The following is a 72,089-nucleotide window of genomic DNA, read 5'->3' as shown; positions in this document are numbered from 1 at the left end:
AGTTCTAGACATCACAAGTTAAGCATATGCATTATTTATACAAATTATCACTCACTCACAATGCATGAACTGTCAACTCAACATAGTTTCAGCCCTCAAGTGAAATGCAAGGAAACTCAAAACTTTCATCTCAAGATATATAAGATGCTGAATAAGCATAAAGTCAAAGATCATGCCTCAAGTTCACAAGAAGGACTAACTATTGCCATTTTTTATATACAAAAGAAGGAAGGATACCATTTATTTACATAATCCATTACATGTTTGAAGCTAGAACAATCAACACCGAACAAGTCAAAACATTGCATGCTACTATCGTGGTTCTACTATTACACCCTTGGAAAAGAACCCGGCGAAGAAAAACCAAGGGGAATTTATTGCTAACTATCAATATATACTACTAGAGTAAACGTTTATGTACAATGTTCCCACCAAATATAACTACCCCACCCCCAATCAAAAATCATGCATTGTCCCTAATGCATAGAGAATGTAAAAGTGAGGCTTAGGGACTTCTTGGGGAGCATTAGGCGCTCGGAGGAGCTGAAGCATCTGTACTAGCTGTGGAGTCAACTGCTGGCACTGTGATAGCAACAGGTGGAACTTGGAACTGTATGGTGGTCTCCAAGGCTAGAGCAGGAAGCTCCACCTACTGTAAGGCTGGGTCTGGGGCCTAGGATCTACTAGCCTCTCCCAGTGATGGCTGAGTGGTCAATGGATGTGCCTTGGCGACTATATCTGCAAGAGAATGTGCAATTGTTGTCTGCACTACTGCTTCCTCTTCATCCTGTGCATCTGTAGAAGTAGCCACCTGCTTACCCTTGTTGTATCGATGACCCTCAGTCTCCTCTATCAATGCATCCTCATCAGTTTCCTCATTTTTAGTATCTCACTCATCAGACTCCCCTTCCGTCTCTCTGGATCCCTCCTCTAAAGGAATGTCAATGTGTACAGTGGAAGCTGGAGCCTTTGATGTTTCAACACCCTGTGCCTCTGAAGCTATCATAACGTATGTGAAATCTAACTCCAAGCTTGGAATGGAGGTTCCAGTACCCTACTCGTCTCCTTCGGGAGAAAGGGGGGTCAAGTCAAACTCCAAGTTCTGCAACTTCTGCAACTCTGATTTCAGCTCATCAACATCTTTCCTGACCCGAGGCATATCTCCAACTTCACCTTGCTCGACCTTCTCAAGACGCACTTCAAATTGCTTTAGGCGATCTTCATAAGATTGATGTTGTTGTTGAAGAACGCTCACTTAGGCTTGGACGGGGATTAATGCTTGCCGGATGAGATTTGGGAGTTCTTTTGTCAGCCGGTCTAGTGTTGCCGGATGAGCTAGTAGACACAGCTTTGAGAGAGCTGGCAAAAAGGGACCTGTGTTTGTGCAGTGGTTGGATTAGGAGTGGCTGTGGAGGTAGCTGGGGCATGAGAGGTGTCAGGCAGTGCGGGGGCAGCAGGTGCTGCTGAGTCTGATGGATGAGGGAGTGAAATCTCTGGTTGATTATCTGTTTCCTTGTCTACTGCATCATTGATCTAAGTGATGTCAATAACTCGTAGAGCTATCTTAAGTCGATCATGTTCTAGGATAGGAGGCACAGTCACAGCTTTACATAGAGCAGTGATCAAGCATGGGAAGGGAAGTGACGCTTGTTTTTGGTTTTCTCTGATCCACAGCTCCCTGAATATAATCTGTCCCACATCAACCTTTATGCCCGTCATGATGCATGCAATGAGGTGTGCCTTGTCAATGTTTATGTCAGTTTCATTCCTACTCAGCATCAGATGGGAGCAGACGAAACTGGGCCAATATCAACCCTCCTGTGTGAGATCCTACTTGTAAATCTTTTGGCGTGGGTCAATCCAGGAGGGTTTCCCCTTTGCTATGATAGATGCAATCCAGGCACGCTTATTTTCCTTGTTGGCTACCTTTGCATCATACTCAGTCGTGCCTGACGACCAATCCTCAAAGTATAGGTCATTAATGGTGGCATCATCATAGAGTACTTGGACCCCTCGAACTTGGACAGATTGAGCAAAATATCATGTTCCTCTTTTGCTCAGCATTCCGTGAGGCACCATAAGAAGCATATAACTCTCGCACAAGTGTCTCATTATACTCATCTGGGACGTCAGTGAAGAACTCCCATTTCCTCTTCTTAATATTCTCGATCACGTGAGGGTAGTGCTCCTTCAGACCATTTAGACTCAACTACTTCTCCTCGAGAATCTTTCTCTTTGTTAACCCTTCTTTGTATAAATTCCATGCACCTGTGACCCCAAACCTTAGATTTAGATCTTCCCCAGTTTTCCGTCATGATTCAGCCTGTAGGTCAACGGATGGCATGAGGTCACTCTGTTCTTCCTCCTCTTCAGACTGGGAGGAGTGCTCAGAAGTGTTGCGGTTTGTCTAAGGGTGTGGACATTTGGACTGTTGTGCCTGTTGGCTCTGAGTAGCAGCCCATTTCCTCCCACGAGCGGGCAATGATCGCGTTGAAAGAGACTTCTTTGGTGTCGTTCCTGTTAATGAAACAGTGTATGACTGGGTGAAATAGCATAGGAATCACATTGAGGGAAAAGGAATGAAGCAAGTAGCTTTTGTAATGGGTTATGCGATCGTATAATCACTTTACGAACTGCAAACTCATCGCATATTTACCACACACAAAAGGCAAAATAATTATGCAGTCATAAAACGGGTCGCATATTATGTTATGCGACCGCAAAGTGCTCGCATTTCAACTCACCAAATGAGCCATTTATCTGACCCTATTTGCGGCAAGTATGCAGTTCGCAAAACTGGTTTGTGATCGCAAACCCCATCGCAGAACCATTTTGCATCAAGCCATTTTCTTGTGACGACTTTGCGGACTGCAAACCAATTATGTGGGATGCAAAGATCGTCTTCTGTAGTTAACACATGCTCACCTCACCCAAAAACGCTCACCTCAATCACAAATGCTCACCTCAAATTACCCACCCAGATCCCCATATCAAAGTTTTGAGAGGAAGGGGGAGGAAATGAGTTCAATCAGTTCCTAATCATGCAACACAACCTCGAGACAAACCTACTCTCAACCAAATTCCTCACCCTAATATCAACATTAATCAGAGGGAAATGGGGAATCAGGGGAAACGACTATGGGAACTCAGAAATAAGGAAGAAGCATGCAATACAGCCATGAGAAAGAGGGAAAAGAATCACATACCTGATGCCTAAGCAAGATAATGTGAACAAGGTGAGTAATCTATGCAAGTTTGATCCTCTTCGTGTGATTGTGTGTGTTTTTTGATCTTTTCTCTTTTCTTCTCTTTGTTTTTTTTTATTTTGATCGTGTTTCATTGCTTGTGTGTGAGTAAGAGTGAGAGTGAGGGTGCCACTAATATGCAAAAGGTGTTAGGGTTTTTATACCTACACATTTTGCGGCGGGCAAGTGAGTCTCATAACACATTATGCGCTCACATATGTGTTATGCGATGGATTAATGTTCACATCGCTCAACTTTACTTTGCGACGTGTTCTGCGGTCGCATAGTTATTATGCAGGCCACAGAAGTTAAACTCTTACTGCATTTTTGAGGAACTAAATTTCCATTTTTTCTACATATGTCTGCAATGACTATGCGGTTCGCAAAGTCATTATGCGACCGCATAGTTGCCGTAAACCACAGAAACTTCTTTCCTTCATTTACCTCAGCACATGCACCATGTTCATGATATTTTGGACTACCTGCATTCTCACACACACATCAACCTACTCAACACTATCAACTAAACCTACATAAATGAAAAACTAACAAAAGAGTGTTACCACACATGGGTTGCCTCCCAAGAAGCACTTGATTTAACGTCGCGACACGACGATGATGACCGCATTTGGGCTATTCAGTGGTAGGGGTTGTTGTTGGACTATCATTTAGAGCAAATTGTCTATCAAATTCCTTTCTCCTATGGTACCAAGATAATACTTGACTCATTGACCATTCACTTTGAAAGTTCTAGTTCCATCCTCCGACTCTAATTCAATAGCACCATAGGGGGACACACTCACAACTTTGAACGGGCCAGACCATTTAGATTTGAGTTTGCCCAGAAATAACTTGAGTCTTGAGTTGAAGAGTAAGAACAAGTCACCGGAATTGAATTCTTGCTTAAAGATCTTCTTGTCGTGGACAAACTTCATTTTCTCCTTATACATGGTTGCACTCACATAGGCATGGAGATAGAATTCTTCCATCTCATTGAGTTGTGTCATTCTCAGGTTAGTAGCTTCGGCCCAGTCAAGAGTCAACTTCTTTAATGCTCACGTGGCTTTGTGTTCAAGCTCTACTAGCAAGTGACACGCCTTACAAAAAACCAACCAGTACGGTAAGGTGCCAATAGTAGTCTTAAATGCCGTGTGATATGCCCACAACACATCATCTAGATTCCTTGACCAGTCAGTCCTATTTGCATTGATAGTTTTACTAGGATGTTATTGATTTCCATGTTAGAGACTTCAACCTGACCACTCGACTGAGGATGATGAGGTATGAACACCTTGTGCTTTACGCCATACTTTTCAAGCAACCCGGTGAAAGCCTCGTTGCAAAAGTGAGAACCACCATCACTAAGGATGGCCCTGGAGGTACCAAACCGCGTGAATATGTTCTTTTGGAAGAATTTAGTCACACTTTTTGCTTCCTTGTTGGGCAAGGCGATTGCCTCAACCCATTTGGAGACGTAGTCCACAGCCACCAAGATGTAGGTCATGTCGTAAGATCTCATAAAAGGTCCTATGAAGTCTATCCCCCACACATCAAAGATCTCGACCTCCATCATATAATTCATAGGCATCTCATGTCTTTTAGATATTGACCCTTGTCTTTGACATTGATCGCAAGCCTTGACCATTTGATTTGCGTCTTGGTAGATCGATGGCCAATAGTAGCCACATTCAAGCACTTTTGTTGCCGTCCGGTTTCTTCCATGATGTCCCCAATGGGGGAGTCATCGCATGCCTTGAGAATTGGCATGACCTCATCTTCCAGAACACACCGCTGAATGATGTTGTTAGCACAAATACGGAACAAAAAGGGTTTCTCCCAATAGTATTGCCTACACTCCCGCAAGAAACTTTTCTTTTGATAAGATTCCAATCCATCAAGAATAAGGTCACTAACCAAAAAGTTAGCGATGTCGGCATACCAAGGGGAAAATGTGCTAGACAATGCCAATATGTGCTCATTTAGAAAGGCATCATTGATTTCAAAGTCTTCTTTTGGTCTCCCTACCTCTTCAAGCCTAGATAGGTGATCCGCAACTTGATTTTTTGTCCCTTTCCGGTACTTGACTTCAAAGTCAAACTCTTGCAACAAAAGAGCCCACCGAATCAATTTTGGTTTGGCATCCTTCTTCGCTATAAGATAATGAAGAGCGGCATGATTGGTGTAAACTATCACTTTGGACCCCAACAAATAAGCCCGAAATTTTCAAAAGCATAGACAATGGCAAGAAGATCTTGCTTAGTCACAGTGTAATTCATTTGAGCACCAATAAGTGCCTTGATTGCATAGTAGATAGGGTGAAGGATTTTGTTATGTCGTTGACCAAGTACCGCCCCAATAGCTACACCACTAGCGTCACACATGAATTCAAATAGAAGGGACCAATTGGGTGTGACAATAATAGGTGTCGTAATGAGCTTTTCTTTCAATTCCTCAAAAGTTTTGAGACACTTCTCATCAAATATAAAATTTGCATCTTTTTCAAGGAGCTTGCACATGGGGTTTACAATTTTTGAGAAGTCCTTGATAAAATGTCTATAGAAGCCGGCGTGCCCCAAAAAGCTTCGAACACCTTTTACTGAAGTGGGTAGAGGAAGTTTGGAAATGATTTTGATCTTTGGCCGGTCAAAGTCTATGCCTTGTTAGGAAATTTTGAGGCCCAACAATGCCCTCGTCTACCATGAAGTGGCATTTCTCCTAGTTTAGCAGAAGGTTTGTTTCTTCACATCTTTTTAGCACTTGTCTAAGGTTGTCAAGACAATGGTCAAAGGAATTACCCACTACAGAGAAGTCATCCATAAACACCTCTAAGAAATCTTCCACCATGTTCGAGAAGATTGACATCATGCAGCATTGGAAAGTAGTCGGGGTGTTGCATAGCCCAAATGGCATACCGCTTAAGGCAAAAGTCCCATATGGGCATGTGAATGTTTTCTTCTATGGATCTTCCAAGGCGATGTTGATTTGGTTATAGCCAGAATATCCGTACAAGAAGCAATAGAATGACCTTTCCGCTAGCCGATCAAGCATTTGATCAATAAAAAGCATAGGGAAAGGGTCCTTGCAATTAGCACTTTTTAGCTTTCGGTAATCCATGCAAACTCTCCATCTGGTCATTGTTCTCGTTGGGATGAGCTCATTTTTTCATTTTGAATCACACTCATGTCTCCTTTCTTTGGCACACATTGCACCGGACTCACCCAAGAACTATCGACAATGTGGTAGACCACCCCATCATCTAACCATTTGATAATTTTTTTATTTACCACCTCTTGTTTGGAAGGGTTTAACCTTCTTTGATGCTCCACACTTGGTTTTCTCTCTTGCTCCAATTGTATCTTGTGCTCAGAAATTCCGGCGGGGATCCCTCAGATGTCCTCTATTGTCTACCCAATTGCTTGCATGTGCTCCCTCAAGACATTCAACAGTTGTTCTACCTGCACATCATTCAACAAAGAAGAAATTATTTGTGACGATCCCACCAGTCATCTCATGAGTTACCACTCCATTTTTCTCATTTCTATTTCTTATTACTTTGTCTATCGGTTCTATGTGTGATCGGGTTGGTTGGCTCGGGTTCAGAAAGGATTTGGTAAGGTTTGAGACACTTAGTCTCTTTTGAGGAAGCTTAAGTTGGAAAAAGTCAACTGGATGTCAACTTATGTGTTAGAGGACTCGGATGTGAGTTTTAATGATTCGGATAGCTTCGGGAGATGATTTATGACTTAGGAGCATGATTGAAATGTGTTTTGGAGGTCCAGAGTAAATTTAGGCTTGAATTGGCTAAATTGGATTTTTTGTGTTTTCCGGTTGATAGGTGATATTTTGATACAAGGGTCAGAATGGAATTTTGAGAGCGGAAGTAGTTCCGTTGTGTCATTTTGCATGTGTGTGCAAAATTCCAGGTCATTCGGACGTGGTTTGGTTGGGTTTTTTTATCAAAAGCGTAATTCGGAAGAGAATGGAAACATAGGCTTGAATCCGATGTATTTTGGTTGATTCGATGTTGTTTGAGGTGTTTTAAAGATTGGTATAAGTTTGAATAAGGTTATCGGATATGTACGTACTTTTGGTTCAGGTCCCGGGGGCTTCGGCGTAATTTCGGATGGTTGACAGAGAAGTTTGGAATTTTGGTGAGCTGCAGATTTTCTGCTTCTGGTATTTCTGCACCTGCGGATTGGGGACCGCAGGTGCGATACCGCATATATGAGGTAGAAGGCGGCAGAAGCGGAAGAAGCTGAGGTAGGTTATGACCGCAGAAGCGGTTGGGTAACCGCACATGCGATGTCGCAGGAGCGGAGATAGCATCGTAGATGCGGAAAGTTGAGAATAAGTGAAAAACCGTAGAAGCGGCTCTTGGACAGAAAAAGCGGTACCGCAGATGCGGTGAATTGACCGCAGGTGCGAAAATTCCTAGGTCAGAATGTATATATATTTCTTCCTTCACGATTTTCAGAGGGTTTCACCATTTTTAAACGCGATATCGGGAGCTTTGGGCAATTTTGAAGAGAGAATTCAAGGTGACTTCATTGAGGTAAGGATTTCGGACCAAAAACTCGTCCATATGGTATTATTTCATGGATTAGAGCTATAATTAATGGAATTTAAGAGTTAAAATTGGGGAAAACTAGGGTTTGGTATTGGAGACCTAGATTTGAAGATTTGAGGGACCATTTGTGGTCGAATTTTGGTACTTTTGATATGTATGAACTCATGGGGAGATGAGGAATCTATTGATGTGAGTTTTATCGAATTCCGAGATGTGGGCCTGGGGATCGAGTTTTGGTAATTTCGGGATTTAAGTTATAAATTGATTATTTTCGCTTGGGCTTCGTTCCTTTAGCATATTTTGACGCCGTGATTCTAATTTTGGATAGATTCGACACGAATGGAGGCTGATTCGAAGGGCAAAGACGTCGTGGGTTAGAGATTTGACTGGATTGAGGTGAGTAAAGATTGTAAGTGATGTCCTAAGGATATGAAACTCTGGATTGCACATCGTTGTACTATATTGAGGTGATGCACACACTTGATGACGAGCGTGGGGTCGTGCACTGTTGGAGATTGTGACTTAGTCCGTCCCAAATGACTATTTTACTGTGTATTTAACTTAAATCTATTTGTGAACACCATGTTTTGGGTTGAATGCTATATTTGGGCCTCGTGCCAACTATTTAAACTCTTAGGGGATTTTTATTGATATTTCCTCACTATTTTGACTTTTCCTTGAACTCAGTCATGCTATATTCCACTGTTTTCATAACGCGGCCACGATTACTCTGTTTTAGCACTTAAATGATCTTTTAAATGATATTTTGGGCTGAGAACCATGTTTTACTATTGCCCGAGTGGCTTGTACGGATTTTGGCTGAGTAAGGCCGAGGGCCTATGTTGTGAGGAAACACTAATTATCATTTGAGGCCAAACTTAATTGTTGAGCCCGAGGGGCGAAACTTTATGTGTTTATCTTTATTATTTCCCTGTCATTTACTTGCTTAATTGTTAAAAAGGCATTTCATGAAGTTTGAACTGAATTAAAAATGATTTTAAACATTATTACTGCTTTACTGTGTCTACTAGTTTTACTACTTCATTATAGCATGTAATGTGCCTTACGTGTTTTCATATCTCTCAGTTGTTTATTTATGATTATTACTCACTGAGTTGGAGTACTCACTTTACTCCCTGCACCCCGTGTGCAGATTCAGGCGTTGATAATCCTGCTAGCACGAGTTGAGAGCTCCCGGCAGACTTTGGAGTTCACGAGGTAGCTGATTGGCATCTGCAGTCCCGTGCTTCTCCCCATTTATCTCATTTCTTTTCCCTTATTAATGGCTTTGTAATAACTTTGTAGACTTTTCAGACTTGTGTTAGAATTGATAGATGCTTGTGACTAGTGACACCCTGGTATCGGGCTGTGTTGGGCTGTATTCTACAAACTGTTCTGTATTGTCACTGCTTACTTTTGGATTTATATCATGTTTAAGACTAAATGCTTATTGTGTAATTGCTTAAAACTGAATTGGAAATGTGTCGGTTTTGCCTTGTCTTCACGAGAGGCACCGTCACGACCGGGTCCGGGTTTGGGGTCGTGACCAGTTGGTATTTGAGCCTAGGTTACATAGGTCTCACGAGTCATAAGCAGTTTTAGTAGAGTCTCGCGGATCGGTACGGAGACGTCCATATTTATCCTTAAGAGGCTGCAGAACCTTTAGGAAAAACTTCATATTCTTGAGATTCTTGTCGTGCGAATTTGCTGATCCGAGTACTAAACTTCTATCATTCTATTCTCTCACAGATGGTGAGGACACGCGCTACCGGTCAGGATGGAAGACCACCAATACCACTAGTTGTGGCCGCTAGAGGCCAAGGACGCGGTCGTGGTCACGGTAGGGGCAGAGGTGTGGCCCGCACAGCAGCTAGGGCAGCACTTGCAGATCCACCAGCCGCCCCAGTTCAAGATCAAGTCCCAGTTATTGATGCTCCAGCAGTACCAGATCAGGCACCAGCTGTACCCAATGTGATTCCGGGTCTTCAGGAGGCCTTGGCTCAGATCCTATCAGTTTGCACTGGCCTAGCTCAGGCGGTCTTAGCTACTACAGCCGCAGCTACTTCTCAGGCCGGGGGAGGCAATCAGACTCCAGCCGCTCGCACACCTGAGCAGGTCGTGTAAGGACTTTAGACGTCGGGGGTACATCCAGCCCAGTCGGTTGTAGCTGCTCAGGACTATGTAGTTCCTGCCATGCCATAGGATGAGCAGCGTAGGTTGGAGAGGTTTGGTAGACTTCAGCCTCTGTTCTTCAGTGGTGCAGAGTGCGAGGATGCCCAAGGTTTCTTGGATAAGTGTTAGAGGATGCTTCGTACAACGGGTATTCTAGAGACCAGTGGGGTCACTTTCACTACTTATCAGTTTTCTAGAGCTGCCTTCACTTGGTGGGAGGCTTTTTATAGGCGTAGGCCTGTTGGTGCAGCACCCCTTACTTGGCAGCTATTCTCCATTCTCTTTCTGGAGAAGTATGTGTTGCAGTCTTGTAGAGAGGAGCTACGTAGAGAGTTTGAGTGGTTGTGTTAGGGAGAGATGATTGTGATGCAGTATGAGATGAGGTTCTCCAAGTTAGCTCGTCATGCTAATTGGTTGATTCTGACAGATAGAGAGAGGATTAGGAGGTTTGTTGATGGCCTCACTTATCAGCTTCGTATTCTCATGACCAGAGAGAGGGTGACTGGTGCTACTTTCGGGGAGGTTGTGGATATTGCCCGTGAGATCGAGTCTGTTTATCGCCAAGAGCGAGAGGATAGGGAGGCCAAGAGGCCTCGAGGATCTGGTAGCTATAGTGGTGCTTTTTCAAGAGGCCAGTTTCAGCACGGCAGAGGTCATCAATTCAGGCATGCTCAGCCAGCTCACCCAGATTATCGTGGGGCATCATCGGGTCATTATTCTCACAGTTCTCATCAGGGCCAGTCATCACTTAGTGCTCTTCCAGCTCAGAGTTCATCCTGTGCTCCATCAGTTTAGGGCTCTTCTATGCCAGATGCATCTGCTAGTCACTCTAGTACGAGGGGTTCCCTTCAGTCCCATTCTCCAGCACCTGGGAGTTGCTATGAGTGTGGAAAGATGGGTCATATGTGGAGCCAGTGTCCTCACCGTCTTGTGGGTTCATCTCAGCAGAGAGGTCAGTCATCAGCTTTAGCGCCAGTTACTTCACCACCACCCACCCACCCAGCTATAGGTGGAGGTCAGTCAGCTAGGGGTCACCCTAGAGGGGGAGGTTGCTCAAGTGGCGGTCAGGCCCGTTTCTATGCACTTCCGGCTAGACCCCGATGTTATTGCTTTTGATGTTGTTATTGCAGGTATTGTTTCAGTTTGCCACAAAGATGCCTCTGTATTATTTGATCCCGGTTCCACCTTTTCTTATGTGTCATCATACTTTGCTCGTTATTTGGGTATGCCCCGTGAGTTTCTTGCTTCACCTGTTCATGTATCTACCCCAGTGGGCGATACTGTTGTTGTAGACCGTGTGTACCGGTCGTATGTGGTGATTATTGGGGGTCTGGAGACTCGAGTGGATCTTTTATTATTATGTATGGTGGATTTCGATGTCATTTTGGGCATGGATTGGTTATCTCTATGTCGTGCTATTCTGGACTGGCATGCTAAGACAATCGCATTGGCTATACTGGGTGTTCCACGGATTGAGTGGCGAGGTTTGACTGATTATGTTTCCAGTAGAGTAATCTCATTCTTGAAAGCCTGGTGTATGTTGGGAAGGGTTGTCTTTCGTATCTAGCCTTTGTGAGGGATGTCGGTGCAGAGACTCCCAGTATTGATTCTGTTCCAGTTGTGAGGGATTTTCTCGATGTGTTTCCTGCAAACCTGTCGGGCATGCCACCGGATAGGGATATTAATTTTGGTATTGACCTGGTGCCAGGCACTCAGCCCATTTCTATTCCATTGTATCATATGGAAATAGCGGAGTTGAAGGAGTTAAAGGAGCAGCTTCGGGAACTCCTTGATAAGGGGTTCATTCGGCCTAGTGTATCATTTTGGAGTGCGCCAATTCAATTTGTGAAGAAGAAGAATGGAACTATGAGGATGTGCATTGATTATAGGTAATTGAATAAAGTAACAGTTAAGAACAAGTATCCTTTGCCTCATATTGATGATTAATTCGACCAGCTTCAGGGAGCGAGAGTGTTCTCCAAGATAGATCTCCGTTCAGGTTATCATCAGTTGAAGATCAGCGACTCGGATATTCTTAAGACAGCTTTCAGGACTCGATATGGTCATTATTAGTTCTTGGTGATGTCTTTTGGGCTGACCAATGTCCCAGCATCGTTCATGCATTTGATGAACATCGTGTTTTGGCCTCATCTCGACTTGTTTGTCATAGTCTTCATTGATGATATTCTGGTATATTCGCATAGTCAGGAAGAGCACGCGGAGCATTTGAGAGTTGTGCTGCAGATATTGAGGAAGGAGAAACTTTATGCAAAAGTCTCCAAGTGTGAGTTTTGGCTCAATTCGGTGGCTTACTTGGGGCACGTGGTGTCCAGTGAGGGTATCTAGGTTGATCCGAAGAAGATAGAGGCGATTCAGAGCTGGCCCAGACGGTCTTCAGCCACAGAGAGTCGCAGCTTTATTGGTTTGGTAGGCTATTATTGCCGATTTGTTCATGGATTCTCATCTATTGCATTGCCCTTGAACAAGTTGACTCAGAAGGGTGCTTAATTTATATGGTCAGATGAGTGTGAGGAGAGCTTTCAGAAGCTCAAGACAGCCTTAACCACGGCTCCAGTGTTAGTTTTCCCATCAGCTTTAGGTTCATATACCATGTATTGTGATACTTTGAGAGTTGGTATTGGTTGTGTATTGATGTAGGAGGGTAGAGTTATTATGTATGCTTCTCGTCAGTTGAAGCCCTATGAGAAGAACTACCCTGTTCATGATTTGGAGTTGGTTGCCATAGTTCACGCGTTGAGGATTTGAAGGCATTACTTGTATGGTGTGTCTTATGAGGTGTTTACTGATCATCATAGCCTCCAACACTTGTTCAAGCAGAAGAATCTTAATTTGAGGCAGCGGAGATGGTTGGAATTGCTAAAGGATTATGATATCACTATATTGTACCATTTGGGAAAGGCCAATGTGGTGGCCGATGCTTTGAGCCGAAAGGCGGTAAGTATGGGGAGTTTGGCATATATTCCAGTTGGGGAGAGACCTCTTGCAGTTGATGTTCAGTCCTTGGCCAATAGGTTCATGAGGTTAGATATTTCAGAGCCTAGTCGGGTATTGGCTTGTGTGGTTTCTCAATCGTCCTTATATTATCACATCAGAGGGCGCCAGTATGATGATCCGCATTTGCTTGTCCTTAAGGACAGAGTTCAGCATGATGATTCCAGAGATGTGACCATTGGTGATGATGGGGTGTTGAGGATGTAGGGCCGGATATATGTGCCCAATGTAGATGGGCTTCGGGAGTTGATTCTGGAAGAGGGCCATAGCTTGTGGTATTCCATTCATCCGGGTGCTGCGAAGATGTATCAAGATTTGAGGCAACATTATTGGTGGAGAAGAATGAAGAAAGACATTGTGGGATTTGTGGCTCGGTGCCTCAATTGTCAGCAGGTGAAATATGAGCATCAGAGACCGGGTGCCTTGCTTCAGCGGATGGATATTCCAGAGTGGAAGTGGGAGTGGGTCACTATGGACTTTATAGTTGGACTCCCATGGACTTTGAAGAAGTTCGATGCTATTTAGGTGATTGCAGATCGGTTGACCAAGTCTGCGCACTTCATTCCTATGTGTACTACATATTCTTTAGAGCGGTTGACAGAGATCTATATCCGGGAGATTGTTCATTTGTATAGTGTCCCAGTTTCTATCATTTTAGATAGGGGCACTCAGTTTACTTCGCAGTTTTGGAGGTCTGTGCAGCGAGAGTTGGGTACTCAGGTTGAGTTGAGCACAGCTTTTCACCCTCAGATGGATGGGCAGTCTGAGCGCACTATTCAGATATTGGAGGACATGTTGTGCGCTTGTGTCATTGATTTCAGAGGGTCATGGGATCGTTTTTTACCGCTTGTAGAGTTTTCTTATAACAACAGCTACCAGTCGAGTATTCAGATGGCCCCATATTAGGCTTTGTATGGGAGGCGGTATAGATCTCCAGTTGGTTGGTTTGAGCTGGGTGAGGCTAGGCTATTGGGGATAGACTTAGTGCAAGATGCCTTAGAAAAGGTGAAGGTAATTCAAGAGAGACTTCGTACAGCACAATCAAGACAAAAGAGTTATGCTGACAGGAAGGTTCGAGATGTTTCCTACATGGTTAACGAGAAGGTTCTGTTGAAGGTTTCACCCATGAAGGTTGTCATGAGATTTGGGAAGAAAGGTAAATTGAGTCCTCGGTTCATTGGGCCTCTTGAGGTGCTTCGGAGGATTGGGGAGGTGGCTTATGAGCTTTCTTTGCCACCCAGCTTGTTGAGTGTGCATCCGGTATTTCATGTTTCTATGCTCCGGAAGTATATTGGGGATCCGTCTCATGTTCTGGATTTCAGCACGGTTCAGTTGGATGATGATTTGACCTATGATGTAGAGCCAGTAGCTATTTTGGGTCATCAGGTTCAAAAGTTGAGGTCAAAGGATATAGCTTCAGTGAAAGTGCAGTGGAGAGGTCGGCCCGTGGAGGAGGCTACCTGGGAGATCGAGCAAGAGATGCAGAGTAGATATCCTCACATGTTCGAGGCTTTAGGTATATTTCTTGACTCGTTCGAGGACGAACATTTGTTTAAGTTAGGGAGGATGTGATGACCCGGCCAGTCGTCTCATGACTTACCTCTCTATTTTCCCCATTTCTATTTCTTATTGCTTTATCTATCGGTTCTATATGTGATCGGGTTGCGGGTTCGGAAAGGATTTGGTAAGGTTTGAGATACTTAGTATATTTTGAGGAAGCTTAAGTTGGAAAAGGTCAATCGGATGTTTCCTTATGTATTAGAGGGCTCGAAAGTAAGTTTCGATGATTCGGATAGCTTCGGGAGGTGATTTGGGACTTAGGAGCATGATCAGAATGTATTTTGGAGGTCCGGAGTAGATTTAGGCTTGAATTGGCAAAATTGGATTTTTGGCATTTTCTAGTTGATAGGTGAGATTTTGATATAAGGGTCGGACTAGAATTCCGAGAGTTGAAGTAGTTCCGTTCAGTCATTTGGGATGTGTGTGCAAAATTTCTGGTCAGTCGAACATGGTTTGGTTGGGTTTTTGATCAAAAGCATAATGCTGAAGAATTTGGAAACTTAGGCTTGAATCCGATGTGTTTTGGTTGATTCGATGTGTTTTGGTTGATTCGATGTTGTTTGAGGTGTTTTAAATATTGGTATAAGTTTGAATAAGGTTATGGGATATAATTGTACTTTTGGTTTAGGTCCCGAGGGCCTCGGGATGATTTCGGATGGTTGACGGAGAAGTTTGGAATTTTGGTGAGCTGCAGATTTTCTGCTTCTGGTATTTCCGCACCTGCGGATTGGGGACTGCAGGTGTGATGCCGCAGATGCGAGGTAGAAGGCTGCAGAAGCGGAAGAAGGTGAGGCAGACTGTGACCACAGAAGCGGTTGGGTAACCGCACCTACGATGGCGCAGGTACGGAGATAGCATCGCAGATGCAGAAAGTTGAGAATAAGTGAAAAACCGCAGAAGCGGCTCTTAGACCGCACAATCGGTACCGTAGATGCAGTGGATTGACCGCAGGTGAAGAAATGCCTGGGTCAGAATGTATATATTTCTTCCTTCGCAATTTTTAGAGGGTTTCACCATTTTTAAACGCGATTTCTGGAGCTTTGGGCAGTTTTGAAGAGAGAATTCAAGGAGACTTCATTGAGGTAAGGATTTTGGACCAAAAACTCGTCCCTATGGTATTATTTCACGGATTAGAGCTATAATTAATGGAATTTAAGGGTTAAAATTGGGGAAAACTAGGGCTTGGTATTGGAGACCTAGACTTGAGGATTTGAGGGACCATAACAAGATCGACGAATAAACAATTATGAACTTAAGCTTGAACTTAACAATATTAACAATTTCTAACAATACATAAACACATGAAACAAATTGAAGAAATAGTTAATTAAATTTCAATTTGAATCTAACAAACATCAAACTAACAAATATTCACTTAAACAATAATACAAACATGAAATGAATATGAAAACAACTAATTAAACTTCTATTTTGAAATCTAAAAATTAATTTTAACAAAGCACATGAACATGAACAAACTAGAAAAAATGATTTCAACGATAAACAACGAACAAAACAAGAATCAAATATTTAACGATTTTAACTTTTAGAAATATAAAAACGAAATATGGACAAAATAAAACTCAAAAACAACTAACCGGAGATGAATCAACGAAGAACTTTGATTGTAAACAAATCTGTCCGAGCCTCGACCAAAGCTCGAACAAATGACGACGAAGACGAAGAGAAGATGAAGCAGCCCGTAGCTACTGCCGCGACGAGCAGCAGCAGCAGTCCGTCCAACACCTGCTGTGACGAGCAGCAGCAGCACGATGTCGAGACAGCAGCAGCGGCGGCGACAGGCAGCAGCAGCGGCGGCGACAGGCAGCAGCACAGCGCGGACAGCCATGGACGACGACATGGTCGACGTCGAAGCTCGTCCATGGTTGTGTTCGTTTGGTTGTTTGGTTGAGACAGAAGCAGCAGCGACGGGGCTTCGAACAACAGAAGGAACAAACAACGGGCTGGTCGACGCACAAGCAGAAGCAACTGGTGGCGACGACGGACTGTTTTGCCGGAGAAGATGAAGCTCGACCAAACGACGACGAACTAGAGCAACAATGGTGGACGAAGAAGATGAAGTGCTTGGGCAGCAGCTGTTTGGACGATGAGGGTGTGTCGAAGAAGAAGGTAAAGGGCAGCCATGGATGCTTGGTTGGAGCTTTGGAGGAAGAAGAAGAAGATAGGAGGGGTGGGGGCGGATTGGTTTAGTGTTAGGGTTTCTTGTCTTTTAATTTTTGTTTTGTTTTGTAAAATGTAAGACAAAGGGGTTTGGGTCTTTTGGGTTATGGACTGGGTCGACCCAGTTCGAAATGGACTGGGTCGTAGGGAAGATTGGGCCATTTTTTGGGCCTATGGCTTGAAATCGAAGAAGAGGCCCAATTCCGACTTTCTTTATATTTTCGCTCTTTTTTCTTCTTTTATTTCTCTAAAACTAAATTATAAAAATACTTAAACTATTATTAAGAATTAAATTAAGTTATAAAAGCGCAAATTAACTCCCAATAACAATTAACGCATAATTAAGTAATAATTAAGCATAAAATTGTATATTTGGACATTAAATGCTAAAAATGCAAACGATGCCTATTTTTGTAATTTTTAATTTTTTGTAAACAAATTTAATTAGTAACAATTATAGAATTAAATCCTACATGCAAATGCGACATATTTTTGTATTTTTTATTAATTTAACAAATAAACAAACACAGACAAATACAAATAATTATCCAAAATATCACAAAATCTCACAAAATTTCACACCAAGGAAAATCATTTTATTTTGAATTTTTTGGGAGTAATTCTCATATAGGGCAAAAATCACGTGCTTACAATATCTTTTGAGTCAAACAATTTGGCGCCGTCTATGGGGATTTCTATAGCTGAAATCGTAGTTTTCATCTAGATTCTTGAAAGTAATAATCACTTTTCTTCAGCTTCATAAAAGCCAACGATGGCGGGAAAGGGAGAAGAGAGACTAAAGGCAATTGTGGGTGTCACAAAGAACCTCCTAAATTCCCTCAACGAAGCCAGTGGAGAAGACAATGGGAATGCAACGCCAAGTGTTACACCCGAGGGGGAGATCTCACCTCCTCCGCATAGGGATCTAACGATCTTGCGCGAGAGGGAACCCTCAACATCCGCAACAGGAGAAGCGTCATCGGCTGTCAAGAAGCTACTAGAAGAATGGTTAACGAGTACCTTGAACAACATGCTCGAGAAACCCATTCAGGGAGGTATCAAAGACGTGCTACCCAGAGAAACCGCAGTTGCTGCCAATGATCCAAACGCTACACGAACAGGTAACACCCGTACTGTTGCTGATACAGGAAACGATGCACTCACGACCATCTTGAAGAAAATGGAAGAGATGGAAAATGAGAACAAAACACTCTGCGACCAGATGAAGGAACATCAGGAGAGGATTGTAAAATACCAGACGCTCCGAAGTTGTTACCAAAACGCGATGTGGGCAGATTCGTCGAACAACCATACAACGAAGGGGCAGCTCCTCATTCTATTCCAAAGAATGCCGCCATATTTGAAAATATACGATGGGACCACGAACCCGGAGGATCACTTAATCCATTACGTTACCGCAGTAAAAGGTAATGACCTATCAAAAGAATAGGTACCGTCTGTGCTGCTAAAAAAGTTCGGCAAAAATCTGACGGGCGGAGCGTTGACATGGTATTCCCAACTACCAGCACGATCGATATCGACGTTCGAAGAGATGGTAGATAAGTTCGCCACCGCTCACGCGGGAGCAAAAAAGGCCGAGGATAGGGTCAATGATATCTTCGTCGTCAGGAAAATGACGGGCGAGGGACTTTGGGATTTCCTATCCCGATTCAACAGAGTAAGGATGAGCCTACCGAACGTGTTAGAAGGGATGGCGGTAGCAGCCTTTCAAAATGGGTTAAACAGAAACGGGTCAAAAGCGACCAAAAAACTACTCAGTAGACTCATGAAGTACCCCCTACCACGTGGGAAGAAATCCACAACGCCTATTGCGCCGAAGTGAGGGGAGACGAGGATGACCTAAATGGACCGCTTCAGCGATTAACATCAATCCAGACCGAGACGAGGAGAGATCTACGCAACGACGGGTGAAGGGATTAACTGCCACATTTCAATCGAGAAAGGCATCATCCTTATATCTGAAAACCCAATCCGCCTCCTCCACGACATGCGGATGTCGCGCCCCGACACACCGCACCCCTCCACAGCGAAAGATGTATGCATCCATTGCTATCTGCTCATAATTTTTGTGTTTTCCCTTCAGAGATAGTGTACGCACTGGAAAAGCTTGGCACGAAGGTGCAGTGGCCGCAAAAGATGAAATCGGATTCGAGCACTATGAGGTCGAACGTCTTATGTGAATTCCACCAAGAGAGAGGACACAAGACCGAAGACTGCATAGGTCTGTGACAAGAAGTAGTAAGGATGTTAAACCAGGGATACCTAAAAGAACTACAGAGCGATAAAGGATAAGTCAACTTCGCTCGTGGGCGCGACCAACCTCAAGGACCTCCAAAGCCACCATCACCAGCTCGTACCATACAAATGATCATTGGTGGCGGCGATAATACGGTAATCAACCATGTGAAATTCACCACCACATATAAACTCAAATGGACAGTTGCCCACGAACGGTATGACGACCTCAAAGACAGTATCATCTTCGATAAGTCGGATACTGATGGTTTGTCTTTCCCTCACTATGATGCTTTAGTTATAACTTTACGCATTGCGGATACCGATGTGAAAAGAATAATGGTGGATGACGGAAGCGGCGCGTGTATTGTTCACCCACGAATTCTCGTGCAAATGAGACTCGAGGATAAAATAATACCGCATTGCATAACACTAACGGATTTTAATAATTCAGTGGAGCGAACATCTGGAGAAATAGTGCTACCCGTCCTAGCAAGAGGGGTCATCCTGGAAACGACATTCCACGTCATGAATCAGGAAACAACCTGCAACGCCATCATAGGACGTCCATGGATACACGCCATGCGAGCCGTCCCGTCAAGTTTCTATCAAGTAATCAGATTTCCCACCCCATGGGGGATATTCAGCATCCGAGGTGAGCCACGCACCGCCCAAGAATGCTACCGGATCGCCCAAGATTGCACACACACCAAACAACTAAAGGGGCAAGTGCGCAGGCATAGCAATCAGCCATGTCGGGAACCAAACCCGACGTACAAGTAGAAGCCATCAAAAACCTGAACATCATAGAAGCTTGCAAGGCAACCGTAGAAGATCTCGATCCCATCCAATTGGATGATATCGACAGCACAAAAAAGGCTAATGTTGGACACAACCTCTCAGAACTAGGTAAATATCGTGAGTTTTTAACTAACAATGCCGATTTGTTTGCCTTTTCCACTCAGATATGCCAGGAATCCCAAGGGAGATCGCCACACACAGGCTGAATATCGATCCACTTCATTCGCCGATACGGCAAATGAGGAGAAAGTTCAATACCACCATCAATGAGGCGGTCAATGAGGAGGTTGATAAATTACTCGCTAACGGTTCCATCAGAGAGTCAAAATACCCCCAATTGGTCGCCAATGTGGTACCATGGTGGTGGATAGAAACGTTACACTCCGCCAACTCTGCATATTTGGTCAACAGCAATAGTATCTTGAGCGTATACGGCGAAAGTTGTGCCGGACAAACTTGGTAGAACCTGCAGAACTCTTCCGCTAAGGGGAAGAGAGGAAGAGTATAGCCAATCATGAAAGGGTACTCCTAGAAAGCGCAGTACCCAAGTATGTGGACATCTACGAAATATCTCCCTGCCGGAACCATATCTACATGAGCGGGAATGCCATACTTTACACAAAGAGCATCAATATGAACTTGCTCTGTCTCAAAGAATACGTGGTCCGTAGTAGGAGGGGGATCTTTAAGGAAGTCACTACGAGATAAGGGATGTGCCGGCAGTATCTCCTCCACCGTAGGAAGGCTGTCACCCTCTTCTACCGCTGTGTATTCACCGCTAGAAGAGGGCTCCGTGGACAATGGGGTGGCCTCAGGAACCTCTTCACGAGAACGACGGGACCTTGGCATAATATCGTTCAAAGAGGTATCAATACAAACGGAAGAAGGAGGAAGAAGTTTCGAATGAAGAACGTAAGAAGAAGCTGAGAGGTATAAGGGCAAGCTCGGAAGAATGAAGGAGGTTATCAAGAGTGGAATGGCCAAAAACTTTCGAAAAAACAAACCCTTCACCTATTTATAGGGTTAGGTGGTGCCAGAATCGACGCGGAGAGTCACAAAGTAGTGCTAAAATCGAAGCATCAAGCTACCAACTCCTGCCTCGAAAACATGCGTGATGATGACGCTCGTCAGTAAAGCATATTACCTGGTGCCTTGCTAAGCACGCTGACCTTCTCCCATTGGCCACTCCGTAACGTCTCAACGGCTCAAATTTCTCCATAGGAACGCATGATGTCCGCTCATCGAGGACGCACCCAGTTGTGACCCCGACAAGCGGAGGGACTAACTGTATGAGTCCAAATTTGACCGACCACGACCGACGGCGAGTACGACGATTGACAGAGCCTCCTTGAATTTGACGTCCTGAGGGAGACGACCCTGAGAGAAACCAGAGACTGGACGACCTTTGTAATAATGTATGACCATTAGGGAACATTAGGAATATTCCTTGTATTTTATCTTTTACAGTTTAGAAGAGTTTCTCTCTTAGTAAAAAAAGAGGACAATAATCTTGTAACGTGTATTCCGAACTCTGGAGACATTACTATTTACGAATAAAAAGAAATCACGTGACCTATCCTCTCTTTATCTATCACCCTTTCTAGAGATTATTATTCTCAGCTAAGATTTATCATTTCTTCTTTGATTGATTTGTTCAAAAAGGTTTTAATATCTTTTGAATCAAAGAGCGTTCTCTAAGTTTTAGCTCTTTATCACAATGGAACAGTGTGAAGTGCCATGAGTATCATCAGGAGAATTTACTTCCACAATACCATACAAACATAGTATATATATACCAAAAAGAAACGACAAGCTTGATTAATTGCGAGGAACAAGTTTACAGAAAAGTGTACCCATTAATAGTTTACTAATGGTAGTTAGGACTTTGATTATCATTATAAAAAAAAAAAAAAAAAAAAAAAAAAGACTGGGCGAGAGTCGTAGATCAAGCCCTACCGCGATCACTAACTCTATCTCTACATATAAACTTATTCCCCTTGTATTGCACCAAAGTTGCTCCCCACAAGGCAAACATATTTTTAGCAAATATCCATCTCTTTTAAAAAGAAAAAGAATGAGAGGTCCGTCTTTCCACTTATGTATCGCTAGTACATAAACTATATAGTAGTATTTTTTAAAATTATACTAATTTGGTAATACACATCTAAGGGTTCCCACTATCTTTAGCAGATGTGACAAATTGCTCATCGTGCACAACCTCGGTTAAGCAAATAGAGGAACACTTAAGAGGCTAAAAGTCCATAATATAATGTCTCAGTGAGTTGTGCGATTTATGCACTTGCAGAGTTGCAGTTCTCAAGACAAATTTTTGGTGGTCAAATGATCAAGTCCAGAGAGGCGATAAGAAGACAAATCTAAATAGTCTTAGCAATTTAGCAGAGTCCGAAACCTTTTTAATCATTTTTTGGACAAAAAACACTTTTGTACTATTTTAAAAAAAGTTACATAAATAAGTAAAACGCAGTATTATACTGCGAATTACTTTAATGGAAATTTTGCCGTTAAATTAATTCGCAGTATAGTACTGCATTTTACTTAAAAAATTATTTTTGTTTTGTAATTCGCAGTACTATACTGTGTTTTACTAAGATGCTGGGCCCAACTATATTTTATTAAAGTTGTTCGCAGTATTATACTGACTCTGCTTCCTTGGACCACTGAACCGAAGAAAACCAACACCTTCGATTCTGCTGGTCACCCCCGCGTCAAACTTCAAAAAAAAAATTTGGGCATCACCCGTCACCTAAAGAGCAAGGAGTGTAGGTCCCACATACAAGACAAGCTTTGGATTCCTTCTTTCGGGTGCAAAAATTCGATTTCCATCAAATTTAAAAAACTTAAATCGAGGTATTTCAATTTTGTTTATGTCGAAACTCGTATAGTACATGCATATTTGTATTGTTTAATGTGTTTCCATGTTAATTTGTGTTATGTTTATGTTTAAATTTGTATCTTATTTATATCCGGATTGATTTATTAGCTTTGGTACAAAAAATTGTTAAAATCTGATAAATTATTTGTATTGTTAAAAAATTAATATTATTTATTTTGTTTGTTGTTCATATTTGTATTTTATGTTAGTTGTTTTTATATATAATAGTGACCTTTTAGCGTAGTAAAATATAGAGTCTTTTAGTGTAGTAAAATATAGAGCCTGTTAGTGTTGTAAAATATAGAGCCTTTTAGCGTAGAGTCTATGTAGTTTAAGTATGTAGTAACTGCAAACTCTATCCAATTACACTTTACAAAATTAATTATTTAATTATAACAATAAACTTACAAAAGTAACAAATTCCTATATGTTGTAAAATTAACTCAAATATCGAGCCTGGAACCTATACATAATTATTCAGTCCAATTTTAAACATAATTAGTTATTTAATTTATTAAGCTAGCACACACAATTCTAAAAATATTAAAATTGACACGCATAATAATTAAGGATAACTCGGTGCTAACCGGCCTCAAAAATCGAGCCTGGAACCCATACATAATTATTCAGTCTAATTGTAAACATAATTAATTATTTAATTTATTAAGCTAGCACACACAATTGTAAAAATGTTAAAATTGACACGAATAATAATTAAGGATAACTCGGTGCTACCGGGCCTCAAAAAATGAGCCTGGAACCCATACATAATTATTCAGTCCAATTGTAAACATAATTAATTATTTAATTTATTAAGCTAGCACACACAATTGTAAAAATGTTAAAATTGACACGAATAATATTAAGGATAACTCGGTGCTACCGGGCCTCAAAAAATGAGCCTGGAACCCATACATAATTATTCAGTCCAATTGTAAACATAATTAATTATTTAATTTATTAAGCTAGCACACACAATTCTAAAAATATTAAAATTGACACGAATAATAATTAAGGATAACTCGGTGCTATCGGGCCTCAAAAAATGAGCCTGGAACTCATACATAATTATTCAGTCCAATTGTAAATATAATTAATTATTTAATTTATTAAGCTAGCACACACAATTCTAAAAATATTAAAATTGACACGAATAATAATTAAGGATAACTCGGTGCTACCGGGCCTCAAAAAATGGAGTCTGAAACCCATACATAATTAATCAGTCCAATTTTAAACATAATTAATTATTTAATTTATTAAGCTAACAGGCACAATTCTAAAAATGTTGAAATTAACACGCATAATAATTAAGGATAACTCGGTGCTACCGGGCCTCAAATATCGAGCCTGGAACCCGTACATAATTATTCAGTCCAATTTTAAACATAATTAATTATTTAATTTATTAAGCTAACACACACAATTAATTTTGTTTAAATTATAGTAGACGACATGGACTTTCCTCCGCCTGCGCATCTCGGACCTGCCGAGGATCAGCTACTAGTGTTGCAGGGCAACCATAGGTCCTCATTTGTATGGGAGGGATAGCTATCGATGCAGCCTCTCAGCCCCAGGAGACCTGACGATTTATGGGAGTTCATCGGAGAGCATCCTTTCCATGCCCGCGTAGTCGCGCGCTTACAGGCTACGAGCTTCTATACGATTTTTGAGCTTGGACGGATGCAGCTTGATTGGTCTCTCATCACGGCCTTGGTAGAGCGGTGGCGACCAGAGCACGTTCGGTGAACAACTGGTCTAGACTCATCCCACATCGCTGACCGAAATTCATCATCATACCTTGTGAGGGCATCCACGTTCGGCATGCTTGGCAAATTATCAAGGTAGGGAATATTCCGCTCATGAAATGGCACGTGGGACTCGTACACTCTTGGTCTAGCTGGAGGTGGAGGAACACGCTCCCTCGTCAACTCAGGTTCAACATTCACTCCCTCCTCCTCATCACCCTCATCATGGAAGGGTGTGTCATCCCCAGACTTATCCGCATTGTTGTCATAATCACTATCATCTTCCTAACTCTGCGCATCTGCCAAATCACGAGTAAATACGTCGTCTATGGGCAACTGTGTGAGGTCAGGAGCTTCAAGAAGCTCGTTTTCACTGCACATAAAGAACAAAATGATAAGTTACCCAACTAGATAAATACTTTAGATATAGCTATATCACTTTACTTACAAGTCGTACTGTCTTGACGTTTCATGATGGATATTTTCTTGTTGGTGATGACTCCCAGATGGACCACCATGGTCCAATACTCCAGAACTACGCATATTCCAACTAGGGGCAGGGTCATAACTTGTAAAATTCATATCCGGACGGTACCCCCTATGAAAAATATGAGTGTTAATACAAATCCAATTAAAACATAAATTAAACATCGCTAAAGCGTAGTAAAATTGAAGTTTACCAGTCGTCTTGTTGATTATCTAAAGTCGAAAAATTATTTTGTGGCTTGCTCATTCGCCGGTGGTGACAAGTTTAAATCAAGGCAAGCTCTTTCATCACCAATCTATCCGGCAAAAACTGCTCCAGAATAACCACCCGATGACTGGGGGTTATCCCTACTATGCAGCCCTCATTATTGGGAACGTCTTCCACCTTGACGTACATTTCCAATAATTTTATTACAATAAATTCTCTATATTCATCCGGAATCAGCAAAAAATCTCTAAGAGTTTCATCATCCTCGATGTTAAACTCAGAATAATAAGCAAACCTCTGCGGAGTTACTGAATACGAAAATCTATCGGTTATTTTAAGGTTAACCGAACGCCTCCTCTCATTCATTTTTTTACGTAACAACGATACCAATTTATCGTACTCCATAGTAAGCGGCAATTTAACATGACATTGTTGAGGTGAGCTATACCTCACAGAGTTATTCTCCAACACAACCTCACCTCCCCCCCCCCCCAATATAGTGAAACCCTTATTTTTGCCACTTCAGACATTGTAAAAAAATAATTGATAAGAAGAAGAGAGAAGTATGAACGTAAGTTTGAAATAAAGTATTGAATGAATTTTTATAAAATTGAAACGCCTTTAAATAAGGCAAGTCCGACGTTGGGGTGTAGAATTTTTCTATGTAAAACGCAGTACAATACTACGTTTTATGTATTGAATTATTGTTATGTCAGTTCATTATACTCTGGGGGCAAAAACTAGAGTACAACGTAATTATTTAATGTAAAACGCATTATTATACTGCATTTTACAAATGTATCTTAATAAAACGCAGTATAGTACTGCGAATTACAAAAAAAATAATTTTTTAAGTAAAACGCAGTACTATACTACGAATTACTTTAACGGCAAAATTTCTGTTAAAGTAATTTACAGTATAATATTGCATTTTATTTATTTATGTAACTTTTTTTTAAAATAGTACAAAAGTGTTTTTTGTCCAAAAAATAATTAAAAAAGTTTCGGACTCCAATTTAGCATATTCTGTTTTATTAGGTGAAGACTAGGGAGACAAAATCAAAGACCATGAGGGCCTTCTACCTAATCTCTTTTTCTATTTGGATTACAGGGACAATTACGTCAACGGAACAGCAGACATAATTAGCGGGCAAACTTTTGTCCCACTGAAATAATGATAGCAATGGAACAAAGCTGAATTTAACACCAAAAAGTTCCATCATAATCCAGATTTGGGTTGGCATAACATAACAGTACAGTCAACTTGGTCATTCTTTATATAGTACTCCCTCTGTTTCAGTTTATGTGAACCTATATGATCCATTTCTAAATTTGGTAATAATTTAGCTTAAACTTATAATTTTATCTTTAATAAAAAGCTTTTATATTTACATAAATACTCTAAGCCCATTTTTGACTTGTTTAGAACCACAAATTCCAAAAGTTTTATTTTTTTTTTAAACTCCGTGCACAATTAAAATGATCCATTTCTAAATTTGGTAATAATTTAGCTAAAACTTATAATTTTATCCTTAATAAAAAGCTTTTATATTTACATAAATACTCTAAGCCCATTTTTGACTTGTTTAGAACCACAAATTCCAAAAGTTTTATTTTTTTTTTAAACTCCGTGCACAATTAAACGGGTTCACATAAATTGGAACATGGAATAACTTAATTTGACATTGTCAAGCACAACGCCTCTTGATTTTTCTAACATGCGACTTTGTCCTAAGTCCAAACAAACCGTCTTGAATTGCTGCTGTTCAACAAAGTACAAAACTATATAAAAACAAACTCTAAACCAAAAATGCATTTCCAATCCTCACATCCTAGTAATTATTTACACAGTAATCACAATTATAGTCCAAATTACATTTTTAATAACTACCACCAGAACTAGAAAAAGAAGAGTTGGGACCCAATGCAGTACATCAAAAGCTAAAAAAGCAAGTCAAAAAAAGATTTTAACCATGAAACATGATAATTGAGTCCCAAATCCCAGAATATGTGATAATTACACCTTTTTGTACTCGGTCATAATTCAGAACTCGGTTGAGTTGAGATTGTGAGTGGTTCTTCCGACTCGGTACTGAATCCGACTCACTCGTCCCTCCAACACTCCCTCCCAATCAACCTCTTCTTCGTCATCCTCCTCCTTGTACCTTCCTCGCATGGAAATCAACATCCTCTTTGCTTTCTCCCTCGCCCGCTCGCTCCCTCTCTCCACCACCGTCTGCAATATTTCCGCCGCCTTCGCCTCTTTCGCCAACCCCTTGAACCTCAGGCTACCATGACTCAGTGAGTAAAGAGCCGCCACGCAATTCTCCCGAGTTGACTCATCCAACTCACTCCCCTTTCTCAGTATTCCCACTAGTACCTCTACGGCGTTGGCGTCCAGCAACGCAGTTTTCCCCTCTTGACATACCGCCAAATTGCACACAACCAACACCACCCGACCCGCCATATCGCCGGATTTCAGCATTCCCAGAAGCGTACTCGCGGCTCCGAGTTTAATGAGCTTAGCCCGGTTACTTTGCACCAAGGTTAAATGATAAAGAGCCAATGCTGAGTCATGACGAGTCCGCTCAGTACCCGACCTCAGCGCGTGTAAAAGCGGCTGCAACGCACCTAACACTCCAATCGCCGTCTTGTTGTCATCTTCAAGAGCCAAGCTAAATATAGCGCCGGCTGCATGCTCCTGAGACTCCTCGAAGCCGCCTTTCAAAACATCAATTAACAGCGGAGTAATACCCGCCCTAACGATTCTTACTTTGTTGACTTCTGCCAGCGAGAGGTTGACCATTGCGGCGACGGCGTTCGTCTGAACACTGGCGTACCTTGAGACCATCAGCGGCTTCAGAGCCGATAAAAGCCGCGGCGTGCACAGTGAAACCCTAGCTTCCTCATCAGTTCTAGTGCTTTTCCTCAGTGAAATTACAGCTTGTTCCTGGTCATAAACATCTAATTTCTTGAACTGTACAACGTAATAATCATCTTCGGATGACGTGGAAGCAGAAGACGGGACTTCATCGGAGACTATAATCTCCGACGAAGTCGATTGCGACGACGAAGAGGAATAGCAGGAGGGACGAGTGGTAAAAGGGAGCAGCGGCGAGTTGTTAGCGATGACAGATTCTTCTGAGCTCGAAGGAGAGTAAAAGTGATGATTATTCCTTGGGGTCAGTTCAGAGGCGGCGTGAGATAAAAGCATAGGTGGATTTTCCGCTACGCTTTTAAGCAATTCCCTCTCTGAAACTCGTATTCTGGGATCTTCTTTGGTGGTCGAAACAGAAGAAGAAGGCACCAAAGTGCGAACAGTGGACTCGACGGCGTAATAATCGGGTGGCCGAGGCTTCTCCGCTCCAGACTTTTCACACCAGCTGAGAATCGTCGTCCTCAAAGCTAAATTAGGAATCACGTTAGAGAAATCAGGGGTTGAGCCGTTGGGAAGTTGGGGTTTAAACCCTAAATCTTTACATACTTGAACAGAAGTGCGCTCGAAAGTTTGGCCGGAAGACACCACAACTGGATCATACATCAAAGATCCATAAATGGGACACAAGAGTTCTTTTGGAGGATCCTTTTTATCGAATTTGGAGGAAGAAGAGGCTGAAGAAGAAGACCTGTAAATGAAGATTTTCCATCTGGATTTGCTATTTCCACCACCCATTTCCCCTTTAGCTTTTCTAAAAGGGGAATACATGGTGGTGAAAGACGAATAATAGGTAAAGCTGCAAAAGGATTAGATTTAATAGGTGAGGATGATGAAACAGAAGAGAAAAAGTCGGAGATTCATGTGGGAATTTTTGAATTTTAATTTACAAGATTCAGTTTTGATAGAGTCAGATTTCAGTAGGGGAATTGAAGATTGAGATACTTTGGAGTTTGGAGAGATTGACGTTTGTGTACACGAACTGAAAGAGTGATTCGGTATCCTATGCTTTTAGGGCTTGCTTCTGCAGTTATTTACTTAAGTTACCATTTGAGTGGTTTAAGATTTAGTCTAACATAGACAGCTCACTGTGCCATTTCATGTCCTTTTACAGCCTACCTTTATTTTGGTAGCTTTCCACCACTAATACTTCTCTTTGTTTCTTTCTAAATGCTTCTAGATCACAAGTTAAAAACACAATTAATATGCAAATTATATATAAACAACAACAACAACCCAGTGTAATTTCACTAGTGGAATTTGGGAGGGTAATGTCTATGCAGAGTTTACCCCTATCCTGAGGGATAGACATGCTGTTTTCAAGAGACCCTCGGCTCAAAATGGAAACAAGAGACGATATATTAGTACCATCAATAGAATCATAATAAAATAACAGCACTATAAGAAATACGAAACAAATGAAAAGTACAACAATAACTGGTAGATAAAGTCCTGCATCAATAGATAAACACAAGCATTCTAGAACTAAATCTTATCTAGCTAGTCTCACTCTGGTACTAATATCCAGGAAATTATATATAAAGATTTTGTAAAAATAATTTTACACTATTACAAGACTTAAAGAAATAATTATAAGTACTTGTTCATAAAAGGTAAAAATAGTTAGTATAAAGCGGTAGGTTATTTACCACTACAATTGTTATAGTTAAAAGAAATTGATAGTTCAAAATATTATACATGTCAATATATATTAAGTTATATCTTTTTCAATATTATTCAATTTTTATGAGGAAACAAATATCTTCTCTACGCTGGTGTAAAAAATAGAAAATGGAGAAATAAATAATGAAGTCAAAAAGATACTAGTTCAATGGCTAAGATTGCTAACTTATAAAAGTTGAAGGGCGTGCAGCATTTTTATCCATTTTGCAGTTAGCAATTTGTTGTGATTAGGGGTGGTAAACGAGCAGGTGGGGCCGGATATGAGCAGGTAAAAACGGATAAATTATTCGACCAGATCCATTTTTGAGACGGATAAAAATGAGTTTATCCGGCGTATAATATGGACCATTGCTTCTTAAATATGTTCACTTATGAGAGAATTTCTAGTCTTCCAAACTTGAGGAATCCCAATTTGAGGTTTTACAAATATAAAAGCTAAACACATTAATTATCCATTTGATTAACTATTTTCTAAGTGAATAATATAATTCTTTATTCATATTCGATCCATTTTTAAATGGTTTTTTATCCACCTTTAATTGTGATCAAATCATTGGTGCCCGCAACCGATTTACGTATGCTTTTCCTTCCCCCAAATCCGAATGGATCTACCAATGCATATTCTTATACTTCGAACAAATAAATTGGTATGTTTAGACGAGTGCTAGTGATTCCCAGTATGGGTTGATACATTATTAAGCAGAAGGCCCATACTGTGTCTGGTCAAATAATGCAACTTTTAAGAACTGTGTTAGCTTGCATTCTCATAGACTGAAGAGAGCTTAGCTAATTTCGGATAATACCTATTCTTAATTTGGATTATAATATGTGTGCTCTAATTACAACTAGTGTATCCCTTCATGTACTACTCAAACGCCACTACAAGAGAGATGTGTATGGGTCAAAATCAAACAAGAAATTCAATACGCAGAGAGGATTATCATGAGTGACCTACAAATCAATATGGGCATTTTGGCCGAGGTCGATCAGTGGTCAACAGAAGTAGCCGCTGAGTGGTTCATCAAGGTCGAGATCGAATAGCAAGGACAGAAGTAACGGCTAGTAAAGCTTTGGAACCAACAAGGGAATATTCAACGGAAATATTCTATGGAATATTCTATTGAATATTTCCTCTATTTGTACCTTTTAGGGTTCTTTGGGAATACCCCATATAAAAATAAGAAAAAAAGGCATGTAATATTCCATATGATAAGAACACTTTTGAAAAGTGAGCTCTCTAGATAATGACAAAGAACAACTTTCTGAAGAAATTCTATCCTTTTGTATTATCCATTGTCAATTCCATCAGATCCGAGAAAGTACCATATACTCTCTTATATTCTTGTCATTCATCATTGTCAGAAGAAATAATCATTCACCTCATTCAATATTGGGTGAATATTCCTCCTTATTTACATTTAGTGCCATTTATTGTATTTATTGCTTATCATTATCCTCATTCCATTAGCAACCATAATAATTAATGTGTATTGCATTAAATCCATTTTAACATGGTCCACACACTATTCACATAAATATATGTTAGATCCAAGATTATTATCTTTAACTAGGATTAGCCCTTTATCTTTTTACTTAATTAGTTTAACAAAAAGTTTTATACTTTTTGGTCAAACAATTTGGCGCCGTCTATGGGAATGTTCTAGTTAAAATATTAGTTTTCTCTAGATCTATAACACAAAAAAAATGCAAAAAACACTTCCTTGTGCACACAAATCTAACATGGCGAATAATGGAGAGGAAAAGAGGAAAGCAATAGCTGACCTCACTGCCAATCTCCTCAACACCATCAACGAAGTCGATGAAACGGAGGGTGAGGACGTAACACCAAATACATCTCCCTGGTGAAACAGCTCGCCCCCTCCTCATGGCAGCATCACAACCTTGCGCGTTAATGATACAGGTAACTACACCCTCACAGCCATTCCGATGAAGATGGAGGAGATGGATAACGAGAACAAAATGCTCTGTGACCAATGAAAGAGCATCAAGAAAGGGTAGACAAAATACCAGGCGCCCCAAAACTCTTACCAAAAGGGACACCGACCGGTTCGTATAGAAACCATACAGTGAAGAAGTTGCACCATACGCTATACCCACTATGTCACCGCAGTAAAAGGCAACGACCTCGCCAAAGAATAAGTTTCTTCCATATTACTGAAGAAGTTTGGCGAAACCCTCACCGGGGAAGCACTAACTTGGTATTCACAACTGCCTGCATGCTCAATTGAAATGTTTGAGGAAATGACCGACAAGTTTGTGACTACCCATATCGGGGCTAAAAAAAGCAGAGGTGAGGGTGAATGACATATTTGCCATCAAATAATCACCCGGTGAAGGACTAAGAGATTTCCTCGCCCGATTCTACCGTGTGAGGATAACCTTACCAAATGTATCAAAGGGAATGGCAGTAGCAGCTTTCCAGAACGGGTTAAACATGAATGGTTCAAGAGTGACCAGAAAATCATTAAACTGACTCATGAAACATCCCCCAACCACTTAGGATGAGATACAAAACGCTTACTCAACGGCTAACTTCAGTCCAAATGGAATCCAGGAAAGACCGAAGAAATGACAACAGAAAGGACCGTGCAGGCTCACGACCCAACCGTGAAAGACATCAACCAGATGTCAGAGCCGCCATCATATCACCTCCCCGTTATGGCGACGGCCCATCTAGGTTGCCAACAGGGACTCACCGAAGCGACTCCACTTCTATCTACTCACAATTTCTGTATTTCTCCTTTAGAAATAGTATACGCCCTAGAGAAGCTCAGCCCAAAAGTGAAATGGCCACAGAAAATGAAGTCCGTCCCAAACACCAGAATGTAAAACGCCCCTTTGCGAGTTCCATCAAGTATGGGTCCACAAAATCGAGGATTGAATTGCCCTTAGGAAAGAGGTCATGAACATGCTTCACCAAGGACATCTGAAGGAACTTTTGAGCGATCAAGGAAGGACAAATTTCGCTCGAGGACGCGAACAACATCAGGGTCCACCAAAACCACCCTCCCCAACTCGAACCATCCAAATGGTCATCGGAGGAGGTGACGAAGCGTCAATCGACGACGTAAAATTCACGACCACCCATAAGATGAAACGGTCAATTACTCATGAATGGTATGATGAACTCAAAGAGAGTATCATCTTCGATAATTCGAATACCCACCGTTTGGTCTTTCCTCATTATGACGCCCTTGTTATTACTTTATGCATCTTAGATATTGACGTAAAATGTATTATGGTTGATGATGGGAGCGGTGTGTGCATTTTCCACATTCAAGTTCTCGCACAAATGAAGTTCAAGTATAGGATAGTGCTACATTTTATCACACTAACGAGTTTTAATAATGCAGTTGAGCGGACATCTGGAGAAATCACGCTACCCGTCCTAGCCAGCGGTGTCGCCTTGGATACCATGTTCCACATCATGAACTAGGATACAACATACAATGCCATCATTTGTCGCCCCTAGATACACTCCATGAAAGCCGTCCCGTCCAGCTTGTATCAAGTCATCAAATTTCTCACTCCTTGAGGGGTGTTCAACATCCGAGGAGAGAAACGCACTACCTGAGAATGCTACCGTATCGCTTAAGACTGCACAGACACTCAACAATTAAAAGGCAAAGCAGAGGTTGCATAGCAATTAACAGGTTCAGGGTCAGGTGGTGACGAGGGGAAAGATATCATCAAGGACCCCGAAATCATAGAGGCCATAGGATCGACCGTGGAGGATCTCGACCTCGTACAACTAGACAAAGACAACCACAGCAAAAAGGCTAACATCGGCCATAAACTTCAAGAACCAGGTAAATTCCATCATTTTTAAGCTAACAACGTAGACTTGTTTGCCTTTTACCTTGCAGATATGCCGGGCATCCTGAAAGAGGTTGCAACACACAGGTTGAATGTCGACCCATTTTACCCCACCCCCCAATGCAGCAAGTTAGGAGGAAATTCAACTCTACAGTAAATGACATGGTCCGCGAGTAGGTTGAAAAAATGTTAGAAAATGACTCTATTAGAGAAACGAAGTACCCTCAATGGGTCGCCAACGTGGTCATGGTGAAAAAGAAGAATCGGAAGTGGCGGATGTGCGTAGACTTCACAGATCTTAACAGAGCCTGCCCGAACGATTCATTCCTACTACCCCATATTGACCAACTCATTGACTCAACAGCCGGGAACGAGCTATTAAGCATCTTGGACGCCTACTCGGGCTACAACCAGATCCTTGTGAAGGAGAAAGGCCAAGAAAAGACCACTTTCATCACTCACTAGGGGACATACTACTATAGAGTGATGCCTTTCAGATTGAAAAATGTGGGGGCGACGTACCAGAGGCTGGTGACAAAAATGTTCAAAGACCAGCTCGGCAAAACCATGGAAGTCTACATCGATGACATTTTGGTCAAGTCAAAAAGGAAAGAGGATCACATCGACCACTTGAAAGAGGCCTTCGACATACTCAGGCGATACAGTATGAAATTGAACCCCGAAAAATGTGCTTTCAACGTAACCTCGGTAAAGTTCCTCGGATTCTTGGTATCACAAAGAGACATCAAAGTTAACCCCAACCAAATCAATTCTATAGAAGGAATATCGTAGAACCTAACTAGTAAGAAACAAGTACAGAAGTTGACCGACCATATAGCCGCCCTGTGGTGATTCATCTCACGGCCCTCCGACGGATGCCATAAATTTTTCAGTGTACTCAAGAAAGACAATGGACTCCAATGGAACTCCGAGTGCGTCGAAGCCTTGAAAGAGTTAAAGGCGTACCTATCTTCACCTGACTGCTCACTAAGGCAGAAACTGGGGAACGTCTCCCCATCTACCTGGCCGTGTCCGAGATGGTCGTGAGTGCAGTCCTAGTCCGAGAAAACAAAGGAATGCAATCTACCATTTACTATATTAGCAAAACTCTGGTTGACGCTGAGACGAGGTATCCACACCTCGAGAAATTGGCCCTGGCTTTGGTCGTAGCTTTACGAAAGCTCAGACCCTATTTCCAGTGCCACCCCATCTCGGTAGTCACTACCTTTCCCTTGAGGAGTATTTTGCATAAACCCGAGCCGTCGGGAAGATTAGCCAAATAGGCTATAGAATTGAGTGAGCACGATATAACCTATCGTCCATGAGCAGCGATAAAGTCGCAAGTGCTCGCCGACTTCTACACAAAAATAATGCCTCAAGTCAAAAAGGAAGCCACCCGTACTTCTACCAAAATACACAACCTAAGGTTTTTGCATACCGATGGCGCCTCTAATGTGTCGGGATCGGGACTGGGACTCGTGCTCGAGGTCCCAATAGGCGAAGTAATTCTCCAGTCCATAAGATGCCCAGATATGACTAACAATAAAGCCGAGTACAAGGTCGTGATTGCAGGGCTAAAGCTAGCACTCAAGTATGGAGCAAAGTTCGTCGTCCTACGGTGCGACTCTCAGCTCGTCGTCAATCAAGTCATAGGTACTTTCCAAATCAAGGAACAAAGACTGCAAAAATACCAGGAATCTGCAGGCTGTTACTCCAATTCGACAAATGCCAGCTCGACCAAATCCCTCGAGCATAGAATATCAAAGCAGACGGCCTTGCCAAACTGGTAGCGGCTACTAAAAGTATAACCGGAGAAGGGAACATGGTCTAATAGGTTACAAGTACTTTTATCATAAGTACTTTGCTTTGTGTTTTGACGATGTAACAAACTTACTATCCAGAACCAGATAAGGAACCTGTTACACATTTACAAGACCTTAGGATCACAAGGTTCCAGGTTGGGATTCAGCGTGGGTTATGATTTAACTCTTCAGAGTGGAAGGAACAACGGAGGGAACAGGTCCTTACCAGTTCCCAAGGAGACTGTGCCAAGTCAACTCTCCAGTTGAAAAGTTGCTACCTACGCTACAGTGCAGGAACAGTGCTGCAGTCAACTTTCCAGGGAAGACTTTTTACCTACCTTGCTTACATCATTGTAAGTGATGTCACACACATATATATACAATCAAGGAAGGTAAAACATATTTACTTGAACTTTTCAGAAGCTCATTCACGTGACTATCTAGCAAGAAAGTTTCAAGTACTTCAAGAACAAAGAACAAATCAACTACGGACCAATTCCCACATCAAGTCATTATATGTCCTTAGTTGAGTTGTAACGTTGTAATAGTTCTTCAATTGTAATTTCTTTATAGCTTGTTTAGAAGCATTCTATAGGAACCCCTTTGTAAACCTTAAACCTGAGTGTTTGAGTCTTGACTAGAGTTAGTCATGTTGTAAAGTCTTTGTAATAGAGTTATTTCAAAGTGGCTTGTAATAGAGTATTACAAGTTAGTGAGGGATTAAGAGGTTAATTCCTAGATTGCATAGGTTGTAATCTAAAAGTTGCTCAGTAGTAAAGTTGAAATCCTACAAGGGTAGGTCGTGGTTTTTAATCCCGTTGAGCTGGGAATTTTTCACGTAAAATTCCTCTTGTCATTTATTTACTGTCGTGTATGTGTATACATTGTTGAATTTAATAGAGAACCTGGTTCTCTATAGAGTTTGGTGGACCCTTTGTCGCGCCCCTTTTTCCCTCCCCACGGAGAGAGGTCCGAGTTTTGACATTCCATGGGATGCAGTGACTCATTTCATTTTGGGGAATTGGGTATTTGAAGAGTCACCACCAAACGGATTATGGTGCATTAGGGCACCTAGAGTGATTAACTCTTGGGTTGGTTTGCATTATCAGATATTAGGGTAAGGGCTCGAGATAACCTCGAGGGAAAGTTGTTAGGCACCCCTCTTGGTCCACAACTGTGGGTCCCGACCAAACTTATATTTTTACAAATTAGTCCATACAAATAATTGAATCAAATAGGTGTAGTACGTTTGAACAAGTCAAGTAGTGAAATAAAGGTTGAACAGATTATGAAGAAAAGTTTAAACAAGGAGAAGGTTAGGGGGTAAAGAGGGGTCCTAGGTTGTTTATCCTACGGGATCACCCCACGCATTGTCCGGTAAACACTCCTCAATGAGGGGCTACACATGACATTAGCACGTAGTCATCATATCCCAAGTCTACCCTTCCTATCCCCTTAGTTGTCATGCAAAGCGAGTGTTGGTCATCGATTCCTATTGTGTGTTGCTACCCGTCCCTTCTTAATAGTCCCGGAGGGATTAGGACCTCTTCCTATAGGCAGCTCTAGACATACCCCTAAGGCTTAAAGGCAAAATTCTAAGGCGATAGTCAAAGAAAAGCAATTTACGACTTTCACATAAATAGAGCAATTAAAGACTTATAATTTCCTCCAGAAACAAGCATACATGCAATACGACTCAACCACAAATAAGGTCTTTAGCAATCAAAGTCCTAAAGTAGGATTTCTAAATGATTATGCAGGAATAAACCACTTTCAGATGCAGAAGTCACAACCTATTAGTTTCCTAGGATCTCTTTTAAAAGCTCATTAGGATTCATAAACGCTGAGTGACAAAAACAGTTTCTGAGCAGTGCAGGTTTTGAAAATGCCCTACGGCTTGCCTACATGCAGGACTGATACTTATGTTAATGCAGAAACAAGCAAGCTTTGAAATAATCTCTTTTAAACCTACAGGCAAGATATCTAATGAGATTACAACAGTTTTGAAAGGACTAATTTTAGAAATAAGAGTTATTGCCCGGTTTTGAGAAGTAAACTAGGCGAGGTACATTTGATCTATTAGGCTAAACAGAATTGCGAATTAGATCATGGTACTTAGGCGTATTACTCTTTCTAGTCAACTTGCAGTAACATATGAAAGGCTTGCTGAATCGCAATTACACCCTATAGGCATGGTATCTACACTTGAGTTGGTTTAAAACATGATGACTTGGAACCTAGAAACATGGTTTCTACATGACAAATGCAGGATTTAAGAACATGATTTGTATCTGATGCAAGTGACATTAAAAGTGAAGTCCTTATAGGCATGGTTTCTATTATGATGCAAATGGGATTGAAAGCGAAACCTTACAGGCATGCTTCTACTATGCAAATGCAATCAGATTCAACAAGAACAGAAACCCTATAGGCATGTTCTCTAGTGAGTGAGGCAAGCAGATTCGAAATTAAATCCTAAAGCGGGATTTCTACCCAAGTTACCACATAAAGTATACATCTACCCACCCTTTCACTAAATGCCCCAAATATCTGTTTATAAATTATTACAGGCCAACAAATGAATTACATAAGTGAAATAAAAATTAAGAAGTTATTCTATAAAGAGCCTGCAATCAGGCCATAGTTACCCAAAGCCTCCAATGGTCTTTCAATCCTTGTTTATATAGACAAATCAGAGTCTAGGTGCATCAAAGTTCCCTAAGGGCCTCAAGGACCCCAGGCAATGCTTACACCTAGAATTAATAGCCAAGCATTGAACCAGTGCAGTATGGAATACCAGCCTCAGTATGCCAGAGTTCCAAGGGTTCTCAAGGGGATCCCAAGGAAGTACACATACTAGAGGGGGCAGAACTTATTAACTAGGAGTAGAGTGAAAGTGCAGGACACATGTTTGAAAGGAGTTTGTTAAAAACTGGCCTGAAAGGTTCATTTTGAAAGCAATTAGTAATAGAGATGGTTGGAAGAAGTTGGATTAGTAAAACAAAGTTCAAACACTTCAGGGTAAGACCACACACAGCAAGTGAATGAATTCAGTAATCACACATGGGGTTAAGGGGGTTTGGGGATACATATACATTGACTGCAGACACCTGACCCCAGCAAGAGTATTAGGACTGGTATGAACATGCTCAATAGTTGGACACTGGCATAATCACAAACTAGTCATGAACACATAGAGAAGGGATATGGGATTTGGGATTCACAAAGTGGTAAGTGCACAGTAGGTAAAAGAATACAATTGTCCAGACATGCTTGAATCACACAAAGGGAATACATGAATTTAAAGGGAAGGGAATCATATCATCATGCTTAGATACAGACTTCACAACAAAACCACAAGTAAAAGCAGGCTAGAGATAAAAGAAACTAAAACAGGAATAGAAACATGTTGTTGTTGAGACTTTAAATTAAACTAGGACATACCAGTAAAGATAGAGGTAAGCAAAATGAAAGAACCAAGGTTTAAAAATGATTAGCCTTGGCTTGCAGCCGGCTAATAATAGTAGAATAACATAAAGTTTTTTAAGTAAGAGAGGGATTTTTGAATGCCAAGTCTCATGTCTTGTTAATGAAAGACTTAGGGTATTTATAGCATTGAAAATAGGTAGAAAGTAAGGTAACAAGTAAAGGTTTAGCACAATTATGGAAGTAATCACAATTAGAATCCAATTAATACAAGTACTCCCCTTTAATCAAGGAATTACAGCTTAAACAAATACCAACAGGGATAACCAAGGAAAGAAAATCAATTGAGAAAGACGGATTTTTACCATATAAGGTGTAGTAAAAGTATAGAGCATATGATTGAGTCTAAGTGCAAAATACACTAATTAAGGAAAGGATTCATCAAGAATGAAGCACCACATCAAATAAGGAAATGGAATCATCAACTTAAACAGCCGAGTAAAATTTTAGGGTTTTATAAAAAAATCTTGCAATCAAATCATAAATTAAGGAAATCAGGATCAATCAAGAAGGAGTCATGATTTTGTACTTCAACATATAAATAAAGAAGAATGAACAGGCGTAGCAGACATGCAAGGTCAGCCATATCGATAGAAAGAAGCAAGAGATGAGCAAACCACATGGACACAATCATATAGAAGTAACACGAGTAGGCTAGGGACTCAGTAGAAAAACTCATTCGAAGCATGGTAACCAACAGAAACTTAACAAAGTCAAGTAGTCGTGGCTCACACACAGAACCAGAGTGAAGAAAACCAATCTAACACACAGAAACAGGTAAAGAAGATCAGGCCAACACATAGAAACAAGTAAAGAAAATCTTCAAGAAATTAGGGATTTTTAACAGAGTTGAGTTAAAAAGCAGTAAGAACTTAGAATCGGTCAAGATAAACAAAGAAAAAGGTTTAATCATAAAGAAATCAGTCGAAACAGGCATAGAAAGAACTCCGAAAACCCTAGTTTCTCAAAGGGAGTAAAAAATGGTTTAAAGTAGAAGATCTTTCAGAAGAAAGCTCGAGAATAAGCAAGTCACAGAAGGAGATAGGCTTAAAGCATAAAAATAACATAGATCTGAGAGATTTCTAGAAGAGAGTTAGGGTTTCAAAAAGAAAACCAAGTAAAAATTAAAGGAACCTGTTGAAACTTCACCGATCATGACATATAAGGTGTGATTTTGCCCAAAATCACACCAGAGACCAATAAGTAACAGGAACAGAAACTCTAGGTCCAAATCGACATGGCCTAGGACCCTTGAGGGCCTTAGAGATGATGAGCAGGGTGATGAGAGACCCATTGGAGGCTTGGGTTTGAAAGGGTGGTCGTCGGAGATGACCGAAGAAGGAGGCGGTGAAAAGTTATTAGGGTTAGGTCGAGAGAGAATAGAGACGAGAACATCTGAGGGCGGCGCCCTTAGAAAAGTGATTAGGGTTAGGGGGTCTCTCAGAATTAAAAAGGAAAGGTTGAATGAGGGTCGTTGATCTAAGAGATCAACGACCAGGATTTAGGATGGCTTGGGTCGGGTAGACATGTATAGGATCTGGGTTGGGTGGTTTGGGTGTGAAATTGGGCTGGAAAGGGGTCCAATTTTGGCTATAATTGAAAGCCAAATTTGGCTGTTATTTAAATAACCAATTTCACCTATTTAATTTATAAAAAATAACAGGCAATCTCTGGAAAATAATAAGGCCCCAAAATGATTTCAAATACACAATTAACAATTTAAAAATACGAGATCTAATTTTATGCGTATAAAACATAATTAAATCTTAAAAGGGCTAATATTGCAATTATGTATAGTTTAGCTTTAAAATACTAAATGTGATTATAAAAATATATAAAAATTACATTTAGCCATATTTTGGCATAAATATAGAAATTAAATAGATGAATTATCAAAATAATAATTTTGGAAATAATTATTGGGAATTTTATGGATAAAAAGGGAGAAAATAAGTCAATTTAATCCCTTAAAATTATGGGAAAAATAATAAAACCTTGGACATGCTTATATATGCATATATATGCTATTTTGAAGGTAGTTATGCATATTTAAAATATATAGGAAAATTTGGGTATTAACAACTGCCCCTCTTTACCCGGGAAGGATAAAAGAGTTTACGGGTAAAGACATGATGGACAATTTTGTCTGGACGGGATGTTTTGAAAGACAGAGGCCGAGCTCCGGTTTCCGAGTTGCCTACATATCCCTGGTTTTATAGGAATCAGGCTATGTGTAGTTCCGGATCCATCGGCAAATTATACTGATGAAGCCATTTCAAGAATGGACGCAACATCTAAGGCTGGGTGAGTGAACGGTTTACAGGAATGATTAGGTTTGATATGGCTGAGGGAACTGGAGCGAGATCGCTCCTGCTGGGATAGCCGTTGCTCGCCGGTTTACCTGCAAATAGAAGCAATACAAGCGTATACTGTTCATAAATTTAAACATGATGCAAATTTCCGTTGGACTATGAATGTTGTCTTCGGACGATGAGGATGATGTCCTTAGACCATGACGTCCTGGGCCATGAAGCGTATGATAAGGGATTCGTAGGCCATGAAATGATGTTCTCAGGCTATGAGGATGGTTCCTCTGAACCATGACGCCTTTAAATAATGATATGCATAAGATTGAAAGAGATCCTCAGGCTATGACATGGTGTTCTCAGGATATAAAGATGGTGCCTCCGAACGATGACACCTTTGGATGAGATGGCAATATTTTGGCCCATGAAGGATGCAATAGTATGATGCGGACAAGACAGAGCTCAGTATTGCGAATTGAAGGGCAGAGTTTAGCCTGTAAGAGAAGCAAGATAAATAGTTCTTGAGATAGAGCTTAGTTTCGAAGAAAATTGGAGGCAGAGCTTAGCCTCAAAACGCAGAAAAGTAGCCTTATGCAAAGATGCGAATACAGATGGAGGTAGAGCTTAACCTCGGAAGGCAGAATGGTAGCCTTATGCAAATTGGAAGGTAGAAAAGTAGCTTTATGCAATATAGATACAGATGGAGGTAGAGCTTAACCTCGGAAGAAAAAATGGTAGCCTTGTGCGAATTAGAAGGCAGAATAGTAGACTTTTGCAATGCAGATGCAGATGGAGGTAGAGCTTAACCTCGGAAGGCAGAATGGTAGCCTTGTGCGAATTGGAAGGCCGAATAGTAGCCTTATGCAATGAAAATGCGGATGGAGGTAGAGCTTAACCCTGGAAGGTAGAATGGTAGCCTTATGCAAATTGGAAGGCAGAATAGAAGCCTTATGCAATGCGGATGCAGATGGAGGTAGAGCTTAACCTCGGAAGGCAGAATGGTAGCCTTATGCAGATTGGAAGGCAGAATAGTAGCCTTATGCAATACAGATGCAGATGGAGACAATGTTTAGTCTCGGAAGGCAGAATAGTAGCCTTATGCAAATTGGAAGGCAGAATAGTAGCCTTATGCAATGCAAATGCATATGGAGATAGCGTTTAGTCTCAGAAGGCAGAATGGTAGCCTTATGCAAGAAATAAGATAACAAATGATAGTATAGTTTTCTTAGCTAATAGCAGATTGCGGTATTGTGATTATTGGGAGCATTGTGACATACGGAACATCACTAGTGTGTGCTGATAGCAAATGTTGGCATGTGCAACGATTCTGAGAATCATATTCTTGAACAATGTTTGTCCCATGGGGGTACAGTATGTTTAATGATTTCGCGATCCTAGTGCCTGCATTCAAAGAAAAATCGTGAGTTTTGTAAGGTTAGTTCATATCCCCGCTAGCTTTGCTTGACTCGTTCGGATTTGATCTGGGAATACCATCTGTATTATTGGGGTAGCAGTTATAAACAAGCAGTTTCAATAATAAACACATGATTTTGTAAAAGTATGACATAAATTAAAAATAACTTTTAGATGAACCGACGACTGTGACGTAGTTCAGGACATTGCAACCTCTCCTACTACGGAATTTTGAGGGTCCTCCTAAAAATTCTACCCCAGTTTTATGTGTTGGCGTTTCTGACTGTTGCTCGTGTGGTGATCGACTGAAATTACTTCAGAATTTTGAGGGTCCTCCTCAAACTTCTGCCCCAGTTTCCAATTACGGGGGAAAATAAAAGTTTATTGCATTATGACCGAACCTATAGGGATGCCTACGTATCCCCTCTTAAACGGGAATCAGGTCAGGCGTAGTTCAATTTACAACATATAAGGAAAGCATAAAGATTACACATAGTAACGCTTGACTGCATCTGAATTGATCGACTTTGGCCAGACTTCTCCGTCCATTTATGTAAATATGAGGGCTCCTCCTATCAAAACCCGGTGGACCATGTATGGACCCTGCCAGTTGGGAGATAACTTCCCTTTGGCTTCATCTTGATGCGGAAAAATTTTCATTAACACCAGTTGTCCTGGTGTGAACTGTCTTAGCTTGACTCTTTTGTTGAAGGCTCTAGACATTCTGTTCTGATAGAGTTGACCATGGTAGACTGCATTCATTCTCTTTCTGTCTATAAGGTCTAGTTGCTCATAACGAATTTTTACCCACTCTGCATCGTCAAGCTCAGCTTCTTGTATGATCCTTAGGGAAGGAAATTCTACCTCAGCCGGAATGACAGCCTCTGTACCGTAAACAAGCATATAGGGGGTTGCCCCAGTTGATGTGCCGACTGTGGTGTGATACCCTAATAGAGAAAATGATAACTTCTCGTGCCACTATATGTGATTCTTTATCATTTTCCTCAATATCTTCTTGATATTCTTGTTGGCAGCTACTACAGCTCCATTCATCTGAGGTCTGTAGGCTGTGGAATTCTTGTGTTTGATCTTGAAAGTTTCGCATATAGCTTTCATCAAGTCGCTGTTGAGGTTAGAGCCATTATCAGTAATGATTGACTCTGGAATTCCGAATCAACAAACAATGCGGTCGCGGACAAAGTCTGCCACAACTTTCTTAGTCACTGCTTTATAAGATGTTACTTCAACCTATTTGGTAAAATAGTCGATGGCTACTAGGATAAACCTATGTCCGTTTTGGAAGCAAAGAAATGTCAAAGAACATCTACTTCATTTGGAAGTAGCCTGCTCGATTGGTCTAATAACGTCCATTCCCCAGGCGGAAAACGGTCACGGTGAGCTTGTTGTGTTAAGCTCGCTTGGAGGTACCTTTATCATGTCTGCATGTATCTGACAGCGGTGGCATTTCCAGACATACTGGATGCAGTCTGTTTTCATAGTCATCCAGAAGTAACCAGTCCAAAGTATCTTAATTGCTAAGACAAAATCGTTCACATGTGGACCGCAGGTCCCAACATGAATTTCCTCTAGTAGCCTGGATGCTTCCTTTGGGTCGACACATCTTAATAATCCTAAATTGGGAGTCCTCCTATACAGGATTCCTCTGCTGTGAAAGAAGTTGTTGGACAATCTCCGAAGTGTGCATTTTTGAGTAGGATTCGCAAGCTCCGGGTACTCTACTTTTGCTAAATATTCCTTGATATCATGAAACCAAGGCTTTTCGTCCGCTTCCACTTCAACATGGGCATAGTAAGCTGGCTGATTAAGGATTTTCACCAGAACGGGATCAATGAAATTCTTGTCGGGATGTCGTATCATAGATGATAGGGTAGCCAATGCATCGATGAACTCATTCTGGATTCTGGAAACATGCTGGAATTCTGTCTTCGTGAACCTCTTTCTCAATTCCTATACATGATGCAGATATGAGAGTATCTTGGAGTTCTTGGTCGTCCATTCTCCTCATACCTGATGTATAAGCAAGTCTGAATCTCCAATCACTAGCAGCTCTTGAACGTTTATGTCAATGGCCATTTTGAGTCCTAAGATGCATGCTTCATACACGGCCATATTGTTGGTGCAGGGAAACCTGAGTTTGGCAGACACCAGATAATGCTGACCGATTTCTGATATTAGGACTGCTCATATGCCAACTCCTTTGAAGTTTGCTGCTCCATCGAAAAACATTCTCCAACCGTCATAGGATTTCGCAATGTCTTCTCCTATGAATGATACCTCTTCATCAGGAAAATACGTTTTCAGGGGTTCGTATCCTCCATCCACGGAGTTTTCAGCAAGGTGGTCTGCTAGTGCCTGTCCCTTGACCGCTTTCTAAGTTACGTAAACAATGTCGAACTCACTCAACAGGATTTGCCACTTGGCTAGCTTGCCGGTGGGCATGGGCTTCTGAAAGATGTACTTCAAATGATCCATTCTTGATATGAGATATGTAGTATATGTGCAGAAGTAATGTCTTAGCTTCTGAGCTACCCAAGTCAAAGCACAACAGGTGCGTTCCAATAGAGAATACCGTGCCTCGTATGGGTGAACTTCTTACTGAGGTAATAAATGGCTTGTTCCTTCCTCCCTTTTCATCGTACTGCCCCAGAACGCAGCCAAAAAGCTCCATCTAACACAACAAGGTAGAGTAATAAGGGTCTACCTGGCTCGGGCGAGACTAAGACTGATGGTGTGGCCAGGTACTCCTTGATTTTGTCGAAGGCCTTTTGGTAGTCATCGGTCCATTTGGTGGTGGCGTCCTTCTTTAACATCTTAAAGATTGGCTCACAGATAACTGTAGACTATGCTATGAATCCGCTGATGTAGTTAAGCCTTCCCAAGAAACTCATCACATCCTTCTTGTTCCTTGACGGTGGTAGTTTTTGAATGGCTTTGACTTTCAATGGATCAAGTTTTATTCCTCATCAACTCACAATAAACCCAAGCAATTTCCCAGCAGGAACCCCAAATGCGCACTTTGCGGGGTTTAGTTTCAGGTTGTATCTCCGCAGTCTATTGAAGAACTTCCTCAGATCTTCTATGTGGTCAGTGGCCTTCTTGGATTTGATAATAACATCATCCACATATACCTCTATCTCCTTGTGTATCATATCATGGAAGATGGTAGTCATGACCCTCATTTAGGTGGCCCCTACATTTTTCAGGCCAAATGACATTATCTTGTAATAGTACATTCACCATGGCATAATGAAAGACGTTTTCTCAGCATCTTCCTCATCCATCTAGATCTGATGATAACCAGTGAAGCAATCTACGAATGACTATAGCTCATGCTTGGCGCAATTATCAATCAGGATGTGTATATTTGGCAAAGGGAAATCGTCTTTCCGACTGGCCCGGTTGAGATCCCGGTAGTCGACACAGACTCTGACCTTCCCATCCTTTTTTGGAACTGGCACAATGTTGTCTAACCATGTCGGGTATTCTACTACCCTAAGAACCTTAACGTTGATCTACTTGGTGACTTCTTTCTTGATTTTTAGACTCATGTCAGGCTTAAACTTTCTGAGCTTTTGCTTTACCGGTGGACACATTGGATCGGTTGGCAGTTTGTGAGCCACAATAGACGTACTCAGCCCAGTCATGTCTTCATACGACCAGGCACATATGTCCTCATACTCCTTTAGAAATTCTATGTATTCTTTCTTCTCTGATGGCGATAGGTGAATGCTGATTCGCATTTCATTTTCTGCATCTCCCAGGTTGACAATTTCGGTCTCGTCCAGGTTGGACTTAGGTATATTCTCAAAGTTCTCAACTTCTTTGACAATCTTGTCAGGTATGTCAGCTTCCTCTGAATCCATGTCCGTTTGTTGTGTTGTCTCATTGCATGTCACAGTCATTGGTTCATCAAGACAAGTAATAGTAATGTTGTATTGGTAAAGCAAGGAGAGAAAACGATAGCAATATATATTAATTCATAAGAAAAATCAAAAATGCTTTTGATAGATTGAGTAACGGTTTTGAACATCGAAGATCTTATTGTGGGAATTGAAAAAAAATGCGAACAAAAAATCATTTAGTAAATAAAATAGTGAGTAATGCTTGTTTTAGCCTTGCTACCCGAGGCTCATCGGGCTTTGGTTGTCCTGATGGTCCAATTCTTGAGATGTGCCCCTCTGCTCACAGCCTGTATGGAAGGGCCTTCCTCCGCCTCCTCCTCGAGAATAACACAACAGCCCATATCAATGTCCTCAAGAAACTAGTTCTTCACTGCTGCAAGTGCTTCTTATTCATCTGACCCATAAATAATGTCGGTCTGATGGAAGGTCTGCTCTAGTGGGTAATAAGGACCGCGCTATAGTGGCGACCAGCTATTGAATTCTTCCCAGGTGTATTCATATCCCAAACCAAAGGTAGTGCCATGTTTCTTGTCCTTGGAGGTTCTTGCCCAGCCCTTTGCCAGGTTTGTACCCACTCCAACTCGGCATACTCTCAATTTTTCTATCCCACCATTTGTCTTTGTCAATAGCATTAACCCGCTCAATATGGTGGTAATTTTCTCCAACCAGCTTCCTTCTTCCCTCGATTTCCGGAATGGTCTGGCGACTGTATATAGGGTTGCTACCATCACCATGAATGATCACTTCCTAGTGATTCCATTCGAACTTTACTGCCTGATGCAACATTGAAGCTACGGCCCAAGCAGCATGAATCCATGGCCATCCAAGCAGCAAGTTGTAAAATGCTGGTACATCTATTACCTGGAAATCAACCTCGAACCAGGTTGGTCCCATCTGCAGGCATAGACTAATCTCACCAATGGTAGACCTCTGAGAACCATCGAAGGCTTTCACATTGATTGCTCCATCCTTTATATCATGCAGCCCTTTACCCAACTTCATGAGTGTTACTAGCGGACAAATGTTAAGACTGGAACCTCCATCGATCAAGATTCTGGTGATGAAATAATCTTCGCATTGCACGGTGATGTGTAGTGCTTTGTTGTGCCCCAGCTATCGCGCCGCCTTTTTCTAGAGCGAAATCGGGTTTACGACATTTGGAGGGACAACTCATTCCTTTTGGGAATTGGGTTTGCATTTGAAGAGTCGCCACCTAATAATTTAAGGTGCATTAGGACACCAAAAAAGTTTGATTTTGAATAACCAGAGATTAGGGTAAGGGCTTGAAATTATTCAAAGGGAAGGTGTTAGGCACCCCTCAGAATCCACTAGTGTAGTTCTCGACCAGACAATTATTGTGAATTTGGGTGCAATTATCATGTAGACAAATAAGGCTCAAATAAGAGGGGTTTCATATAATAGTTTGCAAGCAAATAAAGCTTGAAAGAGCCAAGGAAGCTGATTCTCAAAGAAGGAGTTGAAATGATAAAAGAAATAAAGAAGTAAGGGAAAGGGGGTTCTAGGTTTATTAACAATATGGATCACCCCACACAATGCCCGGTAATCACTCCTCAATGAGGGGCTACACGAGACATTATCACATGGTCATCATATCCATATCTACCCTTCCCACCCCATTAAGGTATTTAAAGCGCGTATTGGTCTCGTTTACTTATTGCATGCTATTACTCACCCCAATCCTATCAGTCCTAGAGGAATTTAGGACTACTAATCCTAAAAGGGAAGGATGTTGGGCTTATTTGGAGTTTCAAAGGTAAAACTCTAGGCGACATACAAAACACGCATTGCAAATCGAGGAAAACATATAACAAGCAGAGGCTCAGATATACCTCCTTAAACAAAGAAGCATGTAATTAGCATGACTTATACATACTGTTTAGGTCTGATTTAGAAGGTATTAAAGACGAGTGAGAGGAAATTGTTGAGACAGTTTCAACTTATCGCATAACTCAAATAAGAAGTCTGAATCAGGCCTGCCTGCTGGTTGTAATTATTAACAGAAGCAGATTCAGTTGATATTTATTACCCTAAGGCTCGCCTAAGTGTTGGACAAAGATCCTATGAGCATGTTATCTACTGGATTCAGAAAGCAATGAAACAGTAAGATTCGAAATGAATAATGCATATTTGCTAAGTGAGGGACTTAGATTATTGAAAGAGAGAGGCAAAATTTAAACGAATTGATTGCAAGTTCTGCAAACGATAGCAGCCATTACTACTGGTTTTATATCTAACACTAAGTGAGGCGAATCAGATTTTTTATTAGAAACTTCTACAGGCATGTTTTCTAGGCGTTACTAATTTAAGACCTTGTAGATACAGTGTCTAAGTGCGGACCTTGTTTTAAACATTATGCAGAATTGAACATTTCTATAGGCATGATTTCTATATGAAATTAAATATGCAGAATCCTATAGACATGATTTCTAAGTGATATTTGAACATGCAGAATTCAGAACATCTTATAGGCATAATTTCTATATAAAGTTAAATAGGCAGAACTCTATAGACATGATTTCAAGATGTAATTGAATATGCAGAATCCTATAGACATGGTTTCTACATGAGATTGAATATGCAGGAATATATTAGTCCTATAGTCATGATTTCTACCCTTTGCATACATAGTTACCCACCATTTTTCACTAACCAACCCCAAATGTTTATTACAAATTATTACAAACCATAATAAATAAAATTACATTAGGAAAATTAAAAAAGTACAACTAGAGAAGCCTGATTCTGACTTCCTCTCTGAGTTACAAGATAAACCCAACTCAAGGACCATTGATCCAAAGTCTTTCTCCAATTTGAGTGTGTCAGAGTTCCCCAAGAGCCTCAATGGGACTTCGGGCAGTGCTCACACCCAAATTGTATTATCAGAATAGGGGCAAGTGCAGTGTGAAAGTACCATCCCTCAAGTGTCCAAGTTCAGAGGGAACTCAAGGGGTCCCAAGGCAAGGCTAAGAATAGGGGGGCAGAACTTTAAGTCTAAGAGAGAGTGCAAGTGAAGAGCAGAGTTCTAAAGGGGTGAAGGAGAGGGAAACAGCTACTAACAAGTACACAAAAGGGGTTCAGGGAAATAAAGTTGCAAAGAGCCTATGTGCTTAGGCAAGGGTAAACTTTGGGCATGCACAACAATAGATAATGCTGGCATGCTTATAAGCCTACCAGAACATACAATAGTAGAGAAACATAGAAGTAGGGGATCAAACTTGAGTCATGGGCAGTAATATTCAGTATTGTCATGCTTCAAGCAAACCATAGCATCAAACACATTGGAGTGGGGGTTTGGGATTCATAATAGATTCAGAATAGGTAGAAGAAAACAATAGCATGCTAAAATAAGTACTAAACTAAACACAAGCAGTAGACAGACAAGAAGGTAAAAGTATTAAGTAAACACATTGTTGTGATGCTGGAAATTTAATCAGAACATACCAGTTCGAAGAAGCAAAATACAGTAGTAGCAGTACTTGAAAGAAAACAGGCCACAGTACAAGTAACAAAAGTGAAAGTGCTTTTTGAATGTGAGTATGAGTTCAGAAAACTAAGAGTGTTCGTGTCTTTTTGTGTCAATGAAAGAGCATGTTATTTATAGTTTGAAAACAGGCAGAGAATAAGGCAAGAAAATAACCACGTACCAATTAAAATCAATTAGCAGAAGAACTTCCTTTAATTAAGGAGTTCAAACTTAATGGTAAGGAGCATAAATCATTTAAGGAAAGAGATCGAATAAGCATCTTGTGCAAAGTAGACAATTAGGGGTAAATACATATGAGTTTAATTAAGGGAAGAATCTTTGAAATACACGGTTAAACAAATAAGGCAAGAATCAATCAGTACATAGTAAATCAAGGAGTCAGAGATTCGAGATTACTGGTTCATGAATAAACCAAATCAGAAAGGCTAAGGAAAGTTTTCAAATCAAACCAAGAAACAGGGAAATTAGTAAAACAAGGAAAGAATCAATCCGACTAACACAAGGAGGTCTGAAATCAGTCAAACATCAAAAGTAATTTTAGAGGAGAAGCTCAGCATATATAAAGAGCACACAAGTATTAGGCATGCGAGACTGAATTTAGGACAAAGAAAAGTGTCATGCAATTGCAAAATCAGTAAGTAGTGGACTATAGGAACATGGTGGTCACATAGGTCAGTTTCAGTAACTCACCAATGGAGAAGGGAGAGAGTATCAAATAGCATGCAAAGGGCCAAGTAAAAGATCTTATAGGGTTTAGCAGGAAGTCAGAATCATATAAAGAAACAAAAGTTGAAACAAAGATTTCGAAACTCAGTCGAGCAGTAGATGAAATGACTTCAGGAACTCGAATAGGTCCAAAGAAATTAGAGTTTTGAAACCAAACAAGTTCAGAGATGAGGAACAGACAAATCTCATAGCAAATAGTCTCAAAACTCGAATGAACCCCCAAATTTTAGGGTTTTTACTATTAATCGAGTATAGAGATGAAAGACAAGAGAATCATGCAAAATATCAACGAAGAGAATAAATCAGAAACCTTAAGAAAGGACTAAGACTTTAACATAAAGAAACACAGTAGAAGAACAACATAAGAACATAGTAGAAGAATCAACATAAGAAACACAGTAGAAGAATCAACATAAGAAACACAGTAGAAGAATCAACATAAGAAACACAGTAGAACACGCTAAAATCAGAGAAGGCTTCGAGCTATCTTAACAAAACCCTAAATCGGAAAAGATAAAGGTTTTGAAGGTAAAGTTTTGAAAGAGACTTTGAGAAAAAGTTTAAAAACTTAGAGAGAACACAGATCTACAACGGATCTAAAAGAATCAGAAGAACCTTGAAGGTTAAGGTTTCAGAAGAAACTCAGAGGATGAGAAAGGCTTGGAAATTATCGATCTAGGCAGGAAAGGTCGAGATCAGGCCTGAATGGCCATAGCTGGTCGGAGCAAGGTCGAAGATGGACGGAGATAGCCATAGCTCTGAAAACATCCGAGGTCTGGACCAAATTTCTTCAAGGTCTGGCCTTGAAGCCATGATAATTGAGAATGTAGGAGTCGTAGGGGGTAGATATAGGCCATCAATGGCTTTGGAAGCCATGGATTTGGTCAATTTTAGGTGGTGATTGAAGGTGGCGGCAAGGGTTTCTAAGAGAGAGTTGGGAGAAGGGGGAATTCAAGGGCGGTTGTAGGTGCAAAATGACCAGGGTTTGGGAGTAGGTCCAGGTTAAAAAAGGAAGGGGCAAATGGTGGCCGTTGATCATTTCGATCAACGACCTGGATTGAATGGGGATCCGGGCGGGTCATTTAAAAGCGTCATGGGTCGGGTAGATTTAGGATTTGGGCTGGGTAATTGAGTTTGAGATTGGGTTCAAATTGGGGTTAATTTAGGGCTATAACTGAAATAAATGGGGCTAGTATTTAAATAACCACCTTTCCCTTGCTTGATTTTATAAAAATAGTAAAATAATCTCTGAGAATAAATTAATAGCACTAAAATGATTAATAATACATAATTATCAAATGAAAAATACTGGAGTTAGTCTTATAAATATAAATACGATTTATATTTTAAAAGAGGCCAATATTGCAATTATATGCAATTTAGCTTTTAAAATGCCAAATAAATTTGTGAAAATATGCAAAAAATTATGTTAGCTATATTTTAGCATAAATATGCGAATCAAATAAATGAATTACCAAAAAGATAATTTTGGGAATAATTATTGGATTTTTCTTGATAAAATAGGGCAATAAATTGATTTTAAAAATCTTTAAAAATTAAGGAAAAATGAGAAAACCTTTGGACATACTTATATATGCATATACATGCTATTTTGAAAATATTTTGCATATTAAAAAATATACAAGGAAAATTTGGGTATCAACAGTTGCCCCTCTTTACCCGGAAATGATGAAAGAGTTGTCGGGTAACGATATGATGGCCAATTTTGACTGAACGAAATGGTTTGAAGAGGTTTGGCCGTGCTCTGGCTCCTGAGCTACCTACATATCTCTAGTCTTACAAGAATCAGGTCATATGTAGTTCAGGATCCGCCGGCAGAGTATACCGATAGAGACTTTTCAAGAACGGACGCGATATTGAGGATGGGGTGAATGGTCAAAGTCTAACACGGCTGAGGGAACTGGAGCGGGATCGCTCCCGCTGAGATGGCCGTTGCTCGCTGGTTTACCTACAAATAAGCAACACAAACATATATTGTGCGTAAATTTAAACACGATGCAAATTCCCGTCGGACCATGAATGTTTGTCCTCAGACGGTTAGGATGACGTCCTTAGACCATGATGTCCTGGGCCATGAAACGTATAATAAAGGATTCGTAGGCCATGAAATGGTGCTCTCAGGCTATGATGATGATGCCTCCGAACCATGATGCCTTTGAATAATGATATGCAAAAGATTAAAAGGGGTCCTTAGGGCATGATATGGTGTTCTCGGGCTATGAAAATGGTGCCTCCGAACAATGATGCCTTCAGATGATTTGGTGATCTTTCAGCCCATGAGATGCAGTAGGTGGCGATCATTCAGCCGATGAGATGCAATGGGTGGTGATCTTTCAGCCATGCAAATGTAGAGGTGGCGATCTTTCAGCCAATGCAAACGTAAATAAGGTGGCGATCTTTCAGCCCATGCAAATGTAAATAAGGCGACAATTTTTCAGCCATGCAAATATAAATAAGGTGGCGATCTTTCAGCCACTGCAAATGTAAATAAGGTGGCGATCTTTCAGCCATGCAAATGGAGGTAGAGCTTAACCTCAGAAGGCAGAATGGTAGCCTTATGCAATGCAAGAATGCAGATGGAGACAGAGCTTAGTCTCGGAAGGCAGAATGGTAGCCTTATGCAATGCAGGAATGTAGATGGAGACAGAGCTTAGTCTCGAAAGGCAGAATGGTAGCCTTATGCAATGCATAAATACAGATGGAGACAAAGCTTAGTCTCGGAAGGCAAAATGGTAGACTTATGCAATGCAAAAATGCATATGTAGATAGAGATTAGTCTCGGAAGGCAGAATGGTAGCCTTATGCAAGAAGTAAAAGGGAAAAATGATAATAGAATTTCTTAGCTGATAGCGGATTATGATATTGCGACTGTTGGGGATACTGTGTTTGTTGGGGACACTGTGTGTGGATAGTAGTTGTGAGTAAGTGCAACGGTTCTGAGAGTTGTATTTCTGAGCAATGTGAGTCTCGTGAGTGTATAGTATATTTGATGATTTTGCAACTCAAGAGCCTGCATCCAAAGAAAAATTGTGAGTTTTGTAAAGAGGGGAGGTTAGCTCGTATCCTCGCTGGCTCTACTTGACCTGCCCGCTTTGATCTGGTGACTTGTACATATTGTTGGGGTTAGCATTGCTAAATAGAGCGATTTCAGAAATAAACATGTATGATTTAGTAAAGAAGATGTAACAATAAATACATAATTAAGAATAGTTTTCTTTAGATGAACCAATGATTGCGACGTGGTTCAAGACATTTCAACCTTTCTTGTTACGGAATTTTGAGGTTCCTCCTCAAAATTATGCCCCAGTTTAATAGAATGATGCTTTCGACTGCTGCTAGCGATGATTGGCTGAAATTAACTTCGAAATTTTGAGGGTCCTCCTCAAAATTCTGCCCCAGTTTCCAATTGCGGGGGGAAATAAAAGTTTATTGAATTGAGACCGAACTCATAGGGCTGCCTACGTATCCCCTCTTAAATGGGAATCGGGCCAAACGTAGTCCAATTTACATCATATAGGAAAGTATACAGATTACACATAGTAACGCTTGACTGCATCTAAATTGATCGGCTTTGGCCAGACTTCTCCATCCATTTCTGCAAGTATGAGGGCTCCTCCTGTTAGAACCCAGTGAACCATGTACGGACCCTGCCAATTAGGAGAAAATTTCCCTTTGGCTTCATCTTGATGTGGAAGGATTTCTTTAACACCAGCTGTCCTGGTGTGAACTGTCTCGGCTTGACTCTTTTGTTGAGGGCTATACACATTCTGTTCGGATAAAGTTGACCATGGCAAACTGCATTCATTCTCTTTCCATCGATAAGAGCCAGCTGCTCGTAACGACTCTTTACCCACTCTGCATCATTGAGCTCAGCTTCCTGTATGATCCTTAGGGAGGGAATTTCTACCTCAGCGGGAATGACGGCCTATGTGCCATACACTAGCATATATGGGGTTGCCCCGGTTGATGTGCGGACAATGGTGAGATATCCCAGTAAAGCGAACGATAACTTCTCGTGCCACTGTTTATGCTTCTTTATCATTTTCCTCAATATCTTCTTGATATTCTTATTGGCGGCTTCTACTGCTCCGTTCATCTAAGGTCTGTAGGCTGTAGAATTCTTGTGTCTGATATTGAAGGTTTCACACATGGCTTTCATCAAGTCACTGTTGAGGTTGGAGCCATTATCAGTAATGATTGATTCTAGAGTCCCGAATCGACAAATGATGCGGTCGCGGACAAAGTCTGCCTCGACTTTCTTGGTCACTGCACTGTAAGATGTTGCTTTGACCCATTTGGTGAAATAGTCGATTGCTACTAGGATAAAAATGTGCCCGTTGGAGGTAGAGGGCTCAATTGGTCCAATAACATCCATTCCCCAAGCGGCAAACGGCCATGGTGAGCTTGTTGCATTAAGCTCGGAGTATCTTCTTTGCTAAGACAAAACCGTTCATATGTGGACCGCAGGTCCCAGCATGAATTTCCTCGAGTAGCCTAGATGCTTCTTTTGCGTCGACACACCTTAGCAATCCCAAATCAGGAGTCCTCCTATACAAGATTCCTCCGCTGTGAAAGAAATTGTTGGATAACCTTTGAAGTGTGCGATTATGAGTAGGATTTGTGCGCTTCGGGTATTCTCCTTTCGTCAAATATTCCTTGATATCATAAAATCAAAGTTTTTGTCTGCTTCTTCCTCAACATGAGCACAATAAGCTGGCTGATCATGGATCTTTAACGGAATAGGGTCAATGAAGTTTTTGTCTGGATGTTGTATCATGGAAGATAGGGTAGCCAATGCATCAGCGAACTCATTCTGGATTCTGGGAACATGTTGGAATTCTGTCTTTGTGAACCTCTTTCTTAATTCCTATACATGATGCAGATACGGGAGTATCTTGGAGTTTTTCGTTGCCCATTCTTCTCGAACCTGATGTATAAGTAGGTCCGAATCTCCGATCACTAGCAACTCTTGAATGTTCATGTCAATGGCCATCTTGAGCCCTAAGATGTAGGCTTCATACTCGGCCATGTTGTTGGTGCACAGGAACCTGAGTTTGGCAGACACCGGATAATGCTGACTAGTTTCTGATACTAGGACTGCTCCTATGCCAACTTCTTTGAAGTTTGCTGCTCCATCAAAAAAATTCTCCAACCATCATAGGATTCTGCAATGTCCTCTCCTATGAACGATACCTCTTCATCAGGAAAACATGTTTTCAGGGGTTCGTACTCTCCATCCACGAGATTTTCAGTAAGGTGATCTGCCAATGCCTGTCCCTTGATCGCTTTCTAAATTACGCAAACAATGTCGAACTCACTTAACACGATTTGCCACTTGGCTAACTTGACAGTGGACATGGGCTTTTGAAAGATGTACTTCAAGGGATCCATCCTTGATATGAGATATATAGTATAGGCACAGAAGTAGTGCCTCAACTTCTGAGCTACCCAAGTCAAAGCACAACAGATGCATTCTAAAAGAGAATACCGGGCCTCGTACGGGGTGAACTTCTTGCTGAGATAATAGATGGCCTGCTCCTTCCTTACCATCTCATCATACTGCCCCAGAACACAACCGAAAGCTCCATCCAATACTGTAAGGTAGAGTAATATAGGTCTACTTGGCTCGGGCGGGACCAAATCCGGTGAAGTTGACAGGTACTCCTTGATTCTGTCGAAAGCTTTTTGGCAGTCATCAGTCCATTTGGTAGCAGCGTCTTTCTTTAACATCTTAAATATTGGCTCACAGATAACTATAGATTGTGCTATGAACTGGATGATGTAGTTAAGTCTCCCCAAGAAACTCATCACAGCCTTCTTGTTCTTCGGCGGTGGCAATTCTTGAATAGCTTTGACCTTTGATGGATCTAGTTCTATTCCTCGGCGACTCACAATAAACCAAGTAGTTTTCCGGCAGGAACCCCAAATGCACACTTTGCGGGATTTAGTTTCAGGTTGTACCTTCGTAATTTATTGAAGAACTTCCTCAAATCTTTCATGTGGTCAGTGGCTTTCTTGGACTTGATAATAACATCATCTATGTACACCTCTATATCCTTATGTATCATATCGTGGAAGATGGTAGTCATGGCCCTCATGTAGGTGGCCCCTGCATAGCCGAACGACATTATCTTGTAACAGTACATTCGCCACGGCGTAATGAAAGTCGTTTTTCAGCATCTTCTTCATCCATCCAAATCTGATGATACCCAGCAAAACAATCCACAAATGACTGCAATTCATGCTTGGCGCAATTGTCGATCATGATGTGTATGTTTGGCAAGGGGAAGTCGTCTTTCGGACTGGCCCGGTTGGGTATTCTACTACCCTGAGAACCTTGGCTTTGACTTGCTTAGTGACTTCTTTCTTAATTTTCAGACTCATGTCAGGCTTAAACTTTCTGAGCTTTTGCTTTACCGGCGGACATGTTAGATCGGTTGGCAGTTTGTGAGCCACAATAGATGTACTCAGACCAGTCATGTCATCATACGACCAGCGAATATGTCTTCATATTCCCTTAGAAATTCTATGTATTCCTTCTTTTCTGATAGCGATAAGTGGACACTGATTCTCGTTTCTTTGACGTTCTCTGCATCTCCCAGGTTAACAATCTCGGTCTCGTCTAGGTTAGACTTAGGTCTGTTCTTAAGATTCTTAAATTCCTTAATAATCTCTTCTGGTATGTCGTCTTCCTCTAAATCAATGTCCATTTGTTACGTTGTCTCATTGTATGTCACAGTCATTGGTTCATCAAGATAAGTAATAGTAATGCTATATAAGTAAAGTAATAAGAGAAAAATAAAGAGTATTGATTCATAAGAAAAGTCAAAATGCTTTAATAAATCGCATAATCGTTTTGAATATTGGAGATCTTATTACGGGAATTAAAATGCGAAAGGAAAATCATTTAGTAAATAAAAACAGTGTATGCTGCTTGTTTTAGCCTTGCTACCCCGAGGCTCGTCGGGCTCTGGTTGTCCTGATGGTCCAGTTATTGAGGTGTGCCCCTCTGTTTATGGCCTGTATGGAAGGGTCTTCCTCCCCCTCCTCCTCGAGAACAACACAATAGTCCATGTCATTGTCTTCCAGGAACAAATTCTTTACCGCTGCAAGTGCTTCTTCTTCTTCTGACCCATAAACAATGTCAGCCTGTTGGAAAGTCTGCTCCAAATGTGGTATTGGCTGCTCTAGCAGATAGTAAGGACCGCGCCATGGTGGCGACCAGTTGTTGAATTCTTCCTAGGTGTATTCATATCCCAGACCGAAAGTGGTGCCATGTTTCTTGAGTTTTATGGGCTTAACGATTCCTTGGAGGTTCTTTCCGAGTCCCTTGCCAGGTTCGTACCCACTCCAATTCAATATGCTCTCGATTTTTTTATCCCACCATTTGTCTTTGTCAATAGCATTCACTCGTTCGATGTGATGGTAAGTCTCTCCTCCCAGCTTCTTTCTCCCCTCGATTGATGGAATGTTCTGGCGATTGTATATAGGGTTACTACCGTCGTCGTGAATGATCACTTCCTAGTGATTCCACTCAAACTTCACCGCCTGATATAGTGTTGATGCTACGGCCCCAGCAATATGGATCCATGGCCGTCCCAATAGCAGATTGTAAGATGTTGGCATGTCTATCACTTGGAAATCAACATCGAACCAAGTTGTCCCCATCTGTAAGCACAGACTAATTTCCCCAATGATGGACCTTTGGGAACCGTCGAAAGCTTTCACGTTGATGGATCCATCCTTTATCTCGTGCAGTCCCCTACCCAACTTCTTGAGTGTTACCAATGGACAAATGTTGAGACTGGAACCCCTGTCTATCAGGATCCTGGTGATGAAGTAGTCTTCGCATTGCACAGTGATGTGTAGTGCTTTGTTGTGTCCCAACCCTTCAGGTGGCAGCTCATCCTCATGAAAAGTGATCTTGCGGCTCTCCAACACCTGTCTTACCATGTTATCCATTTCCCCGCCCGTGATGTTTCTTGGCACGTCTGCTTCACTCAGCACCCTCAACAGAGCATTCTTGTGTGCCTCAGAATTTGTAGCAAGCAAGTATGGAGATTTTTGCCGGTGTTTTGTTCAACTGGTCGATGACCGAGTATTCCTTAGCCTGTATCTTTCTCCAAAGATCGTCTGGACTTATCTCAATGATGGGCGGCCGATTGGAGGCCTGCTTGCTTGACTTAGCTAGATGTTCTGGGGTATAGACCCTACCCATTCTCATCATACCCTGTGTGGCAATAGTTTCCTCGAACCTAACATTGCCCTTCCTCCTTGCCTCAGCTATATAGTCCCATGGTATAGCCTTTGTGTGGAATGGCGTCACGGCCGACATTGCCACTGGTATTGGCGTGGATACCTTCACCTCAAACAGAGCATGTCCCTTGGGTCGTAAAACTGCAACTTCGAATGGTGTAGGTGCATTTGTTGGAGACACGAATTCGACCTCAATTGTTGCTGGTGTCTTTGCAGATGACGTTGTTTCAAACTCGAGTGGCACGAACATATTTACCTCAGCGTCCCCAGATGGACGAATCTGTACTATGATTGGATTAAGGGTAACTATTGTCTTCTTTGGGTCATCACCTTCTGCGATCAACCCGATAGACCCCTCGGGATCCCAATCATCCTCTATTTCAATCATGTGAACGTCTCCACCCTTATGGTCTGGCAGAGGGTTACTGCGGACATTCGGAGCGGGCTCCTTTGCCACAATAATCTTGTTGTCAATCAAAGCCTAGATCTTGTCCTTTAATGAACGACATTCGTCGATGGTGTGCCCCTTCATGTCGGAATGGTATGTATAGGATTTGTTTGGGTTAACCCACTGAGAAGGGTTCTCAGGAGTTGAAATAGGGATATGGGTGACATAACCAGTGGCTTTGAATCTCTCGTACAACTGGTCAATAGGTTCAGCAATGGTTGTATATTTTTAGGAGGTCTGCAGTCAAAATTTGGTCGAAGTCTACGGAAGTTTTGGCGTGCAGGAGGTGATTGATAGTGGGATGGTTGAGTATTATAGTCTTGGTAAACATGTGCGAGTTGGGAATATCTGGGTGAAGTAGGCTGATATGTGGGAGGTGGAGATGACTGATGAGTGGGTGGTAGAGTTTGGGAAGAGGGTAAGGGTGCTTGCTAGTTTGGAGTAGGCTGATATGTGAGTAGAGTCATTGGGTAGGTTTGGTATTTGATGGGAGATTTGGTTCTCTATGCCACCATGACGGCTCCTATGTCCCTTTTCTTGGACACACCACCAGACTGTAAGGCCTTATTTGTGGCTTGCAGGGCCTCGAAGTTTGTAACCATACCACTTTTGATGCCCTCTTCAATCCTTTCACCCAGTTTGATAATGTCGGAAAATTTGTGGATCTCAATCATCATCAGTCTTTCATAATATTGCGGCCCGAACAAAGAATTTGTTCATTTGCTCCTCTTCTAAGGCAGGCCTGACCTTAGCAGCTTCGGACCTCCAGCGAGTAGCATACTCGCGAAATGTTTCTGTAGGTTTCTTTTTTAGATTCTGAATGTAGAACACATCCGGTGCATTTTCTGTGTTGAACCTGAACCTGTCCATAAAGTCGGACGCCATGCTTGCCCAGCTTGACCACTTCTTTGGATCCTGGCTGATGTACCAAGACAAAGCATCTCCTTTCAAACTTCTCATGAAAAGCTTCATGCAGATTCTCTCGTATTTCCCTACTCCAACCAGCTTGTCACATTATGTTCTCAGATGGACCCTTGGATCTCTTGTACCATCGAACATTTCGAACTTTGGAGGTTTGTACCCCTCGGGCAGTTCAACATCGGGCTGTATGCAGAGATCTTCATAGTTCAGCCCCTCAATTCCTTTGCTTCCTTCGACGCCTTGATTCCGGCTAGTCAATTTCTTAAGTTCTTTAGCCAGATTCCTAATAAGCAAGTCCTTATCATCAGACCCGGGTGTGCTTGAGATGGGTTGGGTGGAGTGTGATATGGTCTCCACGTAGATGGGGTGTTATGATGGGTGTGGAAGTGGTCATTTATGGAGTTTTGGGGTTTCGGGATGAGCAGTGGGTATTGTTGGAAGTATGGCAGGTGTTGCAGTGGTGGTGAGAAGCAGGATGGTTCTGTGGCTTCGGGATATTTTGTGGAGGTGTGGGGTTCTGAGCATTAGGGAAATTGACATCTAGAGTGGTGAGGTAAAATGACAGATTTGCCAGATTCTGAACCTGATCAAGTTCTTCATGGAATTTCAGCAGCTTTTGTTCGAGTTGGGATGCATTTTCTTTGGAAACCTAAGTACTATGACCGTGAGTGACCTCTATCCGTTCGGTTGAGTTCTTCTTTCTGGCATTGTTCAAATCTTCCGTCTTCCCTTTGTTCTTGTTTTTGACAGGACTAAAAGGAGGAGTGGGTGGAGGGCCCCTGGATCTCGTGGAATAAGATGATGTTGCCAGAATGCACGAACTAACCTTTGGGGAGGGGAATAATAAAACAAAAATAAAATAAAAAAAGTAACAAGTTAGTGAGGATTATAAGAAAATATTGCGATATTTAAACACATAGTGCAAGAATGTAAATCGTGTCCTATTTGGGAACCTCTTTGTGCCCGAGGTAGGCCTAGCGACAAATTGATTTGAAGAACTTAAAATACTAAATGCCTCATTTTATTGATAAAAATTAGACGAATCCCAAATCGACACTAAATGACGGGAAATAAAACGTCACTAGTGGCCATTGGCCTTATTACATTCATAAACCGAAAAAGTAAATTCCTATCTACTTGATCCGAGAAGGACCTTCCTCAGGTTGAATGCTCTCGTTGATCAAATCCTCTAGCTCGTGTAGGTTCACTAGTAAAAATGCATTTGCCAGGTGTTTTCCTTTGTTTCCCTCAGTGTTCTGGCAGTCGGTGACTCTCTTCGTCACTTTTCCTTCCAATTCCAGCAGACCATATTCCAGATATTCCAACTTTTTGCTAGCTTTGGTGACCCTCTCTTTCCACTCATTGATTTGTTATTTGATGGAAGACTCCTCCACCAGTCTAGATAGAGTGGGGGCGTACTAATCATCCCGAATCTGGGGACCTCGTGCCTCATATTCCTGCAAGACAAAAAGGGTTAGGCCCTTACCCTCATCGGATTCGACTATTTAATATCAATAATTGGCATAAAAATATTTAGTTCTCCAAATAAATGCACAGAACGTGGTAACGTCTATTTGGGTTTTAGGGAAACTCAGTGGACTTTGGACAAGGCTATCTTAAAGAGTCATTATGCGGACAACATAACTGACTTGGCTAGGTTTGACCATGATATATGCACAGTTTAAAGAGAGTAAGGTTTCTATGGGGTTTTAGACTAGTACCCTTGAGCGGACAACTCAAGGAGGAAAGGCACGGAACAATCGACTACATCGTTGATCGACTGGTTTTACCGTAAATACGCCTTTTTCGAATTTAGGGGGTGATAATATCGGAAGAGCGCAACCACTCATTATAAGCGTTGCTATGGTATTTTATTTGGCATGAGTGGAATATGATGTTGAGCATGATTATGCAACAATTAATGCAGGTTGTCACATATTTGCACGTTAGGAAAACAGTAAATACAACAATCCTTCATTATTTAAAGCGGTAGTAAAGGAAGGCAGTAAAGGAAAGAAACAAAAAGACAAGTCAATTCTACAATCGAAAAGAAAATTGAATGCTTGAAAGAAATAAATGGATAATTGCGCAGAAAGAAGCATAAATTCACAATAATAGTTTGAAATGGTAAAAGCCTAAAAATCCCCAACGGAGTCACCATGCCATCGCACCCCCTTTTTCTAGAGCGAAATCGGGTTTATGACATTTGGAGGGACAACTCATTCCTTTTGGAAATTGGGTTTGCATTTGAAGAGTTGCCACCTAATAATTTAAGGTGCATTAGGACACCAAAAGAGTTGATTTTGAATAACTAGAGATTAGGGTAAGGGCTTGAAATTATTTCAAGGGGAAGGTATTAGGCACCCCTCAGAATCCACTAGTATGGTTCCCGGCCAGACAATTATTGTGAATTTGGGGTGCAATTATCATGTAGACAAATAAGGCTCAAATAAGAGGGGGTTTCATATAGTAGTTTGCAAACAAACAAAGCTTGAAAGAGCCAAGGAAGCTGATTCTCAAAGAAGGAGTTGAAATGATAAAAGAAATAAAGAAGTAAGGGAAAGGGGGTCCTAGGTTTATTAACAATATGGATCACCCCACACAATGCCCGGTAATCATTCCTCAATGGGGGGCTACACGTGACATTATCGCGTGGTCATCATATCCATATCTACCCTTCCCACCCCGTTAAGGTATTTAAAGTGCGGATTGGTCTCGTTTACTTATTGCATGATATTACCCACCCCAATCCTATCAGTCCCAAAGGCATTTAGGACTACTAATCCTAAAAGGGAAGGATGTTGGGCTTATTTGGAGTTTCAAAGGTAAAAGTCTAGGCGACATACAAAACCCTCATTGCAAATCGAGGAAAACATATAACAAGCAAAGGCTCAGATATACCTCCTTAAACAAAGAAGCACGTAATTAGCATGACTTACACATATTGTTTAGGTCTGATTTAGAAGGTATTAAAGACGAGTGAGAAATTCAGCTTATCACATAACTCAGATAAGAAGTCCGAATCAGGCCTGCCTGCTGGTTGTAATTATTAACAGAAGCAGATTCAGTTTATAATTATTACCCTAAGGCTCGCCTAAGTGTTGGACAAAGATCCTATGAGCATGGTATCTACTGGATTCAGAAAGCAATGAAACAGTAAGACTCGAAATGAACCATTTGAATGCATATTCACTAAGTGAGGGACTCAGATTATTGAAAGAGAGAGGCAAATTTTAAACGAATTGATTGCAAGTTCTGCAAACGATAGCAACCATTACTATTGGTTTTATATCTAACACTGAGTGAGGCGAATCAGATTTTTTATTTGAAACTTCTATAGGCATGCTTTCTAGGCATTACTGATTTAAGACCTTGTAGACGCGGTGTCTCAGTGCGGACCTTGTTTTAAACCTTATGCAGAATTGAACATTTCTATAGGCATGATTTTTATATGAAATTAAATATGCAGAATCCTATAGACATGATTTCTAAGTGATGTTTGAACATGCAGAATTCAGAACATCTTATAGGCATAATTTCTATATGAAGTTAAATAGGCAGAACCCTATAGACATGATTTCAAGATGTAATTGAATATGCAGAATCCTATAGATATGGTTTCTATATGAGATTGAATATGTAGGAATTTAGTAGTCCTATAGTCATGATTTCTACCCTTTGCATACATAGTTACCCACCCTTTTTCACTAACCAGCCCCAAATATTTATTACAAATTATGACAAACCATAACAAATAAAATTATATCAGGAAAAGTAAAAAAGTACAAATAGAGGAAGCCTGATTCTGACTTCCTCTCTGAGTTACAAGATAAAACCAACTCAAGGACCATTGATCCAAAGCCTTTCTCCAATTTGAGTGTGTCAGAGTTCCCTTAGAGCCTCAATAGGACTCCGGGCAGTGCTCACACCCAAATTGTATTATCAAAATCAGGGCAAGTGCAGTGTAAAAGCACCAGCCCTCAAGTGTCCAAGTTCAGAGGGAACTCAAGGGGTCCCAAGGCAAGGCTCACAAGAGGGGGGCAGAACTTAAAGTTTAAGAGAGAGTGCAAGTGAAGAGCAGAGTTCTAAAGGGGTGAAGGAGAGGGAAGCAGCTACAAACAAGTACACAAAAGGGGTTCAGGGGAATAGGGAAGTTGCAAAGAGCCTATGTGCTTAGGCAAGGCCAAGCTTTGGGCATGCACAACAATAGATAATGTTGGCATGCATATAAGCCTACCAGAACATACAATATCAGAGAAACATAGAAGTAGGGGATCAAGCTTGAGTCATGGGCAGTAATATTCAGTAGTGTCATACTTCAAGCAAAACCATAACATCAAACACATTGGGGTGGGTGTTTGGGATTCATAATAGATTTAGAACAGGTAGAAGAAAACAATAGCATGCTACAATAAGTACTAAACTAAACACAAGCAGTAGAAAGACAAGAAGGTAAAAGTATTAAGTAAACACATTACTGTGATGCTGGAAATTTAATCAGAACATACCAGTTCGAAGAAGCAAAATACAGCAGTAGCAGTACTTGAAAGAAAATAGGCCACAGTACAAGTAACAAAAGAGAAAGTGCTTTTTGAATGTGAGTGTGAGTTCAGAAAACTAAGAGTGTTCGTGTCTTTTTGTGTCAATGAAAGAGCATGGTATTTATAGTTTGAAAACAGACAGAGAATAAGGCAAGAAAATAACCATGTACCAATTAAAATCAATTAGCAGAAGAACTTCCTTTAATTAAGGAGTTCAAACTTAACGGTAATGAGCAGAAATCACTTAAGGAAAGAGATCGAATAAGCATCTTGTGCAAAGTAGACAATTAGAGGTAAATACATAGGAGTTTAATTAAGGGAAGGATCTTTGAAATACACGGTTAAACAAATAAGGCAAGAATCAATCAGTACATAGTAAATCAAGGAGTCAGAGATTCCAGATTACTGGTTCATGAATAAACCAAGTCAGAAAGGCTAAGGAAAGTTTTCAAATCGAACCAAGAAACAGGGAAATTAGTAAAACAAGGAAAGAATCAATCCGACTTACATAAGGAGGTCTGAAATCAGTCAAAAATTGAAAGTCATTTTAGAGGAGAAGCTCAACATATATAAAGAGCACACAAGTATTAGGCATGCGAGGCTGAATTTAGGATAAAGAAAAGTGTCATGCAATTGCAAAATCAGTAAGTAGTGGACTATAGGAACATGGTAGTCACATAGGTCAGTTTCAGTAACTCAGCAATGGAGAAGGGAGAGAGTATCAAATAGCATGCAAAGGGTCAAGTAAAAGATCTTATAGGGTTTAGCAGGAAGTCAGAATCATATAAAGAAATAAAAGTTGAAACAAAAATTTCGAAACTCAGTCGAGCAGTAGATGAAACGACTTTTGGAACTCGAATAGGTCCAAAGAAATTAGGAATTTGAAACCAAACAAGTTCAGAGATGAGGAACAGACAAATCACATAGAAAATAGTCTCAAAACTCTAATGAACCCCCAAACTTTAGGGTTTTTACCATCAATCGAGTATAGAGATGAAAGACAAGAGAATCATGCAAAATATCAACGAAGAGAATAAATCAGAAACCTTAAGAAATGCCTAAGACTTTAACATAAAGAAACACAGTAGAAGAACAACATAAGAATAAAATAGAAGAATCAACATAAGAAACACAGTAGAATACGCTAAAAATCAGAGAAGGCTTCAAACTATCTTAACAAAACCCTAAATCGGAAAAGATAAAGGTTTTGAAGGTAAAGTTTTGAAAGAGACTTTGAGAAAATGTTTAAAAGCTTAGAGAGAACACAGATCTATAACGGATCTAAAAGAATCAGAAGAAAGTTGAAGGTTAAGGTTTCAGAAGAAACTCAGAGGGTGAGAAAGGTTTAGAAATCATCGATCTAGGTAGGAGAGGTCGAGATCAGGCCTGAATGGCCATAGCTGGTTGGAGCAAGGTCGAAGATGGCCGGAGATAGCCATAGCACTGAAAACATCCGAGGTCTGGACCAAATTTCTTCAAGGTCTGGCCTTGAAGCCATGATAATCGAGCATGTAGGAGTCGTAGGGGTAGATACAGGCCATCAATGGCTTTGGAAGCCATGGATTTGGTCGATTTTAGGTGGTGATTGAAGGTGGCGGCTAGGGTTTCTGAGAGAGAGTTGGGAGAAGGGGGAATTCAAGTGCACTGCAGGTGCAAAATGACCAGGGTTTGGGGGTAGGTCCAGGTTAAAAAAGGAAGGGGCAAATGGTGGCCGTTGATCATTTCGATCAACGACCTGGATTGAATGGGGATCCGGGTGGGTCATTTAAAAGGGTCATGGGTCGGGTAGATTTAATATTTGGGCTGGGTAATTGAGTTTGATATTGTGTTCAAATTGGGGTTGATTTAGGGCTATAATTGAAATAAACGAGGCTAGTATTTAAATAGCCACTTTTCCCTTGCTTGATTTTATAAAAATAGTAAAATAATTTCTGAGAATAAACTAAAAGCACTAAAATGATTAATAATACATAATTATCAAATGAAAAATACTGGAGTCAATTTTATAAATATAAATACGATTTATATTTTAAAAGAGACCAATATTGCAATTATATGCAATTTATCTTTAAAAATGTCAAATAAATTTGTGAAAATATGCAAGAAAAAAAATATTAGCTATATTTTAGCATAAATATGAGAATCCAATAAATGAATTACCAAAACGATAATTTTGGGAATAATTATTGGGTTTTTCTTGATAAAATAGGGCAATAAATTGATTTGAAAAATCTTTAAAAATTAAGGAAAAATGAGAAAACCTTTGGACATACTTATATATAAATATACATGGTATTTTGAAAGTATTTTTCAAATTAAAAAATATACAAGGAAAAATTGGGTATCAACACCGGCCCTTCAGGTGGCAGCTCGTCCTCATAAAAGGTGATCTTATGGCTTTCCAGCACTTGTCCTACCATATTAGCCACTTTCCCACTAGTGATGTTACTTGGTATGTATGCTTCATTTAGCATCTTTAACAAAGCATTCTTGCGCGTCTCAAAATTTTGCAGCAAAGAGAGAATGGATATTTGCGCTGGCGTCTTGTTTAATTGGTGGATGACCGAATATTCCTTGGCCTGTATCTTCCTCTAAAGGTTGTATGGACCTGTCTCAATGAGGGGCAGTCGATTGGAGGCCTGCTTTCTTGATTCAGCTAGATGTTCAGGGGTATAGACTTTACCAGTTCTTGTCATACCCTGTGCTGCGACAGTTTCATCAATCCTGACCTTGCATTTCTTTCTCACCTCGGCTATATACTCCAGGGTACAACATTTGTATAGAATGGTGGCATGGTTGACATCACCACTGGGATCGGCGCGGCTATCCTCACTTCGAATGGAACATGCGCCTTGGGTGGCAAGACTGCAACCACAAATGGTGTGGGTGCATTCGCCGGATATGCGAATTCAACCTCAATCGGTGTCGGTGTCTTTGTGGATATCACTACTTCAAACTGAAGAGGTATAGACATATTCACCATAGCGTCCTCAGACGATTGGATCTAGACTATGATTGGATTGAGAGTAATTGTCGGTTTCTTTGGGTCATCACCTTCTGCGATCAACCTGATTGATCCCTCGGGATCCCAGTCATCTTCTACTTCAATCATGTGGATACCTCCCCCCCTTATGGTCTGGAAGAGGGTTGTTGCGGACATTTGGAGCGGGCTCCTTTGCCACAATGATCTTGTTATCAATCAAAGACTGTATCTTATCGTTCAAGGAGTGACATTTATCGATGGTGTGCCCTTTCATGCCAGAGTGGTATGCACAAGACTTGTTTGGGTTAACCCACTGAGAAGGATTCTTAGGGGTTGCAGCAAGGATGAGGGTGACATAACCAGTATCTTTGAGCCTCTCATACAGCTGGTCGATGGGTTCAGCGATGGCTGTATATTGTTTTGGAGGTCTGTGATCAAAATTAGGTCGGGGTCTAGGGAAATTTTGGCGTGCAGGGGGTGATTGATAGTGGGATGGTTAAGCATTATAAGTTTGGTAGACATGAGCAGGTTGGGAGTATCTGGGTGAAGTAGGTTGATATGTAGGAGGTGGAGATGACTGATAAGTTGGTGGCAGAGTTTGGTATGAGGGTGCTTGGTAATTTGGGGCTGGCTGGTATGTGAGTGAAGGTGTCGGGTAAGCTTGGTATTTAAGTGGAGATTTGGTCTTTTGTGCAACCATCATGGCCCCTACGTACTTTTTTTTAGACACACCACCGGACTGTAAGGCTTATTCGTAGCTTGCAAGGCTTCGAAATTTGTAACCATACCACTTTTAATACCTTCTTCAATTCTTTCACCTAATTTGATAATGTCGGAGAACTTGTGGTTCTCAATCATCATAAGCCATTCATAGTACTGCGGGTCCTGGGCCCGGACAAAGAACTTGTTTATTTGCTCCTCTTCTAAGGTAGGTCTGGCCTTAGCAGCTTTGGATCTCCGGCGAGTAGCATACTCGCGAAGCGTCTCCATGGGCTTCTTCTTCAAATTCTGGATATAGAACACGTCTGGTGCATTCTCTATATTAAACCTGAATCTGTCCATAAAGTCAGATGCCATGCCTACCCAGCTTGACCACTTCTTGGGATCTTGGCTGATATACCAAGATAATGCATCTCCTTTCAAACTCCTCATGAACAGCTTCATGCGGATCCTTTTATCCTTCCCTACTCCAACCAGCTTATTGCAATATGTCCTCAGATGGACCCTTGGATCACCCGTACCATCAAACATTTCAAACTTAGGAGGGTTGTACCCCTCGGGCAGTTCGACATCAGGTTGTATGCAAAGGTCCCCATAGTTCAGCCCCTCGATTCCTTTGATTCCCTCGATGCCCTGAATCAGGCTGGTCAGTTTCTTAAGTTCCTCGACCAAGTTCCTGATAAGCAGATCCTTTTCATCAAACTCAGGTGTGCATGAGATAGGTTGGGTGGAGTGTGGCATGGTCTCCACGTAGATAAGATTGTTATGGTAGCCTGGTGTATGGGTGTGGAAATGGTCGTTTGTGGAGTTCTGAGGTTCTGGGATGAGTAGTGAAGTGTTGTTTGGGGTATGGCAGGTGTTACATTGGTTCTTTGGTAGAGCAGCGTGATGGTGAGAGTTGTGTTCTCCTTTCTGATGTTGTTTAATCTTCCATTTTATTCTTGCCTTTGTTCTTGCCTTTAGAGGGACTAAGATGAGGAGTGGGTGGAGGGCCCTTGGATCTTATGAAATAATATGATGATGCCATAGTGCATGAACTAACCTTTGGGGAGGGGAATAATAAAAACAAAAATAAAACAAAAGGTAATCAAATTAGTGAGGATTATAAAAAGTATTGCAATATTTAAACACGTAGTGCGGGAATGTGAAGCGTGTCCTAATTTGGGAACCTCTTTGTGCCCGAGGTAGGCCTAGCGACAAATAGACTTGGAGAACTTTTAATGCTAAATACCTCATTTTATTGATAAAGATAGGTGAATCCCAAAACGACACTAAATAAGCAAGAAATAAAAGTCATTAATGGCCATTGGCCTTATTACATTCATAAAGCGAAAAAGTAAATTCCTATCTATTTGGTCCCAAAAGGACCTTCCCCATATTCGACATCCTTGGCTCCGTCGAACAGCTTCCCCAATTCGCGAAGTCCCAGCAATAAATATGCTCTGGCTAGATGTCCACCTTCGGTCCCTTCAGCCTTTTGACAGTTTTCAACCCTTTTGAGAAATTTTCCCTCTAGTTCTACTATGCCTCACTCCAAGTATCCTAGCCTTTTGTTGGCACAGATAGACATGTCTTTCCATTCCTCAATCAGTTTCTTGTTGGACTCTTGTATCTCGCAGTGTTCGCTCTCGCATTCATGGATCCTTTTGCGCAGCTGGTTGTACTTAACTTGTGCCTCGGCCTTCTCATCTATAATTCTATGACCTCGAACGAACCCTGGCTGGCCCAGAACATCCTAATTGTCTTCCAACCAACCAGAATAGAGAGGGGTACAACCGGCATGATATCTATCTGGCTCAATGGTGTCTTTGTCCATTACAACCTTACAATGCCACATGTGCTGGGCTTGGCACTTGTAGGGAGTATCATCATTTTGGAAGTTACCTTGAAGATGGCTCATCTTGTCGACCCTGGGTATGACTTGCTTCCTGACTGCTTGCCTCATAACTCGAAGAGGGACGTAAGGGTATGTTCCTCTTAGACCAATCAGTATCAGAAAAGGTGCATCTCTGGATCGGGCGATGAACTCCTCTGTCGGAAACCACTCGAACATCCATTGAACCTGCCCTTCAGTCAGATTATCAAAGAGCTCAACCCATTCTTTGGCATTCTCATGCTGAGCGAACATGTCGGGGATGTAATTCATTCATTTTGGATGGTGGAAAGCAATGTGATCATCCCAGGCCCTTCGCTGAATTTCTTGCCGGTATTCGCCCTTTTAAAGATGTTCCATGAGCCAAAGCTGAAGTAGTAGATTGTGCCTTCGAAGTGTCTCGCTCTTCGTTAACACTTCTCTAAGGCTCGGTATATTTCTGCAATGATCATGGGTACAATGCTGAATCTCTGCCCACCAATCCCCTCCATTAGGGTCTTGGTTACCATAGCCAGACTAGTATGGATTCTCCCTTTCTTCAGTAGAAACACGATCAGACCCAGGAAGAAAAACATGAAGATGAATACCCTATGATGGATATGTACCAAAGACCTGATGGCAAACTCGTCATGGTAGGTACGATATGATTTGTTGTGCCCGTACCTTTCGTACAGGTAGTCAAAAGGGATGTATGATTCCTTTAGGCATACCAATTCTGCATTTTTCGTCAAACCCATCATTTTTAGGAAACCCTTGCCTGCGCGGTTCTCAGGCATCAGCAAACCCGGGGTTTCCCGCACTAGATCGGCCAGTCCTCCTATCTTCTCTAGAAAAGGTGTCATTTCGATGTCCCCAAAGTGGAACATGGCCCTTTCACAATCCCAAAATAAGGTAGCAGCTTCTATTATCATGTTGTTAGGCTGGATCTCTAGGAGGGATGGTAGATTACCCAGATACTTTCTGACGAGGGTTTTGTCACTGGAATGTAAATATTCCCACCAACTTAGCAATCTTGGGTGGATATTGGTGACCATGCCGAATTTGGGGACTTCGTGAGTCATATTTCTACAAGTCAAACAAGGTTAGGCCCTTACCCCACCAGACTCGACTATTTAACATCAACAATTAGCATGAAGCATTTAGTTCTCCAAATAAATGCACAGAACGTGATGATATTTGTTTGGGTTTAGGGAAACCCAGTGGACTTTTGGACAAGGCTATCTTAAAGGATCATTATGTGGACAACATAACTGACCTGGCTAGGTTTGACCATGATGCATGCGCAATTTAAACAGAGTAAGGTTTCTATAGGGTTTTAGACTGGTACCCTTGAGCGGACAACTCAAGGGGGAAGGCACGGAACTATCAACTGCACCGCAGGTCGACTAAATAAGCCTTTCCGAAATTGTGGGGGTAATGATATAGGAAGGGCGCAACCACTCATCAAGCGTTGCTATAGTATTTGTTTGGCACAAGTGGAGTATAATGTGGAGCATGAGTTATGCAGCAGTTAATAACATGTGGGCAAGTATTTTCACGTTGGAAAAATAAATACAGCATTTAAATAATTGAAAAGACAGT

The 72,089-nt window shown here is 41.2% G+C and overlaps 2 protein-coding genes across 2 annotated transcripts; both read right to left on the bottom strand.

The window, feature by feature from the left end:
- Positions 1-26,916: 26,916 nt before the first annotated feature.
- LOC104229172 (U-box domain-containing protein 38-like) lies at positions 26,917-29,134 on the bottom strand. The gene has a single exon (XM_009781759.2). It carries the CDS (start codon positions 28,833-28,835, stop codon positions 27,174-27,176), a length of 1,662 nt encoding a protein of 553 aa, XP_009780061.1. The 5' UTR covers positions 28,836-29,134; the 3' UTR covers positions 26,917-27,173.
- A 29,153-nt stretch (positions 29,135-58,287) lies between these two features.
- LOC138888444 (uncharacterized) lies at positions 58,288-58,728 on the bottom strand. Its single transcript, XM_070170308.1, has one exon. The coding sequence runs from the start codon at positions 58,726-58,728 to the stop codon at positions 58,288-58,290; it is 441 nt and encodes a 146-aa protein (XP_070026409.1).
- Positions 58,729-72,089: the final 13,361 nt, after the last annotated feature.

The sequence above is a fragment of the Nicotiana sylvestris genome, chromosome 3, assembly GCF_000393655.2.
Source record: "Nicotiana sylvestris chromosome 3, ASM39365v2, whole genome shotgun sequence".
In the NCBI taxonomy this organism is placed as follows: Eukaryota; Viridiplantae; Streptophyta; class Magnoliopsida; order Solanales; family Solanaceae; genus Nicotiana; species Nicotiana sylvestris.
This window is presented reverse-complemented; position numbering and strand designations above follow the sequence as displayed.

What these genes read in the sequence shown, in the direction of transcription:
- LOC104229172 (XM_009781759.2), bottom strand. Translation starts at nt 28,835, where the DNA reads ATGTATTCCCCTTTTAGAAAAGCTAAAGGGGAAATGGGTGGTGGAAAT.
- LOC138888444 (XM_070170308.1), bottom strand. Translation starts at nt 58,728, where the DNA reads ATGGATAACATGGTAAGACAGGTGTTGGAGAGCCGCAAGATCACTTTT.